General features: G+C 44.7%; 15 protein-coding genes across 24 annotated transcripts; 8 read left to right on the forward strand and 7 right to left on the reverse strand.

The window, feature by feature from the left end:
* Window positions 1–4,295: 4,295 nt before the first annotated feature.
* LOC6902933 (nardilysin-like) lies at window positions 4,296–7,977 on the reverse strand. Its single transcript, XM_033379833.1, has one exon. The coding sequence runs from the start codon at window positions 7,642–7,644 to the stop codon at window positions 4,396–4,398; it is 3,249 nt and encodes a 1,082-aa protein (XP_033235724.1). The 5' UTR covers window positions 7,645–7,977; the 3' UTR covers window positions 4,296–4,395.
* A 225-nt stretch (window positions 7,978–8,202) lies between these two features.
* LOC6902934 (probable nuclear transport factor 2) lies at window positions 8,203–15,380 on the reverse strand. Of its 7 annotated transcripts, none has more exons than XM_033379836.1 (5): window positions 13,732–14,881; window positions 13,423–13,677; window positions 8,781–8,852; window positions 8,631–8,729; window positions 8,203–8,420 (listed from the first exon to the last, which is right to left on the reverse strand). In XM_033379836.1, exons 3-5 carry the CDS (start codon window positions 8,835–8,837, stop codon window positions 8,307–8,309), a joined length of 270 nt encoding a protein of 89 aa, XP_033235727.1. In that variant the 5' UTR covers window positions 8,838–8,852; window positions 13,423–13,677; window positions 13,732–14,881; the 3' UTR covers window positions 8,203–8,306. The 7 variants fall into 7 exon arrangements, 6 of the variants coding, with proteins under 6 accessions (XP_033235727.1, XP_033235725.1, XP_015036047.2 ...); XM_033379834.1 differs by lacking the exons at window positions 13,423–13,677; window positions 13,732–14,881 and adding exons at window positions 8,948–9,049; window positions 9,099–9,334; XM_015180561.2 differs by lacking the exons at window positions 13,423–13,677; window positions 13,732–14,881 and adding exons at window positions 8,933–9,049; window positions 9,099–9,333.
* Window positions 15,381–15,514: 134 nt separating this feature from the next.
* Window positions 15,515–17,871, reverse strand: LOC4817394 (phospholipase A1 2). The gene is made up of 3 exons (XM_001356596.4): window positions 17,390–17,871; window positions 17,033–17,312; window positions 15,515–16,456 (listed from the first exon to the last, which is right to left on the reverse strand). Exons 1-3 carry the CDS (start codon window positions 17,679–17,681, stop codon window positions 15,658–15,660), a joined length of 1,371 nt encoding a protein of 456 aa, XP_001356632.3. The 5' UTR covers window positions 17,682–17,871; the 3' UTR covers window positions 15,515–15,657.
* Window positions 17,872–21,015: 3,144 nt separating this feature from the next.
* LOC4817395 (endonuclease G, mitochondrial-like) lies at window positions 21,016–22,217 on the forward strand. Its single transcript, XM_033379577.1, has 2 exons — window positions 21,016–21,273; window positions 21,331–22,217. Exons 1-2 carry the CDS (start codon window positions 21,100–21,102, stop codon window positions 22,108–22,110), a joined length of 954 nt encoding a protein of 317 aa, XP_033235468.1. The 5' UTR covers window positions 21,016–21,099; the 3' UTR covers window positions 22,111–22,217.
* Window positions 22,218–22,832: 615 nt separating this feature from the next.
* On the forward strand, window positions 22,833–28,151 carry Sec24CD (Secretory 24CD). The gene is made up of 7 exons (XM_002132625.3): window positions 22,833–23,359; window positions 23,578–24,687; window positions 24,747–25,206; window positions 25,277–25,392; window positions 25,460–26,327; window positions 26,388–27,178; window positions 27,248–28,151. Exons 1-7 carry the CDS (start codon window positions 23,141–23,143, stop codon window positions 27,386–27,388), a joined length of 3,705 nt encoding a protein of 1,234 aa, XP_002132661.3. The 5' UTR covers window positions 22,833–23,140; the 3' UTR covers window positions 27,389–28,151.
* A 2,119-nt stretch (window positions 28,152–30,270) lies between these two features.
* On the reverse strand, window positions 30,271–34,927 carry sau (Golgi phosphoprotein 3 homolog sauron). The gene is made up of 6 exons (XM_002132626.3): window positions 34,654–34,927; window positions 34,169–34,574; window positions 31,372–31,499; window positions 31,185–31,303; window positions 30,947–31,122; window positions 30,271–30,881 (listed from the first exon to the last, which is right to left on the reverse strand). Exons 2-6 carry the CDS (start codon window positions 34,385–34,387, stop codon window positions 30,633–30,635), a joined length of 891 nt encoding a protein of 296 aa, XP_002132662.2. The 5' UTR covers window positions 34,388–34,574; window positions 34,654–34,927; the 3' UTR covers window positions 30,271–30,632.
* Window positions 34,928–35,072: 145 nt separating this feature from the next.
* LOC4817051 (protein C10) lies at window positions 35,073–35,899 on the forward strand. Of its 2 annotated transcripts, XM_033380745.1 has the most exons (2): window positions 35,073–35,152; window positions 35,222–35,899. In XM_033380745.1, exons 1-2 carry the CDS (start codon window positions 35,078–35,080, stop codon window positions 35,600–35,602), a joined length of 456 nt encoding a protein of 151 aa, XP_033236636.1. In that variant the 5' UTR covers window positions 35,073–35,077; the 3' UTR covers window positions 35,603–35,899. The 2 variants fall into 2 exon arrangements, with proteins under 2 accessions (XP_033236636.1, XP_001356634.2); XM_001356598.4 differs by having other exon boundaries at window positions 35,105–35,899.
* Window positions 35,595–40,727, reverse strand: papi (tudor and KH domain containing protein papi). 3 transcript variants are annotated; one of them, XM_033380743.1, is made up of 5 exons: window positions 40,523–40,727; window positions 37,635–37,947; window positions 36,738–37,556; window positions 36,563–36,669; window positions 35,595–36,496 (listed from the first exon to the last, which is right to left on the reverse strand). In XM_033380743.1, the coding sequence occupies exons 2-5, from the start codon at window positions 37,928–37,930 to the stop codon at window positions 35,994–35,996; spliced, it is 1,725 nt and encodes a 574-aa protein (XP_033236634.1). In that variant the 5' UTR covers window positions 37,931–37,947; window positions 40,523–40,727; the 3' UTR covers window positions 35,595–35,993. The 3 variants fall into 3 exon arrangements, with proteins under 3 accessions (XP_033236634.1, XP_015036051.2, XP_001356635.2); XM_015180565.2 differs by having other exon boundaries at window positions 37,635–37,999; XM_001356599.4 differs by lacking the exon at window positions 40,523–40,727 and adding an exon at window positions 38,929–39,164 and having other exon boundaries at window positions 37,635–37,999.
* A 760-nt stretch (window positions 40,728–41,487) lies between these two features.
* mio (GATOR complex protein mio) lies at window positions 41,488–44,705 on the reverse strand. The gene is made up of 5 exons (XM_001356600.4): window positions 44,465–44,705; window positions 44,229–44,402; window positions 43,921–44,172; window positions 41,879–43,856; window positions 41,488–41,809 (listed from the first exon to the last, which is right to left on the reverse strand). The coding sequence occupies exons 1-5, from the start codon at window positions 44,583–44,585 to the stop codon at window positions 41,719–41,721; spliced, it is 2,616 nt and encodes an 871-aa protein (XP_001356636.3). The 5' UTR covers window positions 44,586–44,705; the 3' UTR covers window positions 41,488–41,718.
* A 51-nt stretch (window positions 44,706–44,756) lies between these two features.
* Window positions 44,757–45,217, forward strand: LOC6902937 (protein CEBPZOS). The gene is made up of 2 exons (XM_002132627.3): window positions 44,757–45,013; window positions 45,073–45,217. The coding sequence occupies exons 1-2, from the start codon at window positions 44,884–44,886 to the stop codon at window positions 45,204–45,206; spliced, it is 264 nt and encodes an 87-aa protein (XP_002132663.2). The 5' UTR covers window positions 44,757–44,883; the 3' UTR covers window positions 45,207–45,217.
* LOC4816848 (uncharacterized) lies at window positions 45,194–45,512 on the forward strand. Its single transcript, XM_001356601.4, has one exon. It carries the CDS (start codon window positions 45,223–45,225, stop codon window positions 45,466–45,468), a length of 246 nt encoding a protein of 81 aa, XP_001356637.3. The 5' UTR covers window positions 45,194–45,222; the 3' UTR covers window positions 45,469–45,512.
* Window positions 45,513–45,575: 63 nt separating this feature from the next.
* Window positions 45,576–46,749, forward strand: daed (daedalus). The gene is made up of 2 exons (XM_001356602.4): window positions 45,576–46,327; window positions 46,392–46,749. The coding sequence occupies exons 1-2, from the start codon at window positions 45,677–45,679 to the stop codon at window positions 46,518–46,520; spliced, it is 780 nt and encodes a 259-aa protein (XP_001356638.2). The 5' UTR covers window positions 45,576–45,676; the 3' UTR covers window positions 46,521–46,749.
* A 2-nt stretch (window positions 46,750–46,751) lies between these two features.
* Window positions 46,752–47,625, reverse strand: LOC6902938 (uncharacterized). The gene is made up of 3 exons (XM_002132628.3): window positions 47,485–47,625; window positions 46,978–47,430; window positions 46,752–46,916 (listed from the first exon to the last, which is right to left on the reverse strand). The coding sequence occupies exons 1-3, from the start codon at window positions 47,558–47,560 to the stop codon at window positions 46,786–46,788; spliced, it is 660 nt and encodes a 219-aa protein (XP_002132664.2). The 5' UTR covers window positions 47,561–47,625; the 3' UTR covers window positions 46,752–46,785.
* A 15-nt stretch (window positions 47,626–47,640) lies between these two features.
* On the forward strand, window positions 47,641–48,906 carry Uch (Ubiquitin carboxyl-terminal hydrolase). The gene is made up of 4 exons (XM_001356603.4): window positions 47,641–47,784; window positions 47,926–48,066; window positions 48,122–48,264; window positions 48,333–48,906. The coding sequence occupies exons 1-4, from the start codon at window positions 47,749–47,751 to the stop codon at window positions 48,694–48,696; spliced, it is 684 nt and encodes a 227-aa protein (XP_001356639.3). The 5' UTR covers window positions 47,641–47,748; the 3' UTR covers window positions 48,697–48,906.
* A 152-nt stretch (window positions 48,907–49,058) lies between these two features.
* On the forward strand, window positions 49,059–51,768 carry LOC4817072 (2-phosphoxylose phosphatase 1). The gene is made up of 4 exons (XM_001356604.4): window positions 49,059–49,460; window positions 49,534–49,849; window positions 49,925–50,065; window positions 50,123–51,768. The coding sequence occupies exons 1-4, from the start codon at window positions 49,364–49,366 to the stop codon at window positions 51,333–51,335; spliced, it is 1,767 nt and encodes a 588-aa protein (XP_001356640.2). The 5' UTR covers window positions 49,059–49,363; the 3' UTR covers window positions 51,336–51,768.
* Window positions 51,769–54,489: the final 2,721 nt, after the last annotated feature.

Here is a 54,489-nt window from a genome sequence, read left to right on the forward strand (position 1 = left end):
GCAGGGAGGAGGGGCCCGGAACGTGAGCTCGATAACATTTTAGCTGGATAAACAAATTTCTTTGGCGAGTGAGCAAGAGCAAAGCAAATATGAAATTCCATTAATTTGATGGATGCTTCAGGCAGAACCAAGAACCGGCAACCAACAACCGGCAACCGGTATGGAAATATGTGATAGGACTTCGACTTCGAGTACAACATGCACCACGGGACGTATGATTAATGCAATGTCTGCCGCACTGACTGGCCGTCAAGTCAGTGTCGAGAGGACAACAATGAATTAATTAATGAAGTGCACACTACCATGCAACCAACAGCAGTCCCAGAGCAATGTATTTACATATGTATATCCCCAGTAACTATAGTTTTTATGGTCTTTCTTCAGGTTGTCAAGATTTCTGTGCCTCTTGATGGATGGTGGCTGCAGCCACAACAGGTGTCTGCCTCTGCTATCATTGTCGAACAGGATACAGCCATCAAGGATACAGGTTTGATAGGTTTTCCTACACCCCGGAGGTGTATCTTGGCAATCATTTGGCACTAATGACATTGCTGTGATGGCTGTATCGTACGAATGGACGCTTTGGTTAAGAAACAATTATCGAAGATGACATGTAAGCCAATCGGAGATCTATTCATATCTTTAATCAGCCTATATTTATTTCAGGGCATGGTAATTGGAACCCAACATAAGGAAAAGAACGAAGAACTTGTAGGCATCACCTCACCTTGTCCTTTCCATCTAAAGCGCAGTGTACAGTGGATCGATTTCTCTGAGAAAACACCCGAAAGTAGAGCTGAAGCCGCATAGGGAACACCGGAAATGATCTCCCATCAAACGTGTCCAGTTTAAAGACCTCAAACTATCACTCAGGAAAGGATATGTGACGCCGCAACGGGCAGAGCACCGGGAAATGGAGGCTTAAAAGGAGGCTTCTCCTATTCCAACACATAGAAGACCCCCCTTTAAGTCCAGAAATCTTTCAAATTTAAGTCTTTAAACAATTAATTCCACACAAAACTCGTTACGCATTCCATAATGTCCATGAAATTCCATAATCCATGCAGCCGTTGACCCCCACCATTGCATCTGGCGGATAAAAACTTACTTCGCGACGTCTGGAACTATGTGGAATGCCTTGCCACCCCGCTCCTCCCTCCTCCTCCTGCTCCAAGTGGCAAAAAGTGTCTGCAACATAATCTCTCTGTTTGGGCAGGGGGCAAAAGCGATTTCCAAGTCATTGGGCAAGCCCAACTATGCCATATAATCGCATGATATATGCCTAATCTCTGCTGGAAACTTCTCTCTGCAAGTGGCAGAAGGGCAATGTGCAGGTCCGTGCTGGAGGAGAGTCAATTTCAGCGATTAAATTAAGAATGCATAACTTGCAGGCTTAACAGGGCTTCGAGGAGCGGCGGGGGAATGCGGAGGAGGAGCAGAAGGACTCCTGCAGCCAGAGCACGAACGGGGGCTCTGATTTTTATTTGCCATTCTCTTGGCCTCAGTTTCTCTTTCGTGGGCGAGGAGGAAGCACAGGCCACTTATCTACGTTCTTTTTTTTCCAATTTGCGATTTGTTTGCTGCTCTTCACTCAACCCAATGCCAGGCCAACTGGGGAGACCCGTGTCGGAAGGCTTCCTGTTTCTGTTTCCTTGTTTGTTTGGACTTCTCGGGATACATTGCTTTCTTGAATACCCTTGCAACGGATACCTTGCCTCAGATTCGAGCTGATATGCTGGAACCTACAAGATCGATTCACTATGTCATATATATGTCTGTCTTCGAAATAAAGAAACGTGGGCAGCTCTGCTTTAAAGCAAAATCTTACACTAACACAGCATTTGAGGTGTTGTAAAGAGCTACAGCATGTTTCCGCTTTGTAGAGCCGCTCGCTGTTACCACTCGCTCTTACCACTCGCAAATACCACTCGCTGTTACGACTCTGAGAGTGCTGGAAGATCTCTATCCACCCGACTCGCCACTCCGCTCTTGTAGAGTTTAGCAAGTCAGCTGGAAATACTGAAGCACTCATCATACTCATCGCTGAAGCACTCGTCTATCCACCCTCCCACAAGCAAGGGTATCAAACTCTCCGGCCCATCGAGCTAGCCTTCCATTGTGGTTCTTCGTGCTGCCTCTGCTGCTTGGACATGGTACGTGCCTGGTCGGGCCTTTTATAAACATCTTGTACCATAACTGGTCCGGCGCACTGTATTTGTTTTTAATACAAATCCCATTTGTTGGTGTTCGTGGGTAGAGAAGGGGAGAGGTCAAGGTGGTAAGATCTGCATCATTGTCAGACTAGTACCTTTACTAAGGTGGAAAGATGATAGTTCCCCGCATCAACCATCAAATCTATTCGTCATAGATCCTTTTTCGAACAGCGATACGATACCAAAAGACAGAGAGCATCCTTTTATTACATGTGGATTTTAGTTTTTCACTTAAAACTAAATTTAGTGAGTCAAAACATAATGGGACGTGCTAAGTCAATAAAAAGCCGCTTTCCGCGTATCCCACCGCCACGCGAAATGGTGCTAATAACTGTCGAGGAGATGACCGAGCTTATTCAGACCTTTTCCCAAATACATTTTGAAAAGGAGGAGAATCCCCAACCCTATGTGGAGGTGAACAACGACGACCATAAGTATGGCGAATGGAAGCTGCCCGAGGGGGCAAAGTCCTCGAAGGAGAGGGCCTATGAAATCATGCGGGAGCTTAATAAATGTCCCTATCCGGAGTACATTCAGCCACCGCGCCCGAGGGTGCACTGCAGCCCTTTCCAAGATTTGATGCCCGTTGCGTTCACCAGCGGGAAACGAATCTTCGACGACGTCAAGGAGGAGATCGAAGCTATTACGAATGCGGCGCGGGACCGAGCAGCCGGCATCGAGCCACCCTGCGAGGGAGCCGTAGGGTGGGTAAACATATAGACTCTTCTTAAGGGGCTTATCACCATTTCCGATGAGCTCTATCTCGATATAGATGCCCGTCTGTTCGAACAAGAGCTGTTCATCGGAAATTTTGCGCTGCACTTCTTCCAAAAAGTTTGACAATGAGCCGAGATCTGCGTTAGAGGCCGAGATGGTAGCCCATTTCTACCAATCACTGGAACCGAAAGCTTCCGAAAGTAATTGTTTTTGTAGTCCAATAATAAATCCAAAACGTCCTGCTGTGCGAGACTTTTCACCTTTCGTGTGTACTTGCTTTTCCTTGCGATCAAAGAACTACTCAGCAGCAACGATCTCACTCCAGTTCCGTATTACTTCTTTGTCTAGGCTGGGTTCGCCCAGTCTCTTGCCACTGATGAGGGATTCGCTCGGTACGTCGGTCCACATGGTCGGCGTATCGTCCAGCGAGGATGGATTATCTAATTTTGGGCTTTTGTAAGTGGAAAGGTACTTGTTGTATTGCTTCAAGCGCATTGCTTACCTGCTAAAGCTCCGATTGAACTGCAGAACGTTCCCGGGCCATGGCATCGGGAAGCATGAGCGGTGCTCTCAGAAATTCAGAAATATAAACATGTTCACAAGCACAGCACAGGCATATAAGTTGTTCTAAAATTAGATACTTGTAAATTTCGATTCAAACTAAGAAAACGAACAAATTTTGTTTAGACGCCTAGACTTTCAGGGACGCCTCTTTCGTTTGAACTGAAAGGGCCCTAAAAGGAATCACAGCTGTTTTTACGGATTTGACGAGGCTTGCTATTGGATATGGATGTTGATGTATACAAAGAATTTAAAGGGGAACTTACTGACTTAAAATACTCTACATAACAGCATAAATTTACCCTCTGAAGGAGCCTAATCTGTCCAGCAGAGACAGCCAGCGAGAGGTCGCTTGGGAAAACAGCGAGTATCGAGTAGAGTGAAGCGAGTAGAGCTCGCAGTGAAGCTTTTGCGGCAATCCTATAAAGAAAACTTTGCATAAATGGACACCTGCGGTGACGCTCATGATTATAATGGTCCAACCGACTCCATTGCGGGGCGGAAGGAAACCAATGATCGACCAAAGGACGCAGAAGGTGCCCCAGAGTCAGTGGAGGAAATGAGAATGGAATTGGAAAGCCTGCGAGTGGCGCAACCTCCTGATCAAAGCTGTTGTCTACGCAGGCATGAGGATCGAATACCTCCAAAAGAAGGTGGGTGCCAAACTCCGGAAGACCAGAAAGAAGGAGATGCCATCGAGCACATTGAGTCCTGCTGAGGTTTTGGAAGTACTAGGAATTTTGCCGCCCACTAAGAAGTCGACTGATCAGGAGAGTGGAAGAAAATGATAATGATATCGATGGATTCTTTTTCGACCAGCGATACGATACCAAAAGACAGGGAGCATCCTTTTATTACATGTGGATTTTGGTTTTGTGGTTAACAAATCAGTACGCTGTGATTTCTATGACTTTCTATTCGACTTTGGATTCGTGATGAACGGTGGGTAAACATGTAGATTCTTTTTGAAGGCCGGAATGTCCACGATGTGTGTGGCATCTTCACCATTTCCGATGAGCTCTATCTTAATATTGCTGCCTGTCTGCTCGTACAAGAGCTGTTCATCGGAAATGTTGCGCTGAACTTCTTCCAATAAACTTAACAACGAGCCGCTTTGTGCATTTCCTGGTTCCGAAACCAGCCTACCAGCCACAGCTTCCGAGATAGGCAGCGTTAAGGGCCGAGACGGTGGCCTGTTTCGACCAATCACTTGAACCGAAAGCTTGCGAAAGTTATTGCTTTCGAAGTCCAATAATAAATCCAAGACGTCCCGCTTTGTGAGACCATTAAGCGTTTTTATTTGCTTTTCCTTGCGATCAAAGAAGTATTCAGACGTTACGATCTCACTCCAGTTGCGCATTACCTCCTCGTCCAGGCTGGGTTCGCCCAGCCTCTTGCCACTGATGAGGGTCTCGCGCACATCATCGAACTCCGTTTCGCTGAGCTGATCCACAAGCTCCGGTACGCGAGACCTGAACGCCTCGATGCGTCGGTCCACGTGGTCGGCCGAGTGCTTGGTCTCCTGAGTGTTGACTGTGATGACACAGGCCAGTACGCCGTAGCCGATGCGCTGATTGAGGCTCAGGCTGTAGCCCAGCTGTTCTTGGGTGCGCAGCTGATTGAAGAAGGGCTCTTCCACAATCAGCTCCACCAGGTCCATCAGGCACTCCAACTTGAGATCACTTGGTCCAATTTGATAGTAGTTTGTTACAATCGTGTTCGTGTCCCTGTGGTTGAGGGCTTTCGCCCGCAAGTAATGCGATCCGAGGGGTATCTGCACTAGGCTGTCGTCCAGCGAGGATGGATTATCTAACTTTTGGCTTTCGTAAGTGGAAAGGACTTGTTGCATTGCTGCACGCGCTTGTTCATCGGTAAAGTTTCCTTGTATGAGTCCTTGGACGTACATTTTCTTGTGGAAATTCTCCTTGAAGTGCTGGATATCGTCCACGGTTATGTGATCGATTGATTCGTATTTCTCCAGCATACTAAATCGTTTGTTCTCCAAAACCATTAAACGCAAGTCGAGATTCAAGATCTTTCCAGAAAAGAGAGCACTGAAAATTTGACGTTTCTTGAGGTCTTTAAAGGAAATCACTTGGGCTGGATCCAACTCCAGAGTGGACATCACCTTCATGATTATTTCCAGCAAAAGAGGAAGTTTCTGGCTGTAACCACTAACACGCAGGACCAGACCCTTGTCACCGATATAGAGGCCATAGGATAGACCGGCCTCTAAAGCTGGATACAATTGCTCGGCGATGCTGAATTCCACCAGGTAGGTAAAGAGGACGCCCACCATATAATTCTTTGCACTTTCCCGAATCAAAGGAGTGATGAAGTATATGTTTATAAAGCCATCGGGCAGTTGGAAGATATCGTCTTGTCGGAACCACAACTCGCAGTAATCGTCCCTTATGAGGGCCCTGGGATGACGCGGTATGTGTGGCCTGCCAGCCTCCTGCCAGTGCAGCGTGAAGTCCGTGGTTATGAAGGGATTTGATTGTGGAAAGGTCAGTTCATTCAGTGGTGCCGGATCATACCACATGGCCTTCCATTTGGAGGGCATAGAAATCGTCGTGTACTGCGTGCCAAACCATTTCTCCCGCTGATCGTATTTATGATCCATGTATGGTATGTGCGAGGAGATCATTATATTGAAATGAAACTCACTTAGGTTCTTTTTAAGGAGCACCATGGCAGCCGGATCGAATTCGAAATACAGATTTGGTCCCGTAAGGACATCTTTTGGTGGCAGATAACTAATGCCCTCCACCACACGCTGTACGTTGTCCATCGAAGGTAGCTCGATCTCGAATCGAAAATTATTGGCTGCAATCTGCTGAAACTCCTTGTACGAATCCTCTCGATGATGGGCGCTCTCATTCAGCAGCTTAATCCAGGCAAACGTCGCCTCCAATACCTCGTCTATGTGCTCGAAGCCATCGTCCGTAAGGTAGATGCAGATGTTGAAGAGAGAGTAAATGGAGTTCGATTCAAAGCTGCTTCCTCCAGTGCCCGCCATAACGCTCATGCACCAGAGACGGCGACGCAAGTAGGAGCACAGGCTGCCCACGCCCTCGTAGCCGATCAGTTGCGAGAGAAAGGCATCCGGCTTGCATCGATACTGATGCCGCATCGGTGGCAGAACCCACGTCAACTCCAGCTTGCACACGTCCTCCACGGGCTGCACAAGAATCACATCGCTAAATAACGTTTCATTAAAGGCTTTCTGATAGCTCAAACTGTTCATGTCTGAGGCATTCTCTTGGCTATTGGGTATATCTGCACAGTGACGGACTAGTAGTGCCTCCAGTTCGTCCAACGATTGCTGCGACTGAATGCAGACAATCATACGATTGGATCCGTAATGCTTTCGTCGAAATTCGTGAAGTGCCTCTTGCAGCAGTCTGTCATCTACCTGGTCTTGAAGAGATGCCAGATTTCCCCAGCTGAAAGTGCCATGGGGGTACTCATCGCTGGCCAAGCTCGCCAATATCTGGTCACGGCGCACCTCGTCCCGCATATACACCTGCTCGAACTCCGATTGGACTGCAGAACGTTCCCGGGCCATGGCATCGGGCAGCAGAAGCGGTGCTCTTATCAGGTTCATAAATATATCCATACCCTTGTCCAGATGGGCCTCTTCCACCTCAAAGTAAAAGCACGTCTCCTCGTTCTCTGTGTGCGCGTTGGTGAAGCCGCCGTTTTTTGTTATAAACGCATCAAATTCGTTTTCAATTGGATACTTCTCGGAGCCCATGAATATCATATGCTCCAGAAAATGTGCCATTCCCTGATATTGGCGCGGCTCGCTGAACGATCCCACGCTCACAAGCACCGCACAGGCAGCTAGTTTTCCATTGAAGTGCTCCATCGACGGATTGGACCACTCACTACCACTGTCCCCCACTGTGGGTAGATGATGGCGCACATCCTGTGTGTGTTCCATATTATTCGTAGGATCTGATATCAGCATGGCGCGCAATCCATTCGATAGACTTAGGGCCCGGTAGAGTTTCTTGTCGCCGTCGGATTTATCCGGTGGCTCGTGATATTGTACAGTGGTCTGAAATGTTCGATTTACCCACTTGTACACTTTATTCGTGATTATTCTGAGGCTGTGCCGTGGCTCGAAGCACATCTTCAATACCATATGTTCTATTAGTTTTTTCTAAAATTCTCAAATACTCGTAAATTTCGATTAAAACAACAAAACGAACAAATTTTGTATAGACTCCTAGAATTTCAGGGATGTTTCTTTCTTTTGGTTACCAAATCTCTAGTAATTCTGAAACGCTCTCAATGTTAAGGTTGCTTGTTATTCGATGTGTATGTTGCCATATACTAAGAATTAAAAGGGGAACATACTGACTTTACCCTTTGAAAGAGCCTACCCTGTCTGGCAGTCAGCCAGCGAGAGATCGCTAGTGAAAACAGCGAGTATAGAGCAGCGAGTAGAGCACGCAGCGAATCTTTTGCAGCTAGGAACGCAGGGCCATAGGTAGTCCACGAAGATTTGATGTCATTTCTCAGAAGCAGACAACTAGCATTATTCACAGCCAAACTTATAAAGGACAAGTAAGAAACACAACTTCTCGTCCTTCTCACCAACTCGTGTCCAGCGAATCAACACCATTGCAGAGTCCTTCATCAGAGAGACAAGCGGTTACCCACCTCAGAATTGTACTAAGGATTATATAATCTATTGGGATCTTAGTGTATTAATTAATAATGTGGAAATGGGTTTATATTTGCCGATTAAGTTAATGTATACTACGAGTATCAATTTCCTTGAGGTGTTTTTATGGATATTACTCATGGAGACTTGAGTTCACTTAAACGGAAAATTTCGTTTTCCACAAAGAACGAGTTTCCAACGGCCTTGAGTACAAAGACCTGCGAGAAGGAAAACGGGGAACCGTCATCGATCTGCAAAATGTAGGAACAAATAAATTACAATTACAAATTCCGCACATCAATTGTGTTTCTAATTTCAATTAATATATCCTCTACTACAAACACTTTCATTTAATCAGCGAGAGAGAGAGTAAGGCTTTTGCGGACTCACTCCTCGGCTTCAGCTGAGGATTTCGGGCATTGCACCGAAACTTCTTCTTTCGATCACCCCCTGACGCTTACCTTGAGACGTCCCATGACACAGATTAGAACTCCTCCATCGATGGTGGGCTGCGCGTCCACAACGGTTATCATGTGGTGAATCTTTTTAAAACTCAGATTCTGTGGGAACTGGTTCATGAGCAAAATTCTTAAAGATGATAATGCGCTTACCTGAATTGTCTGTAATATCTGTGAAGCTCCCTCAAGTCGAAGGCCCTCGACGGTCATTAGGGATTCTTTGGCCTGGAAGGAGAATTCTCCAATGAAAAATAATACTTCAGAACACATAAAACATATGCATACATATGTATACATATACATACAAAACATGTGTATACATATCTGTCGGTGCGCTTGCATTGAGTGATTTTCTCATCAAGGTCGCAGAGCACGGCGTCTGCGAGACAAGAGAGGAGCTGCTGCAGCAGACGGCAACTGGTCTGCAAAGTTTCACCTCAAAAAACGGCCAACATATGCAGTAAAACTCACTTTGTAGAAATGGGCCACACGAGTTCGGTTCTCCGGGCTGTCTAACAGGGTATAGTACTCCTGGACAAAGCTATTGGCAATATTTTCGAACTGCAAATTCAATGACATTGTGTTCAGTTTACTTTCGGAGCAACACAAAATATTTAATCAACACTGCTGACTAATTGAAAAGTCTTCTGACTGAAAAGAACACAAGAATGAACACAGCTGTGATGCTTGCTTTATGTTAACATATGTTATGCCCCTATGGGGCAATATCGATAGGCCACGAAAATACAGCTCTGCCTATTCGGAATGAAAAACAAGGCAAGACTTCCACTAGACTTGAAAAACGACGCTCTTGTCTGAAAGAAAAAACAGACAGACTCCAAACTGGAGAGTCTCAGCGAGGCCGAGAGCAAAAAGTCTTCGGCCACCTCCGGTGTTTCTGAGGGATCTGGAGTCTCTGAGTATCAGCTATAATAATAATAATTATAATATAATTAACTATAGCTAATAAATTGCCAAAACACAAGCATTTGTTTTTGCTTTTTAGTGATACCCACTATATACGTCAGCAAAAAAAAAATCTCTGCTTGCATACATTTTGCGCCCAGAGGCCAGCAGATGTCGTCTTTATTGCTGGCTTTTAAGTGTTAACAACGTGCGTACTTTGTCCAGTGCTTAAAAGGTATTAAGAGCAGTAGCAGTGAGCGCACTAAACCTCAATCATTAACTTTCCTTTCCATAAACAGAGTGCACTCCATAAAGAGGGAGTCAACAAATTCGAATGGTCATGTTTACGGAATTTGAGTATGAAGTGCATAAAATCTATATGAATTATAATTATATACATATTGATCTTGAATATTGATCGTTTGTGTTCCAGCTATTAGGTATAAAAACATTTATACTGAAGCCCTGCAGTCGATCATTACGAATCCCGCCTCCATGAAGCTTCACCCAGATGCTGATCACTTTACCAGAAAATCAAGTAGAAAGTGAGCGAGAAAGAAAAACCGAAATTTTCGGATCTGACACAGTATAAATTACGATAACTCATGCAGCATAGCATTTGCTCTCCTATACATCGGCGAAACTATTTCAGCATGAAAATAGTTAGACAGACAGACAGATAGATACTAGATGTGTGCACATAGCAGGGGCTTCTTTACTGGAATGCAAACATCTTGTCAGAGTCGATGTATAGGCAGCAATTACTTGCTTAAACTATATTTTAATAAACAATATTGCTTTTTCCAAGATAATTAAAGTACTATTTTTTAAAAGACACATTCTATGCCAAAAACTGTTGGTTACAAGGGGGGACGAGGCGGCACATCCATGTTCGTACCGAGACTCTGTTTTGGGGTATAGAAACCACATGACACACTCGACCTGTCAACACATTACCGACCAACCGACCGCCCGACCGACCGACCGACAGGCCGCCTTGCTTTGCCGTCAAGACTTCACACTCGGGAACCCCCTGCTTTGTGTGGGTGGGTGGCTGTGACCACACTCGAAGGATTCGCATCTGACAGGCGGCCATATATCGTATATTATGCATGCAGTGCAAGGCAATGGCCAGAAGAATATTCAAAGCATTTAGCAACTCATTGTCCCCTTCAACCAACCACAGCCACAGCTCCCAGCTCCCAGCTGGAGGTCCAACAACAGCAACGAGCGCACAAGACGATGACGGCAACGAAAAATGTATTCATGGCCCCCAAATTGTATAATTTAAGTTTGCACATAAAATCACACCGCAAACTTGGGCCGCAAAGGCCTAAAAAGGAGTGGCAACAACCCTCAAGTGAACTGACATGGATATGGGGTGTACAATATACATATATACATATATAGACCTGCATATGTGGGTGTTTATGGGAATGTATGGCGAGTAGCTTGGGTCTGAAATGATCCCTCCTTACGAAACGAATCCAGAAAGTTGGTCGAAGCTAAGAGCTACAAGTAGGCCCCTCCCTACCATATCTTTAGCTGTTAAATGTGCATGCTGGCTTATCAGCACTCTTGATGTCCCCTGCACAATCTCTTCTTCCCATCGCCATAGATCTGACAGGCCGTTATGCATTCAAACTTTTTGCTTAAAAAGTTCAACTTAACAATTTTCAGGCCCTGACTGAATCTCAGACTATAGCCATTTTGCGCAGTACTTTCCATTACTTCAAGACGGCCGCCTCTACTATTACACAGTTGAGCACACAACGAAACCGAATTGCTTGGTCTCCACACACACACATCAAATTTAAATATTTTAAAGAGGAAACCGGACGCAGGACACCCCTTTCCCATCCCAGGCACAAAGTACAAAACTTGTGTGCCATAAAAATGCTGTAAAATTGCACAAATAGTAGATACAGAATACGAATCTACCCATAGCCGAAAGCCGTATCCGTACGTTCTCACTTCCTCGATGCGTACAAGTACGAGTACGAGTATCTGCTGACCTAAGTGCGTGTGCACATGAACTTTAACGAGTGTGAATGGGTTTAAGTGTGAGTGCTGTGGTGTGTCCTGCTGCAGGTCCTTCTTTTTTGCGAGATGTGCAAGTCATTGTCATCGGTATCATATCGTTGTCGTTGCCGGGAGACTCATTTGTTGGGGATATCTGGGGGCTGCCTTTTGTAGCCCTTTTTTCACAACAGAAAAGAAACTTGATTTCATTTTAATTTTTCCCTTCTCTCCTTTGGCTCCTTGGGCGTGACAATCTCAACACCAAACACACACACATCCAGTAAGTTATGTTGCTCTGAGGCTTTACGCACGGTCCATTTCTAGGCGACAAATTGCTCTTCAGGCCTTAACCGAAAAAGGGTTGACCAAGCTCTAAGAATTCTAAGGATTTTAGCCAAAGAGAAGGGAAGGTTACGGGGGCCAGATGGTCTAATGTCCTCCTGTGGTCAACGGGGGAGACATTTTGTGGGTTGTCCTAATTAGAATGCCAAAAACTCAAGCACACACGCCTCATAAATAATGTATATGCCATGAAAATGAATGTGAAATTTAAATAATAAAATTCAGTGGGTAGAAAACCACACACACACACAATCATCAATCGACATTGAAGTCCCGGCTCGGGGCTAACATTCAGACTTTGCCCGTTTAATCGAATTCCAACCCAACTATTTCGGCAGGGGGCACCCTCAAGAAAAGGGTAAATGATTTTGCATAAAATTTAAGTGAAACCATTCTCCACCTGAGATTTAACCCCGTATGCAGATGTGTGTGTGTGTGTGTGTGTGTGCGAAAACCTCAGGGATTATCCTTGCGGCTGGTCTTGGCTTTCATTTCGAATGCCCGTCAATCTGTCAATTTAGGACAACAATTACGATAAGATAAGTGCGTTGAGACGTTTATTAAGCCAATCAGTGGCTTATGTCGAAACTTCAATTGTCTTATGGCCTGCCTTGAATATTTCGTTGCCTTTTTTGGAAGATGAACGAGTTTCCTTTGCATGTTTGCCAGCTGTCAATAACATATTGAATATGCTGGTACATAATTGCTTATTGAGACATAATTGGCTTGATCGTTTGTGTGTATCGGAAGATGATATATTCTTTGGATACCTCATGTATCCTCATGCTCCACATGTGCCATCATCCCCACATCCGGCCGTGCCCAACCAGACCAAACTCTAACACAGCACCCACAAAAAGGACAACTTTAATTAAGTGAAAATTATGATGTTGCTGGAGCAGGAGAGAGAAGAGCACACGACGGGGGGGGGAGCACAAAGGTTAAGCCCACTTGGTGGTCACACGTGGCTGTGAATAATGCAAAATCTCAACTAATTAAGCCGAGTAAATGTATTAACAACAAACTTTGCCCAGGTCCAGGATTTCGCTACGAAAACTGCAATGTTCTGCAGCTACCCCGCACACACCACATCCTACAGCCAGCCACAATTTAGGTAACATATTGTTTTTTTTAATTAAATTTTTTCGAGTTCAAAATATTGTGTGCAACGTAGAGGAAGAGCAGAGTAGCAGTGGCATCGTCTGGCATCATAGCCCTTAATTTTCGGAAAGTGAAACATGAAACAAATCCTGGTAGTCCATGTCCGGCTCGTTTAAATATGGATCCGTAATAAAAAGCAAAAAGCACAGAAATATCAAAACACCCACATATGATTCTATATGTTTAATTTGTAATTATTTCTTCAAAAGTTTTGGAAGTATAGTTGATTCCACTCTATGAGCACACCAGTCTTGAGGGGCATCAACAGATTATGGGGAATCACCTCCACGAGATGAGGCCTTTAAATCGTTCAAATGAAACATGTAAGTCTTTCAATAAGCTGGAAAAAAAACACACTACTTACTGTCCACTAAAAATAGGTCCATATCGGGTGTAGCTGTGATCGATGTTATTTCAAGGCTTTCTCTGTGTGAATCGCGTGTAAATATTATAACCAGGGCCTTGCCATGATGAGTACTGATGGGTGGGCGGAGGGCATAGGTCGCACCTGAAAATGTTACATGTGAGGGGCCTAACGATTGAATGTGGTTGGCACCGCTCAATTATTCAGTGTAGTGTCAGTGTTTATAGGTGGACCTTCTTTGCGGACCTTAAATTGCTGGAAATTCAACTTTTAATTCTTGCAATCACCAACAGTAACTCATTTACTTACCGCCCCATTCTTCCACATCTTCATAGTCCGTATCAGGCTGGTTTAAGAACGGATCCATGTTGGGTATGGCTATGGCTTTGATATGGATCATCAGCAAAAGCAACACAAATACGTAAGCAACCACAATTGAAGTCATTATTGCACAATTTATTGTTTCCTCAATATAATTCAAAACAATTTGAGCTTAGTTTCAAACATAGTCTGATGAAAAACGTACGAAAACAAAATCGAAGGCTCATCTGTTGTAAAGTATAAGTTACTCGTAGAGTTTTATCATTACCAACATAACCATTCTATTAACCATGAACAAATTTCTTCCGCTATCTCCTCAAAAAGATCTTCGCTTGATTCTTCTTCTTCTTCGGGCCAATCTTCAGTCCATTCTTCTGGCATCTCGGTTGTTGTCTTGCCAGGACTCTCAGATGTTTGCGGGCTTGTCTGCGCAGTCGATCCCAGACTCGTTTCTTTGGTTGTTTCTGGCTTCGATGCCATAGTTGATTGCTCACTTGATCCCATAGTTGATTGGTCACCTGATCCCATAGTTGGTGGAACAGTTGGTGCCATAGTTGCTTGGTCACCTGGTCCCATAGTTGGTGGAACAGTTGGTGCCATAGTTGCTTGGCCACCTGATCCCGTAGTTATTTCACCTGATCCCATTGTTGGTGGAACAGTTGGTCCCATAGTTGCTTGGCCGCCTGATCCCGTAGTTATTTCACCTGATCCCAGCGTTGGAACAGTTGGTCCCATATTTCCTTGGTCACTTGGTCCCATAGTTACTTGGCCACCTGATCCCGTAGGTTTTTCACTTGATAGCATCGTTGCAACCGTTGGTCCCATATTTCCTTGGCCACCTGATCCCGTACTTATTTCACCTGATGGCACCGATGGTGGAACAGTTTGTCCCATATTTGCTTGGTCACCTGATCCCGTACTTATTTCACCTGATGGCACCGATGGTGGAACAGTTTGTCCCATATTTGCTTGGTCACCTGATCCCGTACTTATTTCACCTGATGGCACCGATGGTGGAACAGTTTGTCCCATATTTGCTTGGTCACCTGATCCCGTACTTATTTCACCTGATGGCACCGATGGTGGAACAGTTTGTCCCATATTTGCTTGGTCACCTGATCCCGTAGATATTTCACCTGATGGCATCGATGGTAAAGCACTTGGTCCATCTAAAGGTGGTTGAGTAGATGTTTCTTGTTGTCGAAGTTGCTTAAGCAACACTTTAAAAGATTCTCCAGCAAATTCATTCGATGATTCTCTAAATGATTCTTCATATTTTTCAAATAATTCTTCCCTTGCATCTTCGGAATATTCGTCTCGTGCCTGTTCTTTTGCTTCTCTAGAATCCTTCTCGGGTTTCTCTGCCTGTCCTTTACTTTTATATCCAGCAATTCCCACGTCCGCACCGACTATTGGCCACTTACTTGAAGATCGAACATGATCTCGTTCAGGCCTGGCCACAGCCATGGCTAGTAGAACCAACAAAATCCCGCAAAGTCTTGGAGCTCGTAACATTTTGCACCTGCTTATGGAACAACTACGGAATGGACATCCACTATATATACTCCATGCTTCGAAAACATAATGAAGTACACAGTGTACATAAATAACCATCTGATCTGGGTTACGTCAAAAATATAACAAACAAATTCCTTGGATAACGTTTTGTCATAAACTGAAATTGTTTCGCATGTTTGAAATTACTTTAAAGATAAGAGGTTTTTGCATAGACAAAGGGCAAAGATACGCATATGTACATCCAAGGTTTTTGGGGGTTTTGTGAGGTTTACTCGTATGAAATCTAAATGGAAACCAAACTAAGGTCAAAGCAAAGGCAAAACCTCAATCTTCCTTTACAAATTATAACCATATTTTATTCACAGTTCCTACAATTGTATTGCCTCCTCAGTCGTGCTATTCATCTGTTGAGTTTTCATCATCTTCTTCGGGATCTGGCTCCGTCTGCCATCGGTGGCCCATGGCATAGGGTGGCTTGGCATAGGTCTTTACGTAGAAAGTGCCATTCTTCGGTACCGATGGCTCCCCGCCCATACGGAACTCCCCGTCGCTGAGGAAGAGGATCCACGTCCCATTTGCCTGACGTTCGGCACGAGGACCCCAGAATCCAGCGGGACTGATCAGCGACTCCATAAAGTAGTTGTGGGCCCGCTTATGGGAACAGCCATAGACATAGCACTTCTTTTGGTTCTTGCCGTAGTTCGGATAGAAGGTGGCATGCCCCACTGGCTGCTCGAAGCCCAGGCTGACGCTTGTTTGAATGGACTCCACGTAGGTGGCGTCACTAGCATCGATCCGGTACTCATCCGTTTGATCGCGGAACTTTGGTCCGGCCGGATCCAACGCGTAGATCGTGTTGAACCGGAACGGCTGTATCTGCTTGCCCGCACTTCCAGCGATCTGTGCCCCGAGCGAGTGTCCAATCACATAGACGTCATCGTAGTGAAGATCGGCATTCAAGTGCAGATAGCGCACTAGATCGGCCAGCAGGAAGCCCATATCCTCTACCATATTGGCCACTCCAAAGTAGTTGACATTCGTTGAGATCTTACTCCAATCGCAGACGATCACGTTGAAGTCCTCGTACCTTGGTGGTTCTCCATTCAGTCCTGGTTGGGTGAGACTCAAGTAGGCATTCTTCACTTTCCTGATGTGGGAACCCTTGCTCTGACTCATCCAGCCGTGTATGACGATTCTGAAAAGGCAGTACAGTAGAAATACAATGAAAAACCTGTGTTAAAACTCTACAATATAGAACCTCTGTTTCATCAAGTTCTCTTCTCTTGCCAAAAACTTATCTTATCATTATTTTCCGTAATGCAAAATTTTTGTAGAGCATGTTAAAATTACATTCATGGCTCTAGTATATATTTACGAGCTTTTTAATTGCTAATTAAAATGTTCAAGCGCGAAAAAGCCAAATGGCAATGACTCAATAAGCGATAAGCGGGGGTAAAAAACCAAAATATACAAAACCTGTTTTTGCATTTACTCTCGCAAAAATTTCATTAAATTTAGTGATAGAAGTTATCAAATATTAATTTTGCTTTTATTATATAACAACAAGCCGAGTGTTAAATAAACTCTATGACGTTTGTTGTACCTCAGCTTTTAAACAATTATTCCGCCACACGAATTTCTAAAGCACTCACAAAAGGGGTATACCCTCCCATTCCCATTTCCCATTCCAATTACAAATAAAAAAGTCCCCACCCCACATCTCTGTAACGATTCAAACATTAATCTTTCGAGGAAATCCCCCGTCCCTTACCTTGTGGGATGACGTGCATCGAAGCCTGAGTTTTTCAGATTCTCCTTATTGTCGATTAATAATTCTCTTCCGCAATCGGCAAAGTCCCGCTTGAAGAGTATAAATTGCATTTTACTCCGCGAACTTCCCGCGAAGGGTATCAGATGAGTAAAGAACTTCTTCCAGAATGAGGGATCCACGCCGAGGGTTTTGGTTTTGATCAGCGTATAATTGCATTGGGGAGACAGCTCCATGGATAGCTGTGTGGCCGTTGCCTCTGTGCTGGTGCTTGTTGGTGATGCTAACGAGGGTAAACACTTGCTTAGATTATTCAATAATGGAGTTATATACACATGTATGTATTTGCTACGGACTCACCCGATGCTAGAGCACTCAGTGCCACCGCACCAACGATGGTGATCAGATTCAGCTGCGAGATCATGACTGTTTGTAGATCGCCACGGGGCGTCTGAGAGCTCGTGTGCGTGCGTTGCTCTGGCTCTGACTCTGATCTGATCTGATCTACCGATCTCCCCCGTACACTCCACCAATTTAGATGTTCTCCGCCGACCAGCCCGATGAGAGCTCTGACCTGCTCAATGGTGCGTGCACAACTGACAAAACGCTCTGGCTCTGGCTCTGACTCTGAACGATCGCCGAACCGCCGCATGGCACAGGGAACTATAGAGAGCGATATAGCGTGGCGACGTCATGTCTACGTCTCTACTTCAGTCTCCCCTTCCTTCATTCTCTCTGCCTCTTTTCGTGATAATTGTTTGGGAGCATTTTCGTTATAAGTTATATGCTAGAGGTGTTAATTGCTAATGACGACAACGACGATCATCGACAAAAGTAGGTATCTCTGTTCGTTGATATTCGATATTCGCGAAAATAAAATATAAAAAAAAACATGGGAATGTAGAGATTAAGATCAGCTTGTTAATGTTTTTGGGAAGGGAAATATAAAGGTAAGATGATATATTGAGCTCTTTGAATGGAACATCATCAGTATACATTTCATTATGAAAGTAAGACAACAGATCTTTTATTGAAATGAAGAAAAGGGAAAGGGATACGGAGATGCTTAGACGTCTCCCATAGTTTCCATAAAAAGGTCTTCGAAAAGATTTGAGATATAGAAAATATCACTTGTTGAATTCAGCTCTGTATATAAAGAAAATAAGTGCGTTTATCCAGCCTGAAAATAAATAAATAAATAATACTACTATTTATTAGTAATTAAAACCTTTGAAAAAACGAAAGAAAATCAAACAGATCGGATGTATTTAAGGACGCAGCGCAGGGATTGTAACGTATTCTAATAACTCTTATTGTTAGGTTACTTAAAGACCTTCACTATCTGGTATTTATCTTGCTAACTTACGAGTCTCCAGAAGGTTATGCAGGCGGACGAGGAGGGAGATCGCTTCCGCTCCAAGGTTTACACGAATCTCATGTAGGTCCGCTTTGCTCTCAGCATATTTCCGGTTCCGTTTCCTGTAATTACGTGGCATTTAATATAAGACTACCTAAATGTATATATGTATAATTCTACTTTTAAACAATGGATCTACAGCTTCAAGCATGAAAACACAAATAAAATAATACAGAAATAAACTATTACCGAAAATTAGACAATTAAGTATCTTAGGTGTTATTATTTTATAAAAGTTTCCTGTGGTTTGTAGTCACAATTCCTCATTAACAGGCTAACTCCTGATTTTTTAAGCCAAATTCTTGTCAAAAATCCAAAAACAGCCAACAAACAAACCCCAATTAACGGATCGCTTACCTTTATGTGCAGTCCATTTTTAAGCACTTGCCTCCAGGCCACATCCTTCTCTCCCAGAACATGTTTCACTTATTAACTAAGTTAAAAACAAATATCAAAATGGTCCGCCTACCACCCATCCCTCCCCACAGATAAGTTAATTACCCCATTAAGTGGACCTGCAATAAATTCAACAAAATTAAAAAAGAAAACGAGTGAAACCCCCAGGCATTAATGAGCTTGGTTTTTCCAATCCTCGGGCAACATTTTTATGGCTGTCAGTCAGCAAATAATTACCGCATATCCCGAAATAAAAAACCACAACCACAGGGCGGGAAAAGAATCCCTACTCTATCGTTTAATTGCCTGGCCCCTAATCAGATTTGAAGCTCGTTTAATTATTCCGCCCCCCGAGTACATAATTCATTAATCCAAACTCAAATGAGGCGACAAATTTTCAGTCACTTAGCCAGAGAGAGCCCTCCTCCAGTGGGAAGTCTTGCGTTCGGCTCAACTCGTGGCACACCTGAGCAGCATTTTAATTATGCAAATTTTCGACGAGAGCCTTGTTGATTAGAAAATCCGCAAAAGGAAAAACGTCAAACCCTTGACACCAGGACCACCAGGACTGAGGTGCATCCCAGCAGCCCTAAAGGCTTCAAATCAATCAATATGGAGAAGCAGGCTGGCCGGGCAGGGCAAGGCAAGGCCAGGGGGCAGAACAAACACATCCTCGTCCCCTAATGAATTTGGCAAACCACCAATTAGATGTTGAAAATTAATTGGCAATGCCTCGGGCCTGCCTCAAATTGCAAATGGATTTGAGGAGAGTTCAAGGAGCAGAAATCTGAGGTTCCCATTTGCCTTTGACAATGATGAGATGCTTATCAGAGAGGCTTCAGGACATTCTGAAAATTCTTCTTTCGACTACAAATTTACTGCACTTTTGCGCTATTTTCTGGGAGTTTTTCTTCTTCTCTATTTCGCAGAACCTTTGTCAAGTGTCGCAAAAGTTTTTCCTTTTTTGCCAAGGCTAAATTTTCCTTACAAACTGTTTCCCCAAACGGATTGGAGGGAGGTCGGTCCATTGCCTAGGGGGTTTTGTTTTCCACCCGAAATGGTCGTTTGTCATTAAAGGTTTTTGCTATAAATTGTGTTTGAAATAAGAAAACAAGTTTGCGAATTGAAGTGTTGAATCTATGGAATGGGGATTGAGGGATAGGGATTGCTAGTTCCTTCCCAATTTATGCCCAAGGCAGCATAGATGTTGATTCTGTATAGAATTATATAGACACGATTTTGTGGTAGTCTCTTAACTAAACATTACATTAGTATCTGTATTATTTCACTCACTAACAAGTATTAAAACTTCCTTTGATAATTTGTAGATGATTCCATTCAAAGTTTAAAATTTCCAGGCCAAAACATTATTCAAACCCCCCACACTCTACCTCCACCTCTACGGTCCGGTACAGTCCACCACTTCACCTTTTCCAACTTTCTGCAGAGAGCCAAAACTTTTCTGACCAAAAACCGAAAAACTCTAAATCCTCAACTAACATTTTTAAGCATAACAAAGTACGACGAGATTTGGCGTATAAATCTTAACGCCGTTTTTGGTTTAGTCAGGCATTGCCCTCCCCCAAAAACGCTTATTATGTAGTTCAAAAAAGGGGTGGAAAGGGAAGGCACCCACAGACCAGGAGAGGATTGGTGGGGACTTTTGGCTGAGACTGAGGATGGGATGCCATGGTTGGCTTTGTCCCAAGGGCTTTCTAGTTTTTCGGGACGCTGCGACGATGACTGCAACTTTTTCTATTGACTTAATGCAGTTGGAAAGTGCAACGAAGTGTTGGCTGTAGATTTTCTACAAAAGGCACGGCACTCTTTGAACTTGGGACACAGAAAACTTTAAAGCATTGGAGAACAGAGCCAGAGAAGAGAAATAACAGAATTGAAGCTTTGTGATATCATTCTTAAATCATTACAACATTTGAATATTCCGCTCATCCGAAAGTGCTGATGGATGCTAGACCCTTAAGTAAATTCTTAGAGATTTTAGTTCACCAAAGGGTTGAATAGAAATGGGCTTCTGGTATAATGCTAAGGGCTCAAACTGCTCATACAGATCACTGGAGACTGTACTATAAAAAACATTACTTCTAAAGATCAATAGTTTTAGGAACCAAAGTTAACTTTAGCAAGAATTTTTCTATTGTTTATGAAGCTCAAACTTTGGGATCTCAGTTACCCAAGGAAAATCTTTCACTTACCCAAAAACAAAATGTAACTTCATCCTCCGTCCCGTCCCCCTTCAATGACCCGAAAATGGCACCTATTGGCTCTTGGGCTTGTCCTGGGACTGACCACTGTCTGTGCCTCCTTTGTGGCAGGTTTTTACTCCCATCACGAGATCGCCAGTCGAAGACTGCAGCAGTTGATACAAGAAGATCCCTATGCCTACTACATTAGTCCCAAAATCTATAAAGTGGTAAGGGGAGAATTCCTCGCCAGAATCTATCAATCATTATCACCCTTATGCAAGTAGTTTTCTTTCTTTAGAACTAAAGATGAAGCTGATCATCGACTGAGGCAGATCATGAAGTATGGTTTCCCGGGTCTGGATGATTTACGGCTGTACAGTGACTTTGTGCTATCCTACGATCGACGGAATCGTGTGGCCCATTGGGTGTGCGAGCATCTGCAGGTGGACGCACTGCAGTCCGGCCAAGTGAGTCGACAACGTGCCTCGTATCGACCGGATCTGAGTGTGCCCTCGAATTTCCGATCAACCCTGGCGGATTATCATCGCTCTGGCTTCGACCGTGGTCATCTGGCGGCAGCTGGCAATCATCGCGGACTCCAGAGCCACTGCAACGAAACCTTCTTCCTGACGAACATAGCACCACAAATAGGTCGCGGCTTCAATAGTGGGGCTTGGAACAAACTGGAGATCTATGTGAGGGATCTAACCCTTCGCTTTGGATCGGTGTACGTCTGCACGGGTCCTCTGTACAAGCCCAAGCAGCGAACGGGAGGCAAACTCAGCGTGGAGTTCGAGATGATTGGCTTGAATATGGTGGCAGTGCCAACGCACTTCTTCAAGGTCATCATTGTGGAGTCGAAGCTGCCTCTGGGCAAACCCTATATGGAGGGTTACGTTCTGCCCAACACTGCCCTTCCAGATGGACTCAATTTGCGCTCTTTCCTCTGTGATATCCGGGAGATTGAACACTATGCGGGTCTGAAGTTCTTCGATGGTATCAGAAATGCAATTTTCGCCAGCAATTATCCAAGGGAGTCTCAAGTGTTTCGAGATTTCGGTTAACAAATAATCCGAGGGGGAAAAAATCAGTTGGCAAAATTGTATACAATTCCATATTCTATTCTAATGAAAAGACTGGCTTCGTTTTTTGGGGCTTTTCTGCAACAGGAGGTGTCTCGAGGGCTCCATTAGGAGCGATTCGTATGAGATCTCTAGACACGAGGTGGATATGCGAATTTTCGTGTCGGATATCCCGATGTGCTTGTGCTGAGCGTTGGTTCCATGGAGATGGGTAAGGTCTTCAAGTGCGTTAGTTGGAACGCACGTGGCGTTCAAAACGCGGGAAAGTTGTTCGGCATACACTAACTAAACAAATGTTCTTATACTCACACGCCGGTTCCATTGCAGGTTAAGCGATCATTGTTTCCGCATCAAAGACTAAGGATAAACAAGGATCTGCAGCCAATGATCGAGATTTTACAAATAGTAACTAACATCATCTCAGAGATGCAATCGAATAAGGTGACGCGTAAAATGATCTGCCCTTTTTATTTCAAATTTTTAATTGTTTTTGTAATTTGACTTTTGCAAAATTTAGTGTGCATACAATTAGCAAACAATTGGAATTTTGATATTTTTTCATTAATTTATAATTATAAACAGATATGGCCACGTGACGTCACAAATTGTTGTTTACATTACACGCACCACCTCTACACGCAACTACATTGCGCTAACAGCACGCCGTGTTAGTTAACAGAGACAGCGAACAGCTGATTGGCTTGCCAGTCACCCCGCACAGACGACAACTTTACGTGGCAAGCAGCAAAAAAAATCGAATTAGGGAACTGACGTGGAAGTTCCTTTTTGCTTCAAACTATTTTCGCTTTTAATTGCTATCCCTGTGCCGTGGCCAAGGAAAGTTCCAGCGGAACGCTTGAAGGGCATCCAGCAGCGGCAGTCAGTGGAAAGAAAGTGGCCCAAACAAGCCAGGAAATTGTGTTTTTGCCTTGGCGAACTTTGAGCTGCTGTCAATTTCTTTTCTCTCTGTGTGTGTGAAAGTTGTTGTCTGTTTTATCTGTGGGCCAAAAGTATGAATCCGAATATGTACGGGCCGCCGCCTACGCAATTCCAGCCACAGCAGCAGCCACAATATGCAGCAGCACCGCCGCCAGTGGGTGCGGGAGGTGCACCTGCTGGTTGGCCCCCTCAACAGCAGCAGCAGCCGCAACAACAGCAGCAACCACAGTATGGAGCTCCACCCCCATCGTCGGCCCCACAAACGTACCTCAATGGCAACTATCAGCAGCAGGTAAAATACATCATTAAATTTATATTCAAAGAATCTTCCCTTGGGTCGTGGATTGGGGACTGTTCAATCCCTCCACTGATAAGCCTTCATTCATTAAAGAGGTCAAGATTCGATTCCGTAATGAGTGGAAGAGTGGAAGCTGTGCTTCGAGATAACGAAAATATAATTGAAATTGCTTTAACATGTTCTCCGATGCTCAACGATTCTCCTTCTTCCAGCTGGCCACGTCGATGGGCGGCCTTAATGTGGGTGGTGGTGGGGTGCCTGCGCCGCCTCTGAAGGCTGCCCAGCAGCAGGCCCCTCCCGCCGGTCAGGGTGCACAGCCGCCGCCGCCAACGGGTTTCAATCAATTCAATTCGAATGCGTCTCTGCCTCCGACCAACAATAATAATGCTTTTGCTGCGCCGCCGCCTGCCAGTGGAGGAGGAGCAGGCTATGCCAATGGACCAACAACCGGTGCTCCTCCACCGGGTACCAATACCCCGCAGAGCGTGGCCAGTGGCATCAATCAGATGAGCCTGAACAGCGGCCATTTGTCCGGATTGCCCCATATGCCGCCGCCCAAGTCAGCTACGCCCCAATCCGCAGGAGGAGCTGCGCCGCCGCCATCCCTGGGAGCGCCAGGAGCTCAACCAGCTGGAGGACCCTTTGGTGCGAGCACCTCAAGACCCGGCCAGCCTCTGTTGCCGCCGGGAGCAGGTGCCCCGCCAACATATACGCAAGCAGGATTGCCGCCTCAGTCGCAGACGGGATTGCCGCCCATGCAGCAGGCCGGTTTGCCACAGCAGTCGGGTCTGCCGCCCATGCAGCAACCGGGATTGCCACCGCAGTCTCAGGCAGGTCTGCCGCCGCCACTGCAGCAACCTGGATTGCCGCCGCAACCACAGCCAGGAGCATCCTTTGGGACACCACAGCAGCAGCAACCAGGAACGTCCTTTGGGACACCACAGCAGCAACCAGGAGCACCGCAGCCGGGTGGCTTCCCAGGCAGCTATCCAGGCGGTCCACCACCGCTTCCCGGTCAACAATCGGCGGTACCTCCACAATTTGGAGCGCCACAAACTGGTGGATATCCTGGACAGCAGCAGTCAGGATATCCCCCACAGCCTGGACAACAGGCAGCAGCACCAGGATATCCTCCGCAGCCCGGCTACCCTACACAGCCCGGACAGCAGCCTGGAGCCCTGGGATATCCCCCACAACCCGGACAGCAGTCCATGCCGGGCTATCCCCCGCAACCTGGACAACAGCCTGGAGCGCCAGGATACCCACCGCAACCAGGCGGCTATCCAGGGCAGCCAGGACAGCAGCAACGTCCTGGCTTTAATGTGAGTGTGAAATGCCATTCCTTGGAATCTCTAAATCACCTGCCAATCCTTTTTTTCAGCAACCTCCGATGCCTGGAGCCGGCAACATGTACCAACAGGCACCGCAGCAACGCCGTCTGGATCCCGACCAAATGCCGAATCCCATTCAAGTGATGATTGAGAACCAGAGGCTAGCCGGTGGGCCGTTTGTCACCAATCAGCCGGGTCTGCTGCCGCCGCTGGTGACGACCAAATTTGTGGTGCACGATCAGGGCAATTCGTCGCCGAGATACTTGCGCTCATCGCTGTACTGCATCCCCAATACGGGTGACATACTGAAGACCACGGCTCTGCCCTTGACGCTGAACATCTCGCCGCTGGCACGCATTGCAAAGGGAGAGCTGGAGCCGCCGATTGTGAACTTTGGCGATATGGGACCCATTCGCTGCAATCGCTGCAAGGCATACATGTCGCCCAATATGCAGTTTGTGGATGCAGGACGCCGTTTCCAGTGTCTGATGTGCAAGGTTTCATCGGAGGGTGAGCGCCGAAGGACCTTAAGGAATGTATTCATGTATTCTAATGATTGTTGTTTTCCCTTCTTTGGCAGTCCATCCCGATTACTATCAGCATTTGGATCACACAGGACAGCGTGTGGATAAGCATGAAAGACCTGAACTGCTGCTGGGAACCTACGAATTTCTGGCCACCAAGGATTACTGTCGTGTAAGCGAATGAAGCCCACAAGGCCATGCAGTCTTTTCTTCATGGTTTTATCTCTATCCCAAAACAGAACAATGTCCAGCCAGAGGTTCCTGCATTTATCTTCATCATTGATGTATCCTACAATACAGTCAAATCGGGCTTGGTCCATCTGCTGTGCGCCCAAATCAAGAACATACTCAAGCACCTGCCGGTGGATCAGGGCCAGGATAAGTCCAAGGTGCGCGTGGGTTTCATCACCTACAACAGCACCGTGCACTTCTACAACATCAAGAGCAACCTCGCCCAGCCCCAGATGATGGTGGTGGGCGATGTCCAGGAGATGTTTATGCCGCTATTGGATGGTTTCCTCTGCCATCCAGAGGAATCTGCAGCCGTCATTGATGCTCTGATGGAGGAGATACCGCGCATGTTTGCAGACACCAAGGAAACTGAAACAATTCTCTATCCGGCCATTCAAGCGGGTCTGGAGGCCCTCAAAGCCTCCAATGCGGCGGGCAAGCTGCTCGTGTTCAACTCCACCCTGCCCATTGCCGAGGCACCGGGAAAACTAAAGAATCGCGATGACCGGAAGCTCCTGGGCACCGACAAAGAGAAGACTGTGCTGACGCCACAGACCACGGCGTACAATACGCTCGGACAGGAGTGCGTGCAGCAGGGGTGCTCGGTGGATTTGTTTGTCTTTAATAATGCGTACATCGACATTGCCACCATTGGACAGGTGGCCCGCCTGACGGGAGGGGAGGTGTACAAGTACACCTACTTCCAGGCGGATGTGGATGGCCAGCGTTTGATCGAAGACATCATCAAGAACGTCTCGCGACCGATTGCTTTTGATGCGGTTATGCGTGTGAGGACATCGGCGGGCATACGACCCACAGAGTTCTTTGGACACTTTTACATGTCCAATACAACGGATGTGGAACTGGCCAGTATTGGTGGGTGCACGCCTCCTTCTAAATTATCAATTTCTAAGCTTAATCGAACCCTTTTTACAGATGCCACCAAGTCTGTGAGCATTGAGATCAAACACGATGACAAGCTGCCGCCAGAAGAGAACGTCTATGTGCAGGTGGCCCTGCTGTATACCTCGTGCAGTGGCCAGCGTCGTCTGCGTGTCCTTAATCTCGCTCTGCGCGTGACCACCACCATTGCGGATGTATTCAAGAGCTGCGATCTGGATGCCATTATGCTGTTCTTTGCGAAGCAGGCCTGCTTCAAGCTAATGGAGCACACACCCAAACAGGTCAAGGATAACCTAATCCATCGTTCGGCACAGATTTTGGCCTGCTATCGCAAGCACTGCACTTCGCCCACATCCGCGGGACAATTGATTCTGCCCGAGTGCCTCAAGCTGTTGCCGCTGTATGCCTCGTGCCTGCTCAAGAACGATGCGATATCGGGTGGCTCTGACATGACGCTGGACGATCGCTCGTTTGTCATTCAGTTTGTGCTCTCGATGGATCTGAATATGTCTGTGAACTATCTGTATCCCAGATTCATTCCCATACACAATGTCAGTGCAGAGGAGACGGAGCTGCCGACACCAGTGCGCTGCACGCACGAGAAGATCACAGAGGATGGCGCCTATATACTGGAGAACGGTGTGCATTTGTTCATTTGGCTGGGTCAGTCGCTGTCCCAGAACTTTGTGCAGTCCGTGTTTGGAGTCCAGGGACTGCAGCAGTTGGCTCTCGAGAGGTTCAACATTACAGCGGAGACGCCACTGGCGCGACGCATCACTGATATTCTCGAGCAAATTATGCAGGAACGCTCGCGCTATATGAGGGTAAGGAAATCTCTCTTTTAAGGTTCCCCTAAGCAAAAGGATACATTTCTTTAATCTCTTTCTTGACAGATCACTTGGCTGCGACAGAACGACAAACTGGAGAGCGTGTTCCGGCATTTCCTCATCGAGGATCGGGGCACCGATGGCTCTGCCAGCTATGTGGATTTCCTCTGTCACATGCACAAGGAGATCAAGGATCTGTTAAGTTAGCACGTAGGCTACACGTACAAGCTGCCCGCCGCAGCTGCCTCCTCCAGCGGTGGACGGGACTGGTCCGATAGCTACTCCCAGAATCGGGCACGTATGCGACGGCTATCGTCCATGCGCAGTCGCTTTGGCAAGTGAGGAGGAGTATATGGAGTATGTGCGTGGCACGCGGCATGTGGCCTCGTGTGGAGTGAAGCAGGAGCTGGAACTTCAATTATATCTACATATAAATACATATACATCTATAAATATATTTAATTAATTGCTATCATTTCGAGCGTATCAAATCTTCCATTAATTTTATTAAAGTTTTCACATTTTCCACATTGTTTCCAACAAATTTCCCGTCGATCTATAAATTCTTGAACGCCCAGGGCCTTTAAAAAATGAAACATTTGTAAAACGAGGCCAACAACTAGCAAAATTTTACTCTCTTATTAAATTCCATAAATATTTAAAACAAAAATGTAATTTAAAATTACTTGCAAATTTCCTACCACACTTGAGATCGTTTAGGATGAGGATTCAATTGATGATAGATCATGATTTAGAGTTTTTAGAGTGTTTTTCCCCCCATCACACGTATTTTTTTTGTATTTTTAATCTTTTGTCAATCATTTTGTGTGCGCTGCGCCCTGCTTTTTATCCACTACTTAATGTAACTCAAACTATTATTATTATTATAACATAAATGTTTTGATGTGAGAACTACTATAATTCTATGCTATACTGCCCCCCCTCCCTACTCACACTACACCCAGTCCTTCTCCCCAGACAGAAAAGCAAAAACGAAAAATATATTACTGAAAATGAAAAAAGAAAACCGGAATAAAAACTCTTTAATAAAAACACAAAATTCGCTAGAAAATTGTTTTTTTTTAGATAGAATATTTTGATATAAGATAGTGGTGGATTCTGAAGGAGGGGAAGTCTTTATAGATATTAAATCTGTCTTAAATTTTCAAACGAAAGATGCGAGTGTTCGTATGTGGAGTATGGGGAGTGCGATTGATGTTCGTCTAAAGGACATTTATGCTGGGCTTTGTATTCCATAAATGATAGCATATGATTCGTTCGGTCGATCTTAAAGCGTATTAAAGATAAAATTATTAAGGAATTAAATCCCTTAAAATAATAATTCTGTAAAATAGTTTTGAACTTAAGATCGTCTATATGAGATGTTGGGCTGGCTAGAGCTAGCAAGTTGATGGATAAAATTTAATAATTATAGAAAAGATATCCATAAATATTTAGGTGTGTATATCGGTTGAGGTACTGTCTGAAATACATCTTTTATCCTACGTATCCTGTTCTGTAAATTATCAAAAAATTCAGAGTTAATCTTAGTACTTCTTAAAAATCTTAACATAGTTTCATTGATGAAATATCTTAGAAACATTTATGCATATATATATATATATATTGTCTAGATAATATTTCGGAGCTTTGTTCTTTCTAAATAAAACTTTTGGATACATTTAGAACCCTTCATACAAAACCTCTCGCCATAAAGGTCCTCAATGGGCTATAATTAAATAAACTATTGTACTCGCTTTCTAAATAGAGATTGAATAAGCTGCCATCCAGCTGCTATCCAAAAAGGTAGCCCTGTTTCATTTCGTTTCGTTGTAAAGACCTCATATCCTCATATTTGAGTATTTGAGAGACTCCAGATCTTCCAGGCTTGCCCTGTACTATAAGAAGTATGTGGATGTGTAATTACATCTATTATATGGTGTAGATCCTAGTGATTGCATAGAGTAAAATGTATAGCTCCTCCGAATATCTACACACGAGTAACTTCTGAAAATATACAAGAACCCTCCCTAGATCTAGCCATTTAAAGGTCCTCATCCAAGCATAGCAAGTACTAAAGGAAATTGGTATGTGTATGCCCCAAGTATTATGTATCAGGAATGAAATATATCGATCCCCGAATTCGCATAAATGGGTAGAATTTTGCAAAGTTGCATATACATATTCGTTTTATATGGTATGTATGTATATATATATTGTATTATATATTTTATTAGGCCTTTAAATATCTAAGAATTATTATTATTTGACGTGCACATTTTACATTTACATAGATTGGGTTTTTTTTCGTACTCTTTTTTTGTTTGTTTGTTTATTTTTTTGTCTCTTCTAAATTTAATATTTTGTTTTCTTCTTTTTCTTGTATATATTATGTTTTTATTTTTATTTTTTAACATTTAGAAAAGGTTTTCTCTTTAGCATTTAGAAAATGTTTTTTTTATCTTTCATCAATTTTAATGTTCCCGAAATTCAATAACAATTTAAAATAAAATAAAAAGGTTTCCTAAGATGAATGTCTCTGCGAGTGTTTCTGTCTGTCTGTTCTTCTGTGTGTGTGTCTGGGGCAGGTGCACATATACTTTTGTGTGTAGCTGTACTTATAATTCAATTTAAACAAAAAGCGAAAGTGCGGAATTTAATAAACGTTTTGAACTGATACTCCGCCTGGCAATCACAAATTAAATTGATAATAAACAACACACACAATTTTGGGGGGACATTAAAAAATATGTATATATATAAAGTATGTATGGTATGTGTAGGATATAGTAGGATCGTCAGACAAAAATATAGATTTGCACGGGGCGGGGGTGGGGGCTGTAGAGTTTTGCACGGCACTTACAATTAGGTGTTACAGTTTATAATTACAAAAACATTGCCATAGCTCCTATCTCTTGCGATCTGCTTCGACCTCCTGCACTCTCGTCAATCTCTCTCTCCCGAGCTACACCTCAAAGGTTAACTGATTTTTTTTTCTGTTTCGATTTATACTCAAGTCACATACTCTGGAACACAGCTTATTAAATATTTTTGTGGTTTTTGTTTTTTGTTTAGAAAAGAACTTCAACTATTGGCTAGCATATCGTTTCGTTTATTCGGAATAATTGTTGAATACGTAAAAGAAATATTTAACCGAAAGGTGAAAGGATCTGTTGATTGGATACTGTTTCGAATTTTGCAGCTTCTTTATATCGTTTATATATAGATGGTATATCTTTTATGGCTGCTCTTCTTCTGGGGGGTTGCTTAAAGTATAACATATATATTGATATTGATTGAAACTGAATGGAGGAGTCCCAGTCACAGCAAAAGTTTCGTTTCTTAAACAAAAAGCAGCAAAATGTATTCCAGATCTGTGTGTGTGTGTGTGTGTGGGTCTGTGTTTTTCTTGTGTGTGTGTGTGCTGTTGAGAGGAGTGGTGTCCCACATCCTATTTCGTAAACGCCATAAAGACCGCCCAAAGTATCTCATTCGCATTCGGCTTGGCCGCCTCCGTTTCAAAATCAAGATCCAACAGCTCTCGTACACGCTTCATGGCCACCTCGTAGTCATCATCGTTGAGCGGCGCAAAGGCATTCTCAATGACATCGCTGGCATGCGCCAGAAAGATTAGCGCCAGCATACGCTTATCCATGCGCTGTGGATCATTCACCCATTTAGACAACACTGAATCTTGTATCTGCAACAGACAGAAGGAAAGCTGGTTAGAAGGTATTCTTTCAGACGGGTTATACGCAGTCCTACCTTCTTAACCAGACGACATTTAACAACATTATCGTTGAGCGGATGTGTCGTCATATCGAATAGCAGAAAGTTTTGCTTTTCCGTTGTCAGAACACCCTTCTCCACCAGGTTCTTGGCCAGACGTTCGCGTACATTCTTTAGCTGGTAGCGTAATTTCAATGGATTCCAAGTTTCACCTGAAACAGAAACCATATCATTGTAATCATTATAGGATTAGCTGTAGGCTAATAATAATTACCGCTGAGATATTCAATCCAACTCTGGACCGTCTCTGGTGGATCTGTTTCCTTAATGTGTTTCAACGCCTCATCCAAAAGAACATCACCCGTCGCCTGATCAGATTTCAGTATCAATTTTCTATGAGACAAAAGATATGGGAATCATTTAAAAGGGTAGCACATATGTGTATTTCTTTACGACCCCACCTTGTACATAGGCCACGTCGCCGCATGCCAGACTTTTCAATCATCACACGTCCTCGGATGCCAAGTTCTATGAGAATGCAGCCCCGCAATCCGCTTGATATGCAGTCATTCCAGAACGATGTGTAACCCTGGCAACAAAAGGTTAAGAAATATGCATTTTAGACTCCATTGATAAGACGGAAAGTGGATGGCTTCATAGGTTTATTGTTGGAGAGAATCCCCTTGTGAATAATTATTTGTTTGATTGCATGCTAAGAACTTATGAAGGGCCTCTGAAATATGGCCTGGCTCCCTGCAATGAGATTTATTCTTCCGCGAACGATGCCAAGCGCAAAAGACAATGCCCGAGAATGCATAAACAAAATACATGCAATGCCATGAAGGCAAGCTGAGTGTTCGTTCTAGGGACCGATAATCCAAAAGACGCAATAGATTCCAGACCGAGGCTCGCGACAATGAATCCATAAAAAAAATACGCCTAGTGAGAATGCTCCTAAATTTTTAAAAACCTGCCCACCTCAACATTCATGATTTAATTATTTTTGTTTGTAATTGTAAATTGTAAAGTACATTGACACACCCTCTAAATGCATACAACTATACGTTGCACTTATGCAGAAGATCTATGTATTGTTTTAGGATCCATTTACACAGCAACTTTGTTTCTGGCTGGCTTCCATTGATGGAAAATGTCCGAAATCAGCCCCCGGCCCAAAGGTTGGCGGGGTTCTGTTCTCGTTGCTATAGCCTAAATAAATTCAACTGTTCAAAAGTTTAAACAGCTGTTCTGTTCCCGACAAAAAAAAGCCTCTTCGGCCCTGACATTATTATTATTTTTTAATATTACTTTTTAACTTTTTCTCCCGTGCAAGACGTGGAGAAAAACCATATAATTTGGTGATTTATTTGCTTTTTTTAGTACAAAAATATAAAATAATTTAGCAGTTTTTTTATGTACGATTATATATGTATGTATGTACATATAATTAAATACTGGACAATGTTTCATTGTTAAAGTATGGTTTAAAAATAGAATTTTTTGAATATACTATTCTTATATATCGATAAAGCCATCGATTGTTATGCTACCGATAAAAGGTAGCCATTAAACCTATTTTTCTTCAATTAATTGTCGAACCCTTATCACGTATGAATCATTCGAAACACCATAAAACCGTATCATTGACATTTAAAGGTTCTTTTATGCATATCTTTTCAAATATTGAGTGACGTTCCATAGGGCTGATAAGAAACGACGGATGAAAAGCAAGCGTGTGCTAGAACATTTTCTGTAGAACTTCCTCAAACAATTAACCAAATGGTGAAAAAATGTCTCTGATAAGAAGTTTTTTTTATTCTTTCTGCTGCCACACAGAAGACTTTCCAGAGAAACAATGGAGAGCAGAGCGACACGTTCACCGTCCACGTCCGTTCTCTGGTTCCACCCGGCCCGGCCACTGCGGGTATAATATACTACTAATAAAAACAAATAGACGTCGTATCACTCATTCACAGAGACATATATGTACTGGCAAATATACTACTAAATATATACAAGTCTACTTACATCACTGAGAACAACAATTGAGCGATAAAGCACCCGAACGAGCAGCCCAATGAAATACAATATAAAAAGCGTATTCCAATGAAGAAATTTGAGTATACACTCCAATGGGGCACGTATTTTAATGGCAAACATACCAAATATTATGCAAATATATTTCTGAATATCTCTTAATAATATGCAAATTAAGAAATAGACACACAGTGAGAGAGAGAGAGAGCGAGAGAGAGAGAGGGAGAAGAAAAACTCGTTTGATGGAATGCTTTAAAGCCCCCAAAGCCGGAGGCTGTCTCTGATTTGAAGTTTAAGGAAGAGTTATTTTAATCGCAGAGTGAGCGTTGTAATAGAAAGACAAGGAGTGTTTTCATAGCATAAAGCATTAAACAGACATTGTAAAAACATTTAAGAACTAGAGAAACAAAATGTAGGATGTAAACTCCTGTTTTATTACAAGGGATTGGAAACCAAGTGCTTCTTCGCTGTGGCATACACAAATTTAAAGATATGAGGGTCCCATTTCGTTGAGTAGAGCACTTAGCTATAATCTATAATCCAATATAAGGATAAACATAAACATAAGATCACAGGGTTCTTGATATAGTTCCGTTTCCCTATTAACACGGCAGTATAAAGTAATCCCTTGACCTTTTTTGTACGCTTTACTCGAAATACATCCAAGTAGCGGGCATTCTTTCCATCTCTTAGAAGGTATATTTATAGAAAACTGAGTAATTGAATCAAGTTTATGCGGCCCCAACAGCTGTGGTTTGGATAATCTAATCGGACTAAATGATAGAGCCAGAGAGCAACGCTTCATTCTACCTTCAGATATTAGACAGCAAACAGCTCAAAACCTATAGGAATCAGTTCTGCATAAATTAACATCCAAAAAGATTGGCAAAACGTCATAGAAGACAGATTTATGGCCACAACAAATGGGGGGGAGGGGGAAACGCAACTTTAAAAGCCAGAGTTACTTATATAGGAAAACATTCATAGTTTATTGCACAACAGACCTCCGAATGGGAGGCGAACGCGCAGGGGGGCCACGACATGGAGGTGTCGCAAGCCAAAAATGCAACAAAAGGGGAAAGAGCAAGATCACAGTCGAAGCTAGTTGCCGATGCTGCAAACATCTTCAGAAAACAATTAATTAGCGCTCGAGCGCCAAAGATAAGACGGGAACGTACATACTCCACTAGCCTGTCAGAGTGTTTTTTGTGGGTAACGCACCTCTTTATCCTTGAGACCCAACAGCAGGACCTCCTCCATAAGCGTTAGCCGCGTCTCCTTGGAGTCACCATCGTCGATGTTATCCTCCTGATCCTTGCCGCTGTCATTTGGATCTTGATTGTCGTCAGGTGTATTGGCATTCAACCCACCAGCTGCACCCTCCGCACCGTTCTCGCGGTACTTCACGGTGCGCCTGACCAAGCCATCCGTGCGATTCATTTTCTGATGGAAGCTACTAATGTGATGATGATGTTGTTGTTAATGCTGGCTGTGGCTGCTGCTGCTGCTTCTGCCTGCTGGTTGTTCTTTTTGTGTGTGTGGCACAAATTGCTGACTCGTCGGCTGCTGCGGGGATGGTGGTTAGCCTGTTTACAGAGTGTGCGTTTTGCTGTACGCGCGCGTGTATCTGTAAATTTGGTGTGTTGTGTTGTTATTTCTGCTTCTTTATGCCCCCGAACTTTTCTCTGCTTTTCGCACACACGCACTTTTCACTTCTTGCACTAGAATGCACTCTACTCTCCCAAAAACTGCGTAGTCGTCGGGGCTCTCGTTGCTTGTATACCGTTTACTTTGCCAATATAACTCTGTAATTTAATATAATTTAACTACACATCCTAAATCTTTAATCGCATATCCTTGCGTTTGCTTTAATTATAAATCTTGCGCAAAATAAGCTTTTTTATTTGTGTCTTTTGTCGTCGCTTCTGTTTCTTCGACGTGACATTTTCTTGCCTAGTGTTGGAAAGCGTGTCAAACAGTGGGCTTAAACTCGAACTAATTCCCAATTTAATTGAAAGCTAATAACTTACTATGATATTTTATATTAAATTAGTATATAAAACACGCAGATTTGTACAATTTAATGAATATTTAGGCAGCGCTCAACAGCTGTTTGGCCAGGGTTGTAGGATGGTTTGCTATTTTTCACCTGCTATCGATAGTGCAATCGTTGTGATTGCCAGCTCTAGTAGAATCCCTGTGTGTGTGTGTATAATAAAAACATTGGGCAGCTGAAGGATTTTCGTAAATTTTCTATTGTTTTCATTGCATTAGTCACTGCCACGCCCACTTGACGCTGTAACCATGTCGTATTTGTCCAACTTCAACAACGAGAATGCCAAGCAAATACTCATGGACATCATCCGGTGTGTGAATCAGCCGGACAACTCGAAAAAGTTATCCGAGGCCAAGGCATCCGCTGGCAAGGAGATGATGCTAATGATGCAGCACGTCTTTCCACTGGTCATGCAGCTGCAGCTGGAGGTAATCAAGAGCCATGGCTTTCCCGGCAACCGCGAGGGCCTGGTGCAGTTCTCGCAGCTCATACGGGAAATGGAACGCGATGATATGGAAATTGCACGCCTGCGCAGTCAGATTCGGGCCATCTACCTTCCGCCCATAGCTATAAATACCACAAATGATATACTGATTTAATAAGAGAATGTATTATACTCTGCCCCAAGACTGTAACTAGGCTTAAGTTAACTTTCCACATAGGCGCATTTCTTTTTATACATTTGTGTTTGTTTCTTGTGTATTTTTACAAATTTTGTTCTGTCTATTGCTAAAACAATAAGTAACATGGCATATGGTTCATATCTATAAACAATTAAGGATTTGTGCCAGTCCACGACGTATATATATATATAAATTATCGTCAGAGTCAAGTCTAGGATATGTCGAGAAGACAGCCCACGCTTTCGGGGCGATAAAATAAACAATTTCTTCGTACCTATAGTTTAAGTCTTTCCTTAAAATCTAAGCATTATGTACACGTCAAGTAGTGAGAGCTGCCCCGAAACAATTAACAATTAAGCGAGGATAACTAGTGCATTGCATTCCCGTTTGTGGTGGGCGAATTGTTATTATTGCCATTCTGATAGTCTGTCGCCGTAAGTTTGATAGGATTTATGCTGGCCATGTCATTGCCATTCAGTTTGTGTTGCAGGTGCTCAAGCTGCTGGGCGAAATGTGTATCTTCCGCCGCTGTGGTGGAGATGCTATCGGCATCGTTTGTAATTGACATCGACATGGGTGAGAGCGGCGTCACGGGCGTTGTACTGGCACCCAACTCCTCAATCGTTGAATCACTTTGATTTGAGGGCGTGCTGGAACGTGAACGCACCGGATATGCATCATCTAGGGGCAGAGCAAAGCCATGCGCGATCATCAAGTCGCCTATGTTTAAATCAGCTCCCTCTGCGGGATCGAACAGCTCTACTCCTGGCAATGGTGTGCCCTCACGGGTGGCTGCATTCACTCCAGCCGTCACCTTGGGACGCTCCTTGTAGGTAACGACGCGGGCTATTAGCTTACGCCAGTGGGCCACTAAAAAATACAATGTTTGGTCTTAGTTATTTCCATTTGTAAATCATTTTAGAAGCTATAACTTACCCTCTGTCATCTCCTCAAACTTTGCTATCGATGATTTTTGCCATGTATTTGGCTCATTGCTAATGGTGGACTTGACATTGGCCAAAAAGCATTCCACCGCTTGGAATCTAAGGGAAATATCAACAAAAGTTAAAGCTTTAGCTATAGCTATACCTAAAGGTATGTGTCGTCTCACCTGAGTGTTAGGAAATCCGTGCGAAGCTCACAGATATCCGCTGGGGAGATATACTCGCTATCTCCATAATCCACAAAATAAAGATCAATCACCTGCTCTTGGGGATTGTATTGATTGGGCATAATGTCGACAATCTCGGCACGATACCATTTCTGATCAAACTTAAACACAGCGGCCACAATCTGGCCCACATAGGGGGCTGTCAGGATATGTTTGGCTCGGTTTTCCGAACTGCTATAATAGTTGGTCATCTCCTTGACCATGTCATCGAGTTTCTTCGACTGCGGGCCCACCAGCTGCACCCAGAATTTAGTGGGCGAGGCCACAGCGGAGACATAAACTTCCATGGGCTTGTCATCGCCACGGGCAGCCATCAGTTTGTCACGCGGCTGCATGGAGCTGAGCGATGTCTGCGAGGAGTATATGCTGGAGGCTATGCTATTGGTGGGCGAACGGCGTGGTTCACGGCGCTGCTCCACCTCCTCCACGGAGCGCAGAAGCTCTTCATCCTCTTCGATCTGATCGTCTAGTAGTTTGCGGGCAATGTTCACCTGCTTCTGATTGCCCACAATTGTGATCTTGGCCTTGCCATTCCGTCCATTCGGATCGATAGTGATCTTGGCCAACGAATTGCGGCCAATGTCCTGGATAATCTCGGCGCCTCGTCCGTACAGTTTGCTAGCCAGCCGCTGTGACACTTGCAGCTCCACTTTGACAATGGGTGCACGCTCGATTTCGCGTATAAGCATCACACGGGCTGCCTTTACGGCGTCTGGTACGCCGCTAATGTCGCAATATTTGTGTTCACTATCCTTGTCCCTGAAAAAGCAAACGCCCATGGCGGAGAATTAGAGATTGTTTCTTGTGTAACTTTGGTCAAAATTTAAATCCAATTACCGTAATCTTATCTTGGCCGAGGTCTTTTCCTCCATCAGCTTTATATTGGCTCCGCCGCGTCCCATAATCAGCGGCACATGCTCGTTATCCACTACGATTTTCAATACAATTTCCTTTGTACTCTGCTGCTGCTGCTGCTGCTCCAGTTCTATCCGATTCCTAGCCTCGTCTTGTTCCTCCTCATCGCTGCGATTCTTAAAGTACGCATACAGCATAGCACCTCCCAGGGAACAGAGTCCCAGGCCCAATAGCAATTTATATGTGGGCGTGCCACCAAAAGGAGTATTGCGTAACATTCTGTGGAGTTTCTATTCTAAAATATTTCAATTCGTAATCTTGATTATTCCTTTGAGCTTTCTGTCAAACTGCAACAAACAGATCAAAGAAATGGTGATGGATAAATTTTCTCAAGTTTCTTTCCAAGGTCAAGGTCGTGTAATTTGTTAGTATTATTAGTATTATTGCGTGTGGTACGGTACTGGTACGGTACCTCAAAATAGAAAATAATACGACATATAATACGCATTAATGTGAGTAAGTGAATCGATAGAAGACCATGGTTGGGTCTTCGCTTACATAAACACTTATCATTTTGTCACTGGACATTCAATTTGACAATTTCCGACATATTGCAGGCCGCAGAGCACAAATTAAATTTGGCAAACAATCCTCCACTCAAAAAGTGACTTCATAATTGAAATTGCCAGCGAGAGGTTCCCCCTGCACAGAAAATAGATGTGTGACGTTAGCCCCGTGTGCGAACACTATACAACAAATTTGCATAACTAATATGATATTGTGTATATGGTAGATCAGCTTTGGACAGGTTTGTTTTTCAATTTAAGAATGCATTTCTCTTTTGCAGCGAATGCGCTTGTGCGTCCCGAGTCGAGTAAATTGCATGACTTGTGCAGGATAGTGCTCTGAAAAGCCATAAAGTCTAGCAACTGGGTAACGCAATTAACCAAAATAGATACCGAAATAATGGGTTCTCTCTTAGCCAGTATTCACTGTCTATTGTTTTGTATACATATTCCATTTTTTAAACCCCAATAATTCACAATATTGTCGTAGCTTTGCACTGGTTCTTGGACAAGTTAAACGAGTTTATGCGCTCATATGTGTTATCAGACCGGTTTAACATTTATTTCCTCCAAATGCAACTAAATGAAAGTAAGCTTTTTTATCTATTTACTTTTTACTGATAACCCCCAAATTATGGGAATACATGGTAAACAACACCCAAAAATAACATAAGTATAGCACATTTAATTGATTTTTTTATAGCGCTGACCTTGATCGTGATTTGCTGTAGATTGTTTCGCACTAAAGCTTTTCCTTTGTGTTTTTTTTCTGTTTGCTAAAACAAATGCTTAAACTCAATGAAGCGTCTTATTTGAGTCGACAGATGAGTTGTTTGGTTTTTCCATTTTCATGTCGTCTAATTCGTTCGTAAATCGTAAGTTATTAGAAAATTATTAATTCTCGCGAGAGATAAAAGGCTTGCCGTCGCCTCTACATTTCAGTATAAACTGTTGAAAAGAAGGCATTTTGAATATTTGGCCCCACAAACGGTCGGTCGGGTTCCATTGAGAGAGAGAGAGAGAGCGCCGACATCAGCTGTTTTGGAAGCATACTCTTTCACCAATACACTCATACAAGAGAGCGTCTGGCTGGGTTCTTGTTGGTTTTATTTTGCCGGTTCATTTTGCACGGTAAATGTGGAAAAGAAGAGTGTATTGTTACTGTGTATACGTATGTAACAGGTGGAAGAGAGCGTTTCCGAACCGATAAGGTATAAATATATTCTTGAGCCCTAATAAGTGAAACTATATATTGGCATATATTGAATGCCAATTGGATCATTACCTTTTGAGTCCATCAACAAACAAACCAGATTACAGGGTATCACGTAGTCGTAGTGTGAACAATAGCAATTGAAAAATTGAATAGAGCTGCATAAGCACATGTACACACGCATATGGCTCTGGTAATTAACAGCAATACGACTATTGGCATAAAGGCAAATAATGAAAAGCAAACAAAACGTAAATTAGCTAGCGGCAGTGTCTGATGCAGAGGGAGAGGAGAGCGAGCGAGAATAGCTTGAACAGAACAGCGGGAGAGTGCGCAGAGTGCTAAATTTAGTGAAATGACATAATAAACCGTTCGCTTGGCTTAAGTTGTGGTTGTGACCCTCTCTGTACTCTCAAACAGATTTATGATCGATTTCTGAATGGCCCCCAGTTCCACAACAAGGATTACAGTTAGAATAAATAGATCACCTAACAAGTGTCGCCATTAGCATTTACCTAGCGGACGTTCCCGATTCGCTCGCACGAAATATTGTCTGCCAACAATTGTGCGTTCTGTTTGGCGAAGAGGTCACGCGGTGAAAATGCTTGGGATGAGTCGAATTTTCTATTGGCAAAGTTTCAAATTTTATTTCGCCTGTACGTATGTATTTATTGTCTCTGCCTGCCTGTTGCTAAATAAAGCCGAGTCCACAACAAATATCGACGTCATCTTAAGGTATTTAATAATCCGCGAGGCTATTTGGAGAAACTTTCTTGAACAAGAACCAAATCTATCATTCCGTGGATTATATTTGCATTTTAGATTTGTATGCGCTGCAGCTTGCGGCTACTTGCGGCTTTGTGAGGTTCTTAATGAAAAACCAGTTTGTTGAAGAGCAGAAGCAGCCAAAGGTAGAGATGCCACTCGTAAAAGGTCAATCAAGGGGTTACTAAATGGCTTTAAAGCTTTGTCAATAACTTGGATAGTTATGTACGCTACACACACACATAGGTATATTTTCCTGTGTTTGCGTACAACTGATAGTAAAAGTGCTACGAATTCTCTGTCGACCATTCAATGCGTTAACTTACCCTATGCAGCTTTCTTAATGCCGTCTTTATGTTCTATCGATTCCCTGGCTGTATTTGTTCTATATCTAATTCTTTAAGCCGACACTAATTAACCATTCACTCAATTCTTGGTTTGAAAACAACAAAAAAACCGAGTCTGCTTTATAAAAACGTGCAACAAGCCAAAAAACAACAAAAACGCCGAGTCCAGTGTGACCGCGAATTTATCGCTAAAATATACCGTCGGACCCTCCGAAATATACCAAAATATTCCGTCTCATTTTAAAAAATATACCGTAAATATACTGACGAATTCAAGTTCTATTATACATATTCCTCGATTTTGATATTCCGTGGAATATTACTTGCTATCTAGATCTCTCAGACCTGCCCACATAATTTTATGCAATTAATGAATCCATTTTCTACTTGACTGTCTTATTCTAAATACTTGCTTTTATATAAATCTTGTCTAAAAGAGATTTTAGCAAAAATGGTCAACCAAAAAAACGAAAAAGTATAGTCGTTCATATTGCTCAATTTAGAGATTCCGTTGAATAATTTTGGCTAACTAAAACCCTTAGTACTGCCCACATCATTTTAGACCATTAACGAATACATTTTCTACAAGATTGGCTAATATTTAGTCCTTGCTTTTATTGTATTTTGACTAAAACAAGGTTTAAACAAAATAGTTCCACAAAAACAGTCGCAATGATGCTGGTACATGTTGTGTGTAAGCCGTAGTATATGCCTTTTTATACCCTATTTCGTTAATTTAATATGAAGATGAAACGAATTATAACCCGATCCTGATACTTGTTGATCTCTGTATGAAGACAATAAGCTGCACAATATCGTTGATATAGGTTTAAAACAGAGAACAAAATGGTTATTGCATTAATTGGAGCCTGGGATAATAAACATATTCTCAATTCTTTAATATCCCAAGGGTATGCCCAGAAATTGAAATTGAAAGCGCGCGCTTTTTTCTATATTGTCATTTATTTGAATGTAAGTATAAAATGCATTTTGAGCAGCTAAAAGCTGTTAGGTCGTAATCACTAACTATACGGGTAGACATCCCTTTTTGTCTAAGTACAATGAACACTTTCTGAGTTTTAAGGCGTGCGCGCACACATTTGGAAGAAAAAACAACAACTTAAGGCATTATGGCATGGGCGTGTGTAGTGGCTCTGGCTGTTGCTCCTGAACAGCTAGGAAATGTCTCTTAGCGTATTTGGCTTGCTGCCATCCATATCAAAGCACCGACAATTACAGCAAGAGACGGGACATTCAGAGTTTTGTCTGCAAAGAAAAATAAACGGAAATAAACGAATGCTTTTCTGGGTTTTTGGAAGTAAATTAGAGACTCACTTGAACCACTGCATTATGTGCTCGGTGTGTCCGCCATGGCGACACGTCTGGCACCAAGAGAACCACTTCGAAAATGGCTTCGTTTGCCAGCCCTGCACCTCGGGCGTGGTGCTGAGCGTCTCGCCATTGCTCATGTTAATCATCGTTCCCATGTGCATCAGACAGAGCGAGCAGCGTGGCAGGGGCTTGCGGCAGCTGGGGCAGGACGACAGGCGATTTGTGCTGGTCGTGGTGCTCCGCGGACGTGGCTCGTCCAGCAGGGCATTCGACACGGGCTTGCCACAGAAGTTGCACGACAGATAAACGGTTCGCGAGCTGCGCGCCGACGCGCGTATGCCCTCAATTTTGATGTCAAGCTCGGCACGTTTCTCCCACAGACCCCAGCTGTTGAGGTAGTCCAAATAGCTTGAGATCCAGTACTGTATGCGTTTGTCCGAGAAAAGCTCCTGTCGGAAGTAATTGATGGCCACCAGGGCCACAGTCTGTACATCAAAACTGGTATCCATATACGACTGCAGTATGTTTATGCCATCGAGCGACTCTCCGGTGAGCAGCAGTCCATTGAGATCCCCGCATTCGATGGCCGACTGTATCTGTTGCTTCACATAGTCCGTCAGCTTGGTCTCCGACAGATATTTGCATGCAAATGCCATACGATCGGACAGCGAGACGCCTTCTTCTTTGAGCACAGCCTCAAAGTTGTCCTTTTCCATCGTGAGGAACGAGAAAATTGCCCTTAGATGTGGATCCTGTATCTGCATATTTGCACTGGAGCGTTGATTGCGCGACGTAGAACTACAGCGATCCGCATTGAAGCTAGACAGCGCAATCACCGTGATCCTGTACATGCTGGGGTCCCTCATGTTGTCCGCCGCAGAGGACAGGATATTGCAGGCATGCATTATCTTTAAATGGAACACACAGATCATGGCCGCACGGCTGTACTCCTTGCTGGCATATAGCTGGTCGATAAAACGCTCCAGTTCGCCCAGTTCAAACGCCCAGCCACAGAGCTGCAAAGCATGATCACGCTGTTCGCTCTTGTAGCACACGAGCTTATTGGAATTATTGATGCCATCTGGCCACTGCAGCAGCTGAGATTCGATGCGAGAGCTGGCCATCAAGGCCTCCGACGTGTGACCCAAATTGATGCCCAAAGCGGACTTCAAACCGGACAACTGATCATCGCAATAGACATTGTTCAGCGTGGACCAAACGTTCCTCAGATATGGCGTCAGATGGAGCTCGGCAAATCTCTTGTTATCCGGCTTGATTCCATAATCGTCGAGGGCACGCTGCCGAGTCTCGTCCACCAGATCCAGTTCAAAGAGTTCCGGCACCAGGAAGTCCACATTCAATGCGGAATGCGACCCGGGACCATTGTAATCCAGGGAACTGCCACTGTTCAGGCTACAGCTGCTCGTCGGCTGCTGTGTGGGCGTGGCCGTGGCCGTGCTGGATGTGGGCGAAGCGGGAGCGTAGAGAGGCCTCTGCATGAGCAGCGGCAGCTTCCTCCGATTACTATGCGCTGTATGTAGTGTGACAGGCAGTCGAAAATCAAGGATGTTCACAGCATCCGCCAGCAGCAGGGCCCGCTCAAAGTCACGGGAGTGCCAGGAAAGGCAATTAACGAACGCAAACTTTCCACTATGATGATATTTGGAAGGAAACGGACTGATCTGTCGCTTCACATGATAGATCTCTCTGGAGTTCTCGTTCTCCACACTGCGAATGTCATAGAGCGTGATGTAGGACGAGTCACGCTGCAGGGACGACAGCAGGCTGTTCCTGGTGGGACACCAGGCAATCTGTAGATGATTCCTGGAGGATTGTATTTGACGTAGTGGCTGCTTAATGGAGCGCACATCCCACAGCATAATGATGGAGTCTACATAGCTGCAGAGATCATTGCCATTGGGGGCCACCGAAAGCCCTTGGACAGTCTTTGTGGGGATGCTCTGGCAGGAGGCATTGTTCTCTAAGGGATTGTGGATTAGGGATTACATTAGTGTGGGTTTATGGCGGAAACCTCTGCCACTTACGCCTCAGATCGAACAGCTTGATAATCTTCTGGCTCATGCCTGCTATGAGCATTCGATGATTGCGATCCCAGCAAAGAGAATTGGCGGACTCGGCCTGGCCAAAAAAGTTTGCCGTCTCCTTGGGCACACCCCGTTCAGTGTCCCAAATCGTTATGCACGAGTCGGAACGATGGCGATCGTGGCCTACGGCCAGTATATTGGCATCCATCTCGCTCCAGGCTAAGCAAGTGCACATCCGCTGCTGTCGCGGCGCTACAGAGGAATTCAAGAGTTAAATGGAACCATAGCGGTGGATAATCTCTACCCACTGTACTCCCAGCTGCTGTCGTAGGTGTCCCGAAAGTTACATATCCCAATCTTGCCATCCGCCAAGCCCACGGCTATGATGGGCTGATGGCTGTGGTAGGACGCAGCCACACATCGGGCATACTGGTACCGCGACTCGTTGGCCAGATAGTTAACCGATATATAAGGCAGGCGACCTGGTGGGAGGATGGGAAGTGAAAAGTGTCTCAAAAATACCCATATGCTAGATCGCACTCACTTTTCTGTGGGGCATCATCCTTGCTGCGCAACTCGTACAAATTGATTTCCTGGCCCCACGAGACGAACTTGTCGTGAAAGTTGGGAAACCAACTGAGGCCGTGTATATTGCCACTCATCATAAGCTGTTTTCCATTCGGTTTAATGTCTGTGGTGCAGTTTCCTTCCCAGATTTTCCCAGGCGACACCTAATTGCGTCGTGTTATCAGTCGCAAAAAAAAAGTGAGATAAACACACACACACACACACACTCACGGACACAAGGCCGGTTAATCAGCTGTTTGTACCGCTGTCATTTGGCCTTGTTCAACACTAAGCCATAACTTCGTAAGAAATATTTTTTGTTTTTATCCCGTGACGAATTTTGTTAACATTTAACTTTTTACACGTGTCTTTATTTATTTGAATTATATCACTGTAATGTTGCCGAAAACACCCAAGCCTGCACTTTGGAGATTCATCAAGGGAAGCGCCAAGACTCTGTTTGTAGTGGAGGCGGTTTGTTTTGCTGCCAGCTACGGCGTGTATTACCGCATGAACACGAATCGAGGCAAGTCCAGTACAACCTTTATATAAGTTTCCGAATTAAAAATAATTCCCATTTTGCAGAATTCCGCCAGCATATCCACGAGAACTATCCCTTTGTGCTTGATTACTATTACAAAATCGGCGAGATCGTAGGCGACAACAAGGCCCGTCAGTCGGACGCCAGCTACTGGAGCACCTTGAAGAAAAGCGACTAAACACCCATAATTCCCCATGTTTGGCAACCCGTATTTAAAGTCCCTGCTGTGGCTTGTGTCTTTCGGGGGCATTGGCTATGGCCTGATGCGGCTGACCGAACCAAATGCCGAGAAAATTGAGCGCATAAAAGCCTCTGCCCGTGGTCATCCAAACCAAACCGACGATGAGAAGAAGAAGGCATTGTTTATGAAGCGTTTGCAGGAGGCGGCCAGCACCAGTGCACCAATATACAGGACACCAACAGGGGACAAAAGAGACTAGTTAGGAACTTTTTTCGTTTAAATATATGTAAATTGTTAAACAAATTCGAAAAATATTAATTTTGAGCATTTAATTAATTTGCGCTTTGTTCACACTGGTAGGTGGGACAGTGTTGCAAAAAGCGCATTTGGCTCAAAGAAGAAATCGGATGCTCTTTGCTCTGGATTTGCATTTTTTGTAGTTTATTATATTAGATCGCAGCCTCCACATGGCCCCGGAATATGTGCCATTAGCATCCTTTGCTAATATTCCCTCTGCCGTTCAATTTGACGCCAACGAGGATTTCCAAAAGCAAACCCATCAACAGAAGCTGGACAAACCATTTTTGGGCTTCAAGAAGCGTTCCTACGTGAGGACTAGTGTCAAGATGGATACAATGCGTGAACGGGAGTTACTCAAGACGCTGTTGGTGGATAAGTCCAGCAGCTTTTCGAACAGCACGATACCCGATTGCATCTGCTACCGGGACCTAGCCTCGCTGACCGACGAGGATCTGCAATTATTTGGTTTCAAACCGGAGCAGCACCGCGCCGAGATGCTGCAAATATTTGCCGAAATGGGCAACCAGGATCCCAGCTATGATTACCTTTGCAATTCGGAAATGGCCAAAGAATACAACTCTCAGATCATAGGCAAAGCCACAGAACATACCATGGCGCTGTGTTCCTCCTTTGAGAACGCCAATTCCAGGATGAAAATGATGCCCGTGGAAGATCTTGTTGTCGGGGATAAGCGCTATGCCAGTCGCTTTGCACTGGAGACATTGGAACAGATGTCCAAGGATCTAAAGAAGATTGAGAAAACTGTCAATGAGTTGCAGAAGATAGATGATAACCAGGCCAATGGAGGCACCAAGAAGGTTGGAAAACATACATAGTTTGGATTTTTTAGTGGTTTTTTATATGTATCTTTGTCGCTTTCAGAAAAAGTTAAAATTCGTCACTTGCGCTTACTATGCAGCCATGGCTTTGGGCTTGTCCTGTGCCTGGTTTTGGTGGTGGTCTAAGCATAATGGATCTGCACGACTCGACAGGATCTCGCTATCGACTTGAATATAATCTATGCACTCCACTCCCTTTGAACACAGATTGCTTTCCAGCCTCTCATAGATTTCGATATTTTTAAGTGGAAAACGTGAGCATATAAAAAGTGTATTAACAAATTGTCTACAGACATGACAAGAATAGCCATATAGCACCATACATATAATCTCTGCAGCATTCCCCTTGGAAAAATATGACTTTCCAAAACTTCTCATATAATTAAAAAGAAAACTTTGAATATTCTGTAAAAACGTGCATGAATCTTTATAGTTGATTATTTTAAGCTTAGTTCCTCGGCCAGCAGTAGAAATCCCAATTTAACGTAGGCATCGACATGCTCCGGATACTCCCAGAGCGATGTATGTGCTATCAGATCGCTTCTCCGCGTGCAATGGGCAATATTCTCTACAAACATACATAGAATACATATAATCTCCTAGAATATACCCTAACCTAAACCTCTCACCTGAAACCTGTATCTTGACCAGCGCCTCCTCTTCGTATCGCTCCGCGAGTTCTCGGGTAAAGGCCACAAACTGCGACAGCCGCCAGGAGCGATAGAATATGGTGTCTGCCGCCGCGCCAGGTAGTTTTGTTAGCGCACGCAGCTGCCTCAGCGTTTCGCGTGTGTTGTTGGCAATGTCCCCGAAGATCGAAGCAATGATGGCCAACTTGTTGCACGGGAGGATCAGGTCGTCTGGATAGGCAGTGCTGATGCTGTCATCATCCTCGCTTTTCTCCAAGCACTTGGTCTTCTTGGCCTCAATTGCATAGCAGATGGCAGTGCCCCGCTGCTGGGCTAGCTGCCATTTTGCATAGTTATCCTGAAGTTGTTTCACCAACGTTTCCAGACGCGTTTTGCAGGTGGCCAAGGTGGCATCGTGACTTGTGGGAGATTGCAGGCGCGGGCTGTCCAGATCTGTAATTGTACCGAAGGTAAAACTTACACAGACTGATGACTAAGCTAACTCACATCGCACTGGTGTTAAAGATGTAGTTCTTATATCTGTTTCGCTTTGTTTCTGCGGCGTTTTCTTTGTTTTGCTCATTTTGTAAACAATTTAGAGATAGATTTCGATAGCGATATCGATATACTTCTACAGTGCAGCACTGTGAAAAGCATACTTTTTGAGCGCTTCCCAACACATTGACACCACAAAAGTGCCGGTAATTCTCAGTCAAAGCCATTTTGCTTGCAAATTTTGTTCGAACGTATAAAAAGTAAAAATAAAGAAAAATGTCGACCTGGACGCCACTTGAATCCAACCCCGAGGTAATTACTATAGTTATTAAGTGCCTGATTATTCAAATTTCTGCAACTGGGATATTGGCTGATTGCCGGCATTGCAAAAAGTGCTTTGCTCCTTTGAAATTGGCAATTATAAGACGCCATTGATATTGTACCCATTCCTAGGTGCTGACCAAGTACATACACAAGCTAGGCGTGTCGCCTGCCTGGTCGGTGAATGACGTCATTGGTCTGGACGAAGATATGCTCGAGTTTATTCCCCGTCCAGTGAAGGCTTTCATATTGCTCTTTCCATGCAGCGAGGCTGTAAGCGTTTCCTCTGTCCACAAACAGGTCCCGTTCTACACACATTTTTTTGCAGTATGAGAAACATCGTGCTGAGGAGCATGAGCGCATCAAGGATGTGAAGGAGCAGCATCCCGACGATCTGTTCTACATGCGCCAATTTACTCACAATGCTTGCGGCACTGTGGCCCTCATCCATAGCGTGGCCAATAACAAGGAGTATGTTCTTTTTGTCAGAATCGAATCCAAGAGATCCATCACCTTAACCTATGTCTTTCTCCTTTCAGGGTGGATGTAACTGGGGGAGTTCTGAAGAAGTTCCTGGAGAAAACCGCCGCTTTGTCGCCAGAGGAGCGTGGCTCTGCTTTGGAGCAAGATACCGAGTTTACAGCCGACCATCAGGCTTTGGCTCAAGAGGGCCAGACCAATGCCGACGAACATGAGAGTGTGATCCATCATTTTATTGCTTTGGTGAACAAAGATGGCACCCTCTACGAGCTCGATGGACGCAAATCGTTTCCCATCAAGCATGGCAAGACCACAGAGGAGACCTTTGTGAGCGATGCGGCCAAGGTGTGCAAAGAGTTTATGGCCCGTGATCCCACCGAAGTACGTTTCACAGTCTTGGCCTTGACTGCTGCGCAGGATTAGGCTGCTTCCAAAAGAGCATACGAGAATACAATGATCTCTGATCTGCCAGATACACCTACATACATACATATACCACGTACATTATTATATATATTTGTAAACTGTCTTTAAGGCGCATGAGGGAACGCCATTAAGCCAGTTGAAACATACAATTTATGCATATATTTATTTAGCTTTGAGCCAAAAAGCCGCCACACCCAAAAGCCACACTGTAGGGAGAGCATTTCAAATTTGTAATTAAAGAGTAAACTCTTAAGCTTGAAGCTAATCACAAAAGATCCCATCCCGCTGTATATATTTGTTTAAATTTCCCCCCATTCAGGCGCCACCACTGACTCCCAAAACAGCTGATAACGCTGTGACCTCCAGTGCGCATGCCTTGACAATTGGATATGCTCCACGTCGTCGCTTGACAGTTCCATCCAACCCCTCTCTCTCTCTCTCCAATAATTAAACCAGGTTTTTCTTCCAGCTGTGAAAACGGTCTCACACGAAGTGGAATTGGAGCAATTAATAGGATTTTTGTTTGCCTAGAAAACTTCATTCTTTTAAGCAGCATAGAATACCCTCTGAGAGTGCCGCCATCGAGAATACTATATGCCCTGTAATAGCCGCTGTGGGAAGGGTAAGGTAAGGGAAGAACGAGGCGGAGCAAGGTCGTGGTAGCATGTTGCTGCTCAAGGAACTGATGCGTCTGGCCACGCAGCATCGCACCTTCTACTGCTATGTGCTGCTCAGCATTTGGATCTTCCTCCTCATAGCGGGTAAGACGGAGCAGCTGCATTTTTCCTAATCTTTTATATCTCTAATCCAAGGCATCCTCCTCCTCCTCCACAGGCATGTATCGTTATATGGGCAATGTGGAGACGAGTTCTGGTGCTGGGGCTGGCTTTGGCCCCAGCAGCTCAGGCACAATCAGTTCCTTGGGTGACACCTCGTCCTCCTCGTATGCTCAGCGTTTTGCCAAGTATCGAGTGCGTTGTGCTCCGCTTGGACAGCTGCAGCGTTTGGACGATGGCGGCATCTTGGAGGGTTGGAAGCTGCAAGGCGTGCTCCTCGTCATTCGTCACGGGGATCGTGGACCCATGTCGCATGTCCGCACAACAGGCATCAATTGTGGCGTGGGAGGGGGAACGGACAACCTGGTCAACAGGTGGGTTATGGTGCACGGTACACCTCCCATCCCATTTACGTAATATCTTACCTCTTACCTGTTACTCGTACCCAGATATCGCAGTTTCCTTCACAATTCGAGCAGCTCTGCTTCGGGTTCGAATCATATGTACTGGAACAAGGTGGGACCCTTTCATGGCTTTCCTCTGCTTCCAGCCACAGAGCGTGGCTGTCCATTGGGGCAACTTACCTACAAGTAAGTGCTGTCACACACTTCATATGGTTTATATCCGTTCTCTTCTATTCTCCTCAGGGGCATCTCTCAATTGTTGCATGTGGGTGACATTATGCATCAGGTGTATGCCCATCCATTGGGTCTGCTCCTCAAGCCGACACTCAATCGCGGGGCTATGGAGACGACACCGCACACGCTGCTCAATTCGGATGAGGTTGTGGTCTACACCACGCGCTATCGTCGAACCTTTCAGTCTGCCCTGGCCATGCTGTTCACACTGTTGCCAGCGGACAAGTGGCTGGGCCTGAACGTGCGAGAATCCCACAGCATGGCCTTCTGCTTCGGGGAATGCACCTGTGCCCAGTCGGCACTGCTCCGGAAACGACTGCAGGCCATGGGCGACACGCAGCTGCTGAAAAGATTGGATGTTATGGAGGCAATGCAGTGGATTGGCGGCACCTTGCTGCAGCATACGCCGAATGGAATCACCAATCCCTTTGAAGTTGTGGACGCTATGCTGACGGTTCTGTGCCACGAGGCGCCACTGCCTTGTCGCCACAAGAAACGCAGCCCGACGGCGAGGCCGACCAGGAAGAACCCCAACCAGGAGCTGGTGGATGTGATCAACATTGATCAGGATGAGGCGGCGCCCAATCTGCAGCAGGAGGTCAACAATGGCAACATCGAGCCAGAGTCCAACGAGGGAGACAATGGCAATCCCTCCTTGCCACAGGAGGAGGATCATCAAGAAGGTTGCGTGGAGGCGACCCATGTGGACACCCTGATGTCCTTTGCCGATGAACTGTCCAAGCGTTCTGCCGATCATGCGTACTACAAGCTGTCCGGGCTGCTCCGATCCTACGGAATGATTCGGCATATCGTCAGCTACATGCTCAAGATGATCTCGGGAGATCGCACAAAGTTCGTCCTATACTCCGGCCACGACTGCACCATGCAGTATCTTACAGCGGCGCTGGGAATCGCCATTAGCGAGGGACAGACAATTGCCTATGCCTCGCGGCTGGCCTTCGAGGTGTACCGCAGCGAGGCGCACACAGACTACTATTTCCGGGTCGTCTACAATGGGCGGGATGTCACACAGCAGATCGACTTCTGCGAGGGAGGCAAGAGTCTGCGTGTCACCCGAGACTCGAGGGGCAACAAGGCGGACCTGTGTCCCATCGAGAATATTATTCGCTTCCTGCACGAGGACTACTTTGCACCGCTGAATGCCACCAATTTTAAGGAGGCCTGTGGCACCACCAATCCACCAAAGGCAAACGAGTTCTAGGCCGGCCCCACCCCGCCCATCGAGGAGTCTCCCACGCACTTTTGAAACTGTGATACGTAGTTAACATGCCCCCGAAATAAGCCCGATTCCAGCAGCAGCGACCATTCCAGCTAACCATACATATAGTACATACATATACGAAACGACCGCATCTTGCGATGTTATTTATCTCAAGTTAGACGAATTTTTAGTTAATGAAAGATAATTGTTGATCCTGGAGTCGAAATCGATACATATCAAATCGTGAATTCGAGCTAAACTTCTTCTTAGCAAAACCGATGCATATCAGTGTGTGAACGTTTTCCTAGATCTAAGTCCAAAACGTAAGCATATCAAGCGAAAGTTATAAATTAATTATACAACAAAAGTGGAGGGAGAAAGCCTTCTAGATTTTAGTATGCCTTTAAATAAATGTTCCCGATTTTAAAGAATATTAACGAATATGTTGATTCCTGGAGCCATTCTTTGATGTAATAAATATGGATATTGCGCCATGGATGCCACTGGACGGAGAAGAATTCATTCCGCCAGGGGTAATGCATCACAGGCGTTCGCCATGAGTCTTAAGACATGATTCATGATCACTGATACGTTTTCCTGGTTATTTATTTGGTCATTCCGTACCACGAATTGTACTCTTTAATATCTGTATATATCTGTACATATCTGTAGTAACCACGAAGAAGAGTTAAGTGAAGCTGATCTGAACCACGTGAAAAAATCCTTCCGACCAACCAATTCCAATATACCCCATAAGCCACGATTTCCATTTGAGCAGAATCCGTTCCTTGGAAGAAGTTATCTCTTTGGCAATCGCAAGTCGAATGAATAGGATGGCCAAAAATGCATTCGGAGTTTTGTGCATTGCAACGCTGCTCTTGCTCTCTCATTCTGGCTGTCTTTCTCACATACACAGAAAGCGCATCCGAAAGAGGCAAGACAAGACGAGAATGATAAAGCAAAACGGGAGCAAAGACCCCGCCAAAGGCAAAGGCATACAACAACAACAACAACAAAAAAAGAGACAACAGGGCAGTGGAGCCACAGATAATACTTGTACAGTGTTGGGGAGAGGGCGGATTGAAAGGGGAGCAACCGCGCAAGTATAGCTCACACACGCGCACACACACACAGTACACAGTACACAGCACAGACACACGCACACAGCGAGTACACACAAAGTAAGAGAGTGGTTGGGTGAACGAGAGGGTGGGGGGAATATCGCGCAATGAGCGTGTACCGTACTGAGAGCCCCCCACAAAGTCCGACGACAACGAACAGCGTAATGTAAAATCGTTGCTCTACAGAAAACTGAGAGCCTGATGACATTCAGTACATTTTGTTACTTTTGTGCACGCAGCCGGCGGACCCCAGAGTGTTCCGAGTTGGCCGCCAGCTGGAGAGGAGCCGTACACCAGGAGGAGAACCTACGGCTCCATTGCGGGGAATGGAGCCCGCGACCGCCGATGGAGAGGGATTACATGTAATGAAAACGAACACTGCCAGTGCCAGCCTCCTTTCAGGTCCCTTACCATAATCCTGTGCCCCATCTCCGAGAGAATCCTACTTCAATCTCCATCCAGGGTGGAAGAGCTGTAAAAACCACGTCCACGTCCACGCCATTTTTGTCGTAACGGGTCCCCTAGGGGCCATCCGCACTCGCATGGTGCATGGTTGTGTTACATTGGGAAAAGGAGCCCAGATTTCGTAGCGAAGCGATGCACTTTTTGCAAAAAATAAATACAGCAAATGCAAAAATGTACGCGTCTGCGAGTGTGTGTGTGAGAGCGAGCGAGAATGGGGCGGAGCAGGTGCGCGCCTTGTTTCGCGTGGAGGAGATTTGCAGTCAAAGGCCTTCCCATACACAAATCTCGATACAAGTTAATACATGTCCAAGTGCCAGGGCTGTATCAGTGTGTGAGAGACGGGCGAACGTCATTGCTCTCCGTTTGCTGTACGCCGTTGTGTCTGCCTTCGTCTCTTGGGGTGTTTTGGTGTGTGGGGGCTGCTGGGAGCTGATGCTGCTGCTGCTGCGCTGCGACTGAGATGCACTTGCATTGCCTCTTTTGCTCTCTGCTTGCCTTCCGATTTTTTTCGAATCTCTCTCTGGCTCCCTCTCTCACTCAGCTGCAGTAACACATGCAAGCGGTGTCTGGTGTGCGTTTGTGAAGGTGAATGCACTTGCACAGTGGGCTCACATCGGTTGATAGTCGGGTGAAAATTGGTGGAGTAAAGGTTTACCAATGTTTTTCGTTTTTATGATCGATTAAAAGTTTTCATTGGCGAAAGCATATATTTTCTGTATACGATTTTTGATTATACGAATTAGCTGCTAATATTGTACTACATATTCATCTAAAATGTACCACTTTCCAAATTATTTTATCCCACTGTACCGACTAAAACATCGATTGCATTGCTCTTTTGCTTTTTCTTTCGTACCGTTTATGTCTGGCTCGCTTGCTCTCATTGAAAAACGTTCAAAGCAGGAGAACACACACACAGAAAGAGAGACAGCAGTCGGAGTCACACACATACACGCAAACGTAGAACTGGGGCAATCGACTGCATTTGGAGGGGAAGTAGGAAAGAGTAACCGATGTGGAGGTGACGTGACATGACTCTTTCCTCCCGCAGTCAGTCTCTATCACTCTTTCTCGCTCTCGCCCTGGCCGTGTGTGCATTTTTATTGTTACACAAGTCGTCGTCGGATCCGGGAATTTGCTTCTGCATCGGTGCTGCGTCTCTGTTACAAAATATTGACGAAGAAAAATCATACAACGTTTTTTTCAAACTTTTTTTTCAACCATTTTTCATTGGTACGCGTGCAACGGAGGTCGGGGTAGAAGTACCCCCAAAACAGGGTCCGCTAGGAGGATTGCTACCATTTGGAGGGAGGGGAGTCTTCTATGGGCCGCTAGACACACATTCGTGTGGTTTTCATTTTGGGGAAAAACTGAGGCCAGGATTTTTCCTAGCCATAGAAAACGGCGGGGCAATAGATGCAACCAGTTGGAGTTGCATGTGCCCCCAATAGGTGCATTCGTTGCATCGGATTGGTCTGGCACTGGTGCTGCTGCTGCTTCGGTGGTTCGTTCATGGATCGTTGGTCTATGTCGTCTGCGCTCTGTCTAACAGAAAACTCAAAGAGTTT

This window comes from Drosophila pseudoobscura, chromosome 4 (genome assembly GCF_009870125.1).
Source record: "Drosophila pseudoobscura strain MV-25-SWS-2005 chromosome 4, UCI_Dpse_MV25, whole genome shotgun sequence".
NCBI classification, from domain to species: Eukaryota; Metazoa; Arthropoda; class Insecta; order Diptera; family Drosophilidae; genus Drosophila; species Drosophila pseudoobscura.

Coding starts and splice junctions, on each gene's coding strand:
- LOC6902933 (XM_033379833.1), bottom strand. CDS start 7,644: ATGGTATTGAAGATGTGCTTCGAGCCACGGCACAGCCTCAGAATAATC.
- LOC6902934 (XM_015180561.2), bottom strand. CDS start 9,206: ATGTCATTGAATTTGCAGTTCGAAAATATTGCCAATAGCTTTGTCCAG. Junction 9,050..9,098: donor GTGTGGCCCATTTCTACAAA/GTGAGTTTTACT, acceptor GAAACTTTGCAG/ACCAGTTGCCGTCTGCTGCA. Junction 8,853..8,932: donor GATATGTATACACATGTTTT/GTATGTATATGT, acceptor TTCTCCTTCCAG/GCCAAAGAATCCCTAATGAC.
- LOC4817394 (XM_001356596.4), bottom strand. CDS start 17,681: ATGCGGCGGTTCGGCGATCGTTCAGAGTCAGAGCCAGAGCCAGAGCGT. Junction 17,313..17,389: donor ACTGAGTGCTCTAGCATCGG/GTGAGTCCGTAG, acceptor TACCCTCGTTAG/CATCACCAACAAGCACCAGC. Junction 16,457..17,032: donor GATGCACGTCATCCCACAAG/GTAAGGGACGGG, acceptor CTGCCTTTTCAG/AATCGTCATACACGGCTGGA.
- LOC4817395 (XM_033379577.1), top strand. CDS start 21,100: ATGACCCGAAAATGGCACCTATTGGCTCTTGGGCTTGTCCTGGGACTG. Junction 21,274..21,330: donor GTCCCAAAATCTATAAAGTG/GTAAGGGGAGAA, acceptor TTATGCAAGTAG/TTTTCTTTCTTTAGAACTAA.
- Sec24CD (XM_002132625.3), top strand. CDS start 23,141: ATGAATCCGAATATGTACGGGCCGCCGCCTACGCAATTCCAGCCACAG. Junction 25,207..25,276: donor GTGCAAGGTTTCATCGGAGG/GTGAGCGCCGAA, acceptor CTTCTTTGGCAG/TCCATCCCGATTACTATCAG. Junction 26,328..26,387: donor TGTGGAACTGGCCAGTATTG/GTGGGTGCACGC, acceptor CCCTTTTTACAG/ATGCCACCAAGTCTGTGAGC.
- sau (XM_002132626.3), bottom strand. CDS start 34,387: ATGAATCGCACGGATGGCTTGGTCAGGCGCACCGTGAAGTACCGCGAG. Junction 31,500..34,168: donor TGGGTCTCAAGGATAAAGAG/GTGCGTTACCCA, acceptor TTTTGTTGCCAG/GGTTACACATCGTTCTGGAA. Junction 31,304..31,371: donor CGACGTGGCCTATGTACAAG/GTGGGGTCGTAA, acceptor TTTGTCTCATAG/AAAATTGATACTGAAATCTG.
- LOC4817051 (XM_033380745.1), top strand. CDS start 35,078: ATGGTTTGCTATTTTTCACCTGCTATCGATAGTGCAATCGTTGTGATT. Junction 35,153..35,221: donor CTAGTAGAATCCCTGTGTGT/GTGTGTATAATA, acceptor TCATTGCATTAG/TCACTGCCACGCCCACTTGA.
- papi (XM_033380743.1), bottom strand. CDS start 37,930: ATGTTACGCAATACTCCTTTTGGTGGCACGCCCACATATAAATTGCTA. Junction 37,557..37,634: donor TCGGCCAAGATAAGATTACG/GTAATTGGATTT, acceptor TTGCTTTTTCAG/GGACAAGGATAGTGAACACA. Junction 36,670..36,737: donor ACGGATTTCCTAACACTCAG/GTGAGACGACAC, acceptor TATTTCCCTTAG/ATTCCAAGCGGTGGAATGCT.
- mio (XM_001356600.4), bottom strand. CDS start 44,585: ATGATGAGTGGCAATATACACGGCCTCAGTTGGTTTCCCAACTTTCAC. Junction 44,403..44,464: donor GGATGATGCCCCACAGAAAA/GTGAGTGCGATC, acceptor TCCTCCCACCAG/GTCGCCTGCCTTATATATCG. Junction 44,173..44,228: donor CGACAGCAGCTGGGAGTACA/GTGGGTAGAGAT, acceptor ATTCCTCTGTAG/CGCCGCGACAGCAGCGGATG.
- LOC6902937 (XM_002132627.3), top strand. CDS start 44,884: ATGTTGCCGAAAACACCCAAGCCTGCACTTTGGAGATTCATCAAGGGA. Junction 45,014..45,072: donor CCGCATGAACACGAATCGAG/GCAAGTCCAGTA, acceptor CCCATTTTGCAG/AATTCCGCCAGCATATCCAC.
- LOC4816848 (XM_001356601.4), top strand. CDS start 45,223: ATGTTTGGCAACCCGTATTTAAAGTCCCTGCTGTGGCTTGTGTCTTTC.
- daed (XM_001356602.4), top strand. CDS start 45,677: ATGGCCCCGGAATATGTGCCATTAGCATCCTTTGCTAATATTCCCTCT. Junction 46,328..46,391: donor CCAATGGAGGCACCAAGAAG/GTTGGAAAACAT, acceptor TGTCGCTTTCAG/AAAAAGTTAAAATTCGTCAC.
- LOC6902938 (XM_002132628.3), bottom strand. CDS start 47,560: ATGAGCAAAACAAAGAAAACGCCGCAGAAACAAAGCGAAACAGATATA. Junction 47,431..47,484: donor ATCTTTAACACCAGTGCGAT/GTGAGTTAGCTT, acceptor GTACAATTACAG/ATCTGGACAGCCCGCGCCTG. Junction 46,917..46,977: donor GGTCAAGATACAGGTTTCAG/GTGAGAGGTTTA, acceptor GTATGTTTGTAG/AGAATATTGCCCATTGCACG.
- Uch (XM_001356603.4), top strand. CDS start 47,749: ATGTCGACCTGGACGCCACTTGAATCCAACCCCGAG. Junction 47,785..47,925: donor CACTTGAATCCAACCCCGAG/GTAATTACTATA, acceptor ACCCATTCCTAG/GTGCTGACCAAGTACATACA. Junction 48,067..48,121: donor TCTTTCCATGCAGCGAGGCT/GTAAGCGTTTCC, acceptor ATTTTTTTGCAG/TATGAGAAACATCGTGCTGA.
- LOC4817072 (XM_001356604.4), top strand. CDS start 49,364: ATGTTGCTGCTCAAGGAACTGATGCGTCTGGCCACGCAGCATCGCACC. Junction 49,850..49,924: donor ACGGACAACCTGGTCAACAG/GTGGGTTATGGT, acceptor ACTCGTACCCAG/ATATCGCAGTTTCCTTCACA. Junction 50,066..50,122: donor TTGGGGCAACTTACCTACAA/GTAAGTGCTGTC, acceptor TATTCTCCTCAG/GGGCATCTCTCAATTGTTGC.